This window comes from Rissa tridactyla, chromosome Z (genome assembly GCF_028500815.1).
Source record: "Rissa tridactyla isolate bRisTri1 chromosome Z, bRisTri1.patW.cur.20221130, whole genome shotgun sequence".
Taxonomy (NCBI): Eukaryota; Metazoa; Chordata; class Aves; order Charadriiformes; family Laridae; genus Rissa; species Rissa tridactyla.
This window is the reverse complement of record NC_071497.1, coordinates 1,171,401-1,243,489: the sequence shown is the minus strand read 5'-3', so window position 1 is coordinate 1,243,489 and position 72,089 is coordinate 1,171,401. Positions and strand designations below refer to the sequence as shown.

Here is a 72,089-nt window from a genome sequence, read left to right as displayed (position 1 = left end):
CATCCATGGGGTGTCCATTAGTTCCCGTAGTTGCATGTGGCATCCTCCAAGCTTTTCAACAATAACTTTTTACGCCACTCCTGCTTCAGGTAGGACTGCTGCGACAGGGGGAGTCAAAACAAAAGCTTATCTAGCAGGAGTACAACAAACAGACCTGCCAGGTGGCTGCCTGCAGCTGTAACAGCCACAGTTTCTTCTGCAGATTTCATTTTGACAAGCCAGGAAGAACTAGAAATCAGTGGTAATTCTGCATTTTGCACAGTCAGAGCACCAGACTCGCGTCCACCCCATTTTCTGCTGGCAGCAACTCAAAACTACTCGGGGGCTGGGGGGTGGGGAACATAATGGGGATAACTGGGTCAGCTCCATTCTCTTTATAAAGGGAAGCCATCTGTCTTTTTACATTAGAAGTATGGGCTCTTCCAGTCTATAATTTCCTGTATTACACCCAGCAGCATCACTACGGTGATGGTGGAAGAGAAAAGAGCGTAGTGATGGTGGAAGAGATAAGACTCAAAACCCAGCGACTTAGAAAAGAAAGGACTTAGTTACCAGTTCAGCTTTGTATGTGGTTTCCTTTCCTGAAATGTCTGTGCGAAATGTACACTGACAAGTGGTGTTGCATAAAGGATTTCTTTGTCAGGGGCACAATTCTGCTGTCTCCTGCTGAAGTGCTAATAATAACTACCCCTCGTTCTTCCCCAGTGTTGCTGCCGCTAAGGCAGGCCCAGACTTCAAGTTTTTAGTACTTATATGTTGAAAAGGGAAAAAGTAAATAATAAAACAACTCCAGCCATATGATCAGTCGTTTTCTTTAACCAAAGTATAAAAACAAACACAGAAACGAAACCAACAGAAAAAAAAAAAACAAAGAAAGGCGTAAAACCAGTATTTTAAAACATGCCCTAATCACAGGTTTCCTTTAAAAGGCATAATCATATAAGATACCCAACTCCTCAGCAAGGAATCTAACATGGAAGTGAACGTGTTTCTCCGCAGTTTTATTTCCTGTGCGTGCAATACACACGCTGAAGCTCTGTGTACGGGAAAGACTTCATTAGGGTCCTGAGCTTTTCAACTTGCATGAATGGCTTTAGTATTCCAGAAATGGTGCATTTTCAGCTCATTTCCACCTGCAATGATTAAATCTGCCAACAGTGGCAGTGCAAGACACCCATCTAGCCATAAGGCCAGGCCTGAATTAATTCCAAGATCTCACATGTCCATTTATGTCCTTCTCACCTATAGAAAACATTCATTTATGGCAAGAGTAAGTGCAGAAGACAAAACTGGTCTGTGTGAAAATGGCACATCCTGCACCAAAACACGTCCTGACGTTTTCATTTCATGGGGTAAAGGCAGGTTGTGCTCACCTACAACTTTCTTAACCCCCTCCCAACACTGTTGAGTCGACCTGGAGCAGCCCCACCATCGGCATCTCCCTGCGTTAAGGCAGGTTCCCACCAGTTCGTTCCTGAAGCAGCTGTTGCTGCCTGCTCAGCTTTGTTTTTTAAGGAACCAGATCGCTAGACTTGCAAAGAAATTTGCAAGAGATAATTCATGGCATAATGGAGGTAATTGATGACTGTTCTGGGATCACTAAACCCTTTTCATTTACTACACTATAGGCAAGATTTTAACTCCTCTTCAGATGTACAAAGCCTATTCACTGACACACTGAGTCGCTAATTACCTTTGAAGTTTCATTAAAAACAGATGCCTTGCTAAAGAGCAAATATTAGTCACACTCTGATCAAGGTGCAGCTAGACATTTTGAGCATGAACTGGCAGCACAGCTAATGATGCAGAAAACAGCTGCTAATGCCGGGACTGCATTCTCCTCTGTGCAGTTACAATTAATATTGATAAATGCAAAGTGACTCGTGGAAATGCATCCTGCATCAGAATACTGATGGGGAGGAAAGGAAGGATGGGTCCAAACACGAACCACTGCCATTAAGCTCATTTTCTTCTTTCCTGCATCTAATACGCAGTGATGAGACGGGCATCCACCGGTGACACGTTCGTATGCGCACGTTATTTGAGATTTGCAAAATATTTTAGGTTAAGTAATCTTCTACGCAAACTAATAAAGAGAAGTGGCAGGATGCAAGACCTGGCATAACCAAGGCTTCTGTTGTTACACTGTTATAAGTTTTGCTTTATCTAACTGACTTTGCGCAATTAAGCATTTCAAGCAATACATTCACAGCCGCCTAATTGCTTCCACTGGACACAGGCTTCCTAGAACAGTTCTATGCAAGAACGCCTATGGCCTTGACCCATCGGTCACAGCCTTGCTTCCATCTAGTATATTCTGGTATGTGATACCGTAAAAGCGGCAAATAAAACTCCCTAAGACTTGATGTGAAAAATCTTAGAAAGCAGGCATTCTTTACTGCCAAAGCTGCAGCGTTGGAGACACACAGGGATTGCTCCTCCAAAGTGTGTCTCTCTGGCAACACAGAGCAGACATATTTATGGTCGTAATATTTACGGTCGTAATGTTTACAAATTCACTGCGTTTCTCAAAAAATCATACATATCTTAATTAGTTCCCAGAAGTCATTTACACATCCTCCTTCCATGCTTAATGAATGGAGTCGATGGTCTCTGGTGGTCGCCGGTGGTCATTTTGGCACTTCCAACCCTATCTGCTGTTTAACCTCAGACCAGCTCTTCAGGTTGTTTTTTCCTTAAAAGGCGTTGTTTGCTGATGTGCAAATTTCAATTGAGCAGGCTTCCATTCCCCCTCTTAACGTCCTTCTTATCTTCATGTTTATCTTGCTCAACCACATTTTGCCAGATTTTTGTCTCTCCTTTGTCTCTCAGACCTCCTTTGCTCATGTCCACTGATATTTATGCAAGTAGAACATACAGTACAAAATTCACCACATCCAAACTTACATACTTTATTCTAAAGCCCTTTAAACCTACTATGTTACACAAACTGTAGCATGTTGGTATCATATGGGTAGTTAATTCAGCTGGTAATCACAGGTTACATGTGGACGAGGAGAGCACCACGTCAAATACCACAAAGGATGAGCAAGGTACAGGTCCTTGGATGTTGGGAGCAGGGCCCAGGGAACACACCCTGGGGCAGGTGAGGTCTAAATACATGTCTATACTTGAAAAAAGGCACAGCCGCTATTCCCAGATAATTTCTTCTGAATCTTCTGCCCGTTTTCCATTTTATTCAATCTGCTTTTAAACCGGTCTAAGCTAAACTGGAATAATCCAAAGTCAAAGCGAGCTATCACTGATGGGTAGTGTAAAACACAACTTCCCAGGGTATCAGCTACCCCACAGTAACTATCCCTGCATTTTTCACCTAAGGGAAAAATGAGGAGCATTCGTCATTATATTCCATTTACTGAGTAGTAAAAGCACGTGCACAGCTGGTGCTGGAGAAGGGGACATTTGTTGGAATGCGTCACTCCAGTTTATCCAAGGGCGACATGTGTGCAGGCATATCTGAAGAAAACTTCTGACAAGAATAATTCGGGAGTGATTCGTGTATAGGCACCATAGACAAGCTGCTAGAGAGACACCATGAAAATGTGAGCCTCTTCTCTGTCCCCTCAGTCGTTTAAATTTACTTTTTTCAGATAGTGTGGAGAATAAAGGGTTGTTTCTAAAGCCACTTGGTGAAACATAGAGTCAGAAGGTATGAAACATCATTGATGTCTGCTTAGAGGTGTGTCTGTCTTATTTCCTTTGATGTGCCCAAAGTGTAATGTTACATCAAGTGTGGCGTGATGTGTGGCCCTGCAGACAAGTCTTAATTTGGCTTCAAAAGAAAAACTATTTTAGCATAAATTCCAGGCCCGTGGAAACACACAGATTTCTCAAATGTTGTTCCTAACTCTTAGGTGACATTCTGGAAACAGGATTCAGGACAGCGTCTTTGGAGATGCTCTTACAGGAAAACTCTCCAATGGCAGCTCTCTAGATCCCAAAGGATTTACCGGTAGCCCACCAGCTGCTTCAGATCTCTTCTACACGGTTTTTCTTGTTGGGAACACTCTACACAAGGCTGTCAGTCAACGGCCGGTGCTGTGTTTGTCTTCACATTTCTGTCTATGCAGATGTGGATTTCAGCGGGGCAGAGGGAGCCCCGGCCTCTCCACTTGTCCTTGTCCACACCAGCCAGCACAGAGTCACCTGGCTGATGGAACTCTCATCTGTTTAATTCAATATATAGACGACAGGGAAGAAAAACAGACACCTCAATGACACTGTTTAAACAAAAATGATCTTTGTTTTTTCATATAGATAAACCTCACATTCAGGTGACCTGTGAACATTTATGAATGTACAAAATCAGGGTAAATTATTTCCAATGCAAAAATTATTATCAAAAATATGAATTTCTTTTAAGCAATGCTTTGACTAGTGAGGAGGCGAGCTACTTTTTCTTATGGTGATCATTCAGGCTAGTGGATGGATACTATCACTTGCAATCCTTAATAGCTCTCTGAGCCGTGTAATGAAGCAAGAAGACCAAAAGGAAAGATTTGCCATTGACTAGCCGTGTTTTAGGTGCTCTAGTTACAACCATGAAGCTTTTCATCGAGATCTCACAGACTCATTCTGAGATGAACTCCAGCTTTTCTGAAGGAAAATGTGGGTGTCTTTCTCAGATTATAAAACAACAACAAAAAAAGCCCCAAACCAGCAGAACCTGTCAGAATTCCTTGATGGAGGCACACTAGCTGGGCACTCATTTGGTGCCATAATTTTTTTTTCGTAATGAGATCTCAGTGAGGCTGTGCTGATAGATGAGGATGGCTGTGCTACCCCTCCCGGGTTGGAAACACAAATGCCCACGGTTGAAGGTGAGAGGAAAAAACTGCTCTATCAGTAAACCTCCATGCCCAAATCTGCAACACCAGAAAAAGCCTCTGGAAGAAGGACTGCCCATGTCATGGTCTTCACAGAGGTGGCTTCCATGGAGGTGGCACCGGGGCTGAATGCCCCTTCCTCCGTAGGTCAAGGCTCAAGAGGATATGTGACTTTGCGATAGGTGTAAGGGAAACGTAAGCTCTGTGGTCAGAACAGGGACACACACCACACACTCAGGACCCTTCCATTACTTATTCTCTGGCTCACTCAGCTTCCCTGTCTACGTGTGAAGATATTTCTTACTGCCTCAGTATTGCAGAACTGAGGTGAGTTCAGATACTTTGGTGAGACACATCATTTGGAAGATATATGGGCTGGGATGAGCAAGTTCTGCATGGCTACCATCTGTTATTTATCCCGGGTTTGATTTATATTCCAATGAGAAGAGGCAGGAGAAGCTTCCTCCACCATAGGACCCTTTAGGAGAAACAGCCCCTACAGCTGCCTGGCTCCTTTCCCTGGGATGTAGTTGGCATCCTTTTGTACTCTTCATCAGAAAAAACACGCACTTCTAAATATTTTTTAATATGAAGGAGTGCAAGATGTTTCTTTGGGCTATTTGCATAGTAAACAGTTTAATGATACTTGAAGGATTTATTACTGCGCAAAGTGAGACCCACCCAGAAGTGACGTGTCTAATTTAACATGTTTCTGCTCACTTCGTGCACCAGCGATGGGCACAGTATCAACTTAATGCAGTGCATCATCAAGGACCAACCCCAGAGCTGAGACCCTCCCTTGCCACTTTTAAAGGCACATATTGTGTGTTGAAAGGTCAACAGATGCTTCTCAGGAAGCCCTGCCAGAACGCAGGAGCAGCATCTTCCTCTGTACCGAGAGCACAAACTCTTGCCTTTCCTTTCCTCCAGTGACAGATTTGACCCATAACTCGACTTTTTAATTACATCAAAGTGTGCTGGCAGAAGCACCCCACATTTGAAGCCATGAAGCTCCACAGAGGGAGCTGCTCCCTCCTCACCAGCCGCCATCCCGCTGCCAGCAGGACTTCTCTCCAGAAATTAAAAAATCTGGGAAGATCATAGCCAGATCAAGCTGACTGACAGATGCAAGGACAGGTCCCTCAGGCACAAGTAATATTGAAAAAAGCATTTTTGTTGGGGGTAAGAGGAAGCTAGCACAAGCACCTGACCTACAACCACAACCAGCAAAGCTACATTTGCATGAGTGCAGTCTTTCAGGTTATCGCTTTGCATGTTGGGAGCAACCCCATTAAATCTTTTAGGTACTCTCGCACACGAAAAGCCAGTAGAGCTATAGGGTATGTCACTGGGCTACAAGTCTGTAAAGACTCATTTGCAGAATTAAATATTTCCGCTTTTTGTTCTTCTGTGGAGTCTTTCATTATAAGCAGTAATTATAGTAATGAACGTTTGCAAGCCAAGAGCAATGGTAATTATTTATCCACTTGGGGAATCTGAGGCATTGAGGGTCAAACAGACTATTTATGCCATGGCTCCACATCATAAATAACATCAGCTTATGGCCACAGTTAGGCCAGTGTTGTGAGGAAGTCATGAGGAGAGCAAGAAGTAGAAGTCGGAGTTCCACCTCCATGCCTCTCAGTTCAGTGCTAGCCTGGTCTCTGAAACCAGAACTGTCCCGGCTTTGCAGAGGAAACCTTCTTTCTCTTGCAGGAGGAGCCACAAAACCTTAGAGCTGGTCCTGTGTGACTCATTTCATACTCCAATTAAGTAATTCAGACCCAAGAATATACCATCTGAACAGAAAGTGGTACACAAACAACATCATGATGTTGACGAATCAATGACGTCACTTGTTAGAAATACTTTACAAAAACTCAGTGGTTCCAATGGCTGTTGTAAGATCTCAGCATGAGCAAAATGCATTAGTCTGGGGTGCGACCCTCCTTCTTAACCTTCATCTAAAGCTTAAATGAGCCCAGACTTTTGAGGTTTGGAAGTTCAGCCGAAACTTTTTTATTAACTCATATAATTTTATCTTTACTCCATCTTCCTCCATGCTGTAAAGAGCATTAAAGTTAGCAAGATAGCTTCACAGATAGCTTCAGCTGCTACAAGTCTGGTGCGGCTGAGCCAAAACGTGACCAGCTTCTCCATAAGATCAGGTTTCTACACCACGGAAAGAACTCTGGGTAAGCACGTGCGTTGATCACTGTCGACTGCTGTCTCCTCTCTTATGACAGCGGCAGTTTATGGTAATACAGAACACGTAGAGCAACTAATGGGAAAGAGTAATGGTACATACGTTATCCTATAGATCTAGGAGGATCGGTGCCAGCAAAACCCTGCCAGGGTAGGTGTGACCTCCAACAAGAAGAAACTGTCCTGTTTCGCACTAATCACTCCATCTCTGCTCACAATTTTCATCCCTTTGTACGGCCAAGTACAAACCACGTACACTGCACCAGGCAGTGGTGAAAATCGTGGGTTGTCCCGCTGCAATAGCTGTTGTTCCTTCAACGCACAGTCTGCCTCCCGCGACTTTGGGAAAGTCTGGCTCTGTAACCTTGATACAGGGAGGTGACCGAGTCTCTTACTTGACTGCCCAGGAGTTAATGCTGATGAAGTTAATTAGTAGATACAATAACCTGTACTTTTTGTGCGCATTCTTTGATTTCACCTTTTTGCATTTCTACCCAATTTGCTGGGTAAACTTATTGAAAAGCTGTCAAATACCTTTGTTATTACACACAATTAAAGGCAGAGCTTTGGGGTCATCCGTCACATAAATTTAAGGGTGAATGACTGTATGCAACCAAAAAGTGCTCTAATTGCCAGGAATTGGACAGAAGGTTCCTGCTTGTTAGTAGAAATCGAAGTTAAGGAAGGAGAAAATGAGGGTCAAAGTTAGGCTGTTAAAGAGCAGCAGTACTCATTAGCTAACACAAAAAAACAGCACTTACTTACAAGACGCCTCTTCACTGAATTTCACCTTCTCTGACAGCTTATACGTTCTGTAAGGACCTGCAACTATTGATGAACATGAGGTGAGTATTACAAGCTGCTCTCACTTTTTTAGAGATGTTAAAAACTGAGGCAGGATTCCCAATTTACTAGAGGTCATCAAGGAAATCTGTCTGAGACGGGGAGGGGATCCACTCGTATCTCCACCTGAAGACCCTGAGCTTTACCCGTGTCTGGTGGGCATGACCTGTACTAAACCATCCCAGGACAAGATGTGCTTTGAGGAATACAAAGATTTCAGGCTTTTTGGACATTCTGGGACCATAACAGTATCTGATGTTGCACCCAAGGGTCCAGCACCATTTCTTCTCCCATCATGCGTCCAGTTTTATTCCCCACCTCGTGGCATGTTATGGCTGAACCGGAGCTTTGGATTCGTTCAATCTTTGCGTTTAAGAGACTGAATTTTGAAACTGCAGCTGACTCCTCTGCAGGGGAAGAGACCTTGCCCTTGGAGGCTGATGCGCGGGTCAGCTGTAGCCCAGTGTTTCTGCACAGTGAGCATGTTCATACATAGCTTTTCAACTGTTTTAGTAACAAACTGTGGATCCCATGAGTTGCTATATATTGCTGTTTCACAGACCACCTGGGTGGGGGAAAGCAGTGTAGTTACTTCGAAGTTTGGAAATGACTGAAAATTACTTTGGAAGGAGCTATTCAAAGCTGGGTTGACTTTTCAATCCTCTGCCTGGGGACATGAGAATATTTCTGTACTTTTCTTTTTTTTTTCCACCGCCTCTGAGGAACCTCATCTCTAAACAGCCCAACAAGGAGGATTCCTGTTGCCAGCTCTGGTTTTTTTTAAAGTAGACTTAATTTCCTGCCCTGCTGCCATGGGGGAGGGCCACTGGTGCTTTATGGGAGTCACCAGTAACAAAGAGAGACACGAATGCTAATTTTGCCAGTTCTCAAAGTTGGTCAAAGAAGGTGTTTCAATAGGCTGGATGTCACTCTCATGCTGCTACTCAAAGGAGACGATGGTTGGATTAGGTTTGCAAATATAAATTACAGGATTGCTAGCTTCACTTCCCCGCCATCACTACCAAATTGCATTAGGCGCCGACTCAATGCCAGATGCTCCTCACGTGTCAGATGTCTGTGCAGAAAATTCATTTCAGGGTTACTTCTTTATTTTGTTTCCCTGAAGACCCTATTGATTCCTGCTCCCCGCGGAGAAGGATGTTACTGAGCTCGTGGGAAAGGGAATGCTGCTTAGACAAAGCTGCTGAAAGATCAAATCCCTGAAGAGCAAGCAGCAAACTCAGCTGAACCAGACATGCAACATACAAGAGTGGAAGGGGGGGAAGTTTTCCAATTTACATTCCTTTAAATCGGTTTAAAGTTAATGAAACTCAATCAACTTGATCCTAAATTGCACTGAAGTCCTTTTGCCATTGCCAGAAATGCTTAGAAGGGTCAAGAGGCTTTATCGTGGTGTTAAAATTGAAGCTGATTTACATAAACCAGGGTAAACTTCTGTGCAAATAATTACATGCGCTGGCTGAAATTGGCCATAGGACTTTGTCTTGCGCTTGTAAAAAGAAAGTAAAGATGCAAGGTGAACTGATTTAAGAGGTTTAAACTGCATAAAGATGTTCACTCAGTTGGATTTCTACCGTTAACTAAATAATTTGAAATGAACAGACTGTGTATATAGGTCAAAGCTCTGCATAAAGGCAAACCTGGATATAAAGCTCATTATGTTGACCTCTCTGACTATGGGGCCGCCCTCTAGGAACAAATGGAAAAGGTACTTTCCAAAATCATTTCATGCAGCTGAGCGACCCGCAAACATCATCTGCCAAACTCTGAAGTACTGACACCGCCATCCCAAAGGCACAGGAAGACGCACTCGGAGGCGTCACTGCTCCCTCCCGCACGGTGGTGGCTTCAGCTCTTCATCGTCACAGCAGCACCTTCCTCTGCCCGAGAGCAGTGCCCACGTGCAGGGCCCTGCCAGAACCTGCTCGTCACGGCAGGATCGTTACTTCGGGCACCCGGACCCTGGAAGTTGGCTGGAGCGGTCAAATACAGCTGCGGAAGATTAAAGGATCCTGGAGCTATTCCATGCAGTGAATCTTTTCTCTGCACATCCCGTAGCATCTTTGGTGCTGTCTGGAGAGCGCGGCAGGTCCATGCCCCAGCTCCAGCACTAGAGTGTGGGATTAGACTGGACAACAGGCTGGAAACGATCCTTTGAAATTCGCTTTCCCACCAAATTGGATTTACATCTACTAAGTCCACTGAAATCAGAAGAATCTCCTGAAGATCGTCATTGCTGCCAATTTTGAAAGTTGTGGTCAAATAAGTTCTAATTGCCTCCTGCTTTGTTTAAAAATATTTTCCTTTTTCTTTTTTTTACAGAAGGAGACGCAGACTAACTTGTGGAAACAAATTGTATTTATACTTGCCGTAGGATATGGTTATTCTTAAAGAATGTGGCACTACAGATTACTTCAGAGAAAACACATCTGTATGTATATGCCCATGTATTTATGTATCTCTGTGTATCTGTATCTATATACCTATATACCAATACCTGTACCTATATAGTTATCTATATACAGACATACAGATACATTAGATATACATATGTGAATAATAGAAAGAATATTAGCAGTTTACTATTTGTGTTACCCTAGAATTAACCGTGTCAACAGCTACCTTGTCACTGCATTAATTTTACTTTTGGTTTAAGTATTAGAAGAATAAAGGGCTGCACTGAAATATCTCCACCAATTATTTATTTATCTGCTTCTCCTTTTTTAACACCAGGACTTCTGTTTAAATAAGGAACTTTAAAAAAAAAATAATTGTTAGTAACATCATTCCTAACAGGTAAAATGATTTATCCCGAAGAGATGATGCGGTATGCACGCTGTATTAGGAGTAATAGTGCGTCAAGGGTGCATGGTCCGTGCCTACAGAAGGGGTATTAAAACCTGAAGTCCTCTGTCAGCAGCTTTAGGGGCCCTGATGCAGGCAGGATGCTGTGACACCATTTTAGGCACTGTGTAATTAGGCTTGTCCCCAGCAGGACTCAATCCATGCGATGCTTCCAGCCTGCCGGCTGCTCCTCTGCCCTCTAATATTGACACCAAATGAGCCGAGCTGGTTCGAGGCGTGGGTCCCCGCACCCCTCGCCCCTCAACGGACTGTGCTCCCACCAATGGACGCATGAAAATACCCTGCCAAAGAGTGGAAATTCATCGTAATTAGGAACTATCACACATACATGTAGAGCTTTGTCGCTATTTGTGCGACGGCTGCGTTACTCTTCGGGTGCAGCGTGTAGTGCAACGCCTCCTCCGGGACAGCCGTTTCTGCTGTGGAAGCGGACTGGCGGGAATGCAGACACTGCTACAGACCCGTAAAACTGACAGCAAAGCAAAAATCCTCCAGAAAAGTAGCCAGAGAGCACACAGTTAATGCATCAATCACAGCTGCTTGTCATACAGCCTTTTTAGTTATTGAAGTGCAGTCTTTAAAAACTACAGTTGCAAGGCTGCTAACTTTTAAATTTCTCTTTATTTTCTTCCTCTCCCTCCCTTAAATTTTTTTGTTATTTTAGCTGCAGACGGGTGTATGTGATCAAGTGCTGGGCACCAACAAAGCCACCATGTATTTGGATTTCTACCTGTAGATGGAAGGGGGTGTTCTCCCCACACCACACCTCCTAAAAGGGATACTCTCTGGATTTGACCCAAATGGGACACGGCATGTTCTCCATGCAGCATTTGGGGCTGGTTAGAGTCCAGTTCTCTGGAGTTTGAGGGGCTGGGTTTTTTCACAGCCGGTTTCAGAAAAGCTGCTGGCACAGTCTGGAACTAAAGTAATCAAATTAGGTAAAATGAAGTGGAGTGGGAAACCTGAAATATCAAACACAGCTCAGAGTGCAGAGATTACACCTCAGCAGCCTCATTTTGTCAGCACAGAGCACCCCCCATGAACCAAATAGCAAATTCTTCGCAGAAAGTGAGTGAGTTGGGCATCAGCAATGAGATGTGGTGAAACTGGAGCGGGGCCAGAGGAGGCCCCGGAGATGCTGGGAGGGCTGGAGCCCCTCTGCTGTGAGGACAGGCTGAGAGAGCTGGGGGGGTTCAGCCTGGAGAAGAGAAGGCTCCGCGGAGACCTTCCAGCCCCTTCCAGTCCCTAAAGGGGCTCCAGGAAAGCTGGGGAGGGACTCTGGAGCAGGGAGGGGAGTGCGAGGACGAGGGGTGACTATTTTACACTGACAGAGGGGAGACTGAGATGAGATGTGAGGCAGAAATTGTTTGGTGTGAGGGTGGTGAGCCCCTGGCCCAGGTTGCCCAGAGAAGCTGTGGCTGCCCCATCCCTGGAGGGGTTCAAGGCCAGGTTGGCCGGGGCTTGGAGCAACCTGGGCTGGTGGGAGGTGTCCCTGCCCAGGGCAGGGGGTGGCACTGGGTGGGCTTTATGATCCCTTCCCACCCAAACCATCCTGTGATTCTGTGATAACAGGATAAAGGATGCTCACACCGCAGCATGACAGGTGATGCCAGGCGGGACGCAGGAGAATCCTTCGGCAGACACACACCCACCGGCCGGGCTGGCCTCACCCGGAATGTTGCATGTAACCCGCCAGGGTACAACCTGGCCAATTCCTTGAGCCCTGCACAGAGACCTCTTCCTCCACCTCCTTTTCCTCCTCCTCCTCCTCCTCACTGCCTATGGCTGCTCCCACTCCCCTCGGCGAGACTTGCGCAGCCGGCCCAGGGAGCAGGAGCAGGAGAAGGAGAGGAGCAGGAGCCTGAAGGGGTAAGGGGACAATCCTGGAGGTCCCGTGGCAGGGAAGTGCAGTGGCAGGGGCAGATCCCTCCCAGCACTTTGTCTCCAAGTTTTTTCCTGTTAGAAGTTATCGCTCTGCTTTCAAAGACCCGCTGAGATCAGACTATGTTGACAGGTGATGATCTGTGTGTGTCTCATGCCGTAGTTTGTAAAGTCCCTGGAAAAAAACCTCAGAAATTTACAGAATACAAAACTATCACAATGCTCAGCTGTGTTTTTCCCTCTCCTCAAGAAACCAGTCACACACTGCCTCACCATCTATAGCGAAAAAGTACTTAAGTGAAAGACTTTTCTCATGAATCAATTCAGATAAGAGTAAGACGAGGCCATCTGAAAGCTCCTTAAGAGCAGCGAGGAGCACCAGCTGCTCTCTGGACCGGTCCCCCAGCGCTGAGCACACAGATCCCCACTGCCCACAACCACCACCCCATACAAATACCCCCAAAATATGAAGAAGGAGTGAGACTTTTCACTGCCCATGGCAAACCAGGCTTTGCCCCTGTGGAGACCAGCTAGTTCAATCCAAATAAAGGAAGGACAGGGACCCAAAATGGTTCCCTGAAGAAAATCAGGGAGAAAGGTAGTTCTGTGGCTGGCTCTAGCTCTGTCCAGTTGTGTTCCGTTACTTTTACAGGTAACCACAGTGCAGTTAATTCGATAAACACCGCCACCAAAGCTTGCAGAGCTTTGGCTGGAAGAGGCATTCTGGAAAGCTTTTGGGCAACAAGATGGCTTCTGTGAGAAAGGCACGCACAAAAGCAGGTGTAATTCCAATGTAAGAGCCCAAATCCATGAATGAAGCTTCCTATTGGTATTTATGGTCAAAATGAGGACAGTTGCAAAGAAAAGGCATAGCCTTCACACTACAGTGATGTGCCTCAAGGAGATGGCCTCAGGCGTCAGGCATGAGCATCAGAGTTAACAGCCCAGATTCATGCCACCGAACACCCACCTAACCTTGCTCAGGATGAACCAGGCCTCAGTTCTGCAGGTACAAAACGAGGAAAACACTTCCCACATTGGTCAATGACTCTGTGAGATGCAGTGGTGGTGGACATGTTACTTTGAAATAGGAGAAAGTCAGACTCGGTTGTATACAACTGAATTCAGTCAAGGCTTACTGCTGGTGCTAAGGGGGAAGTAGGAACTGAGACTGAGCATGAGAATGAACAGATGGGCTGGACTTCCAGCAGTGTGCCCTTGTCGCCAAGAAGGCCAATGGCATCCTGGGCTGCATAGGGAAGAGTGTGGCCAGTAGGTCGAGGGAGGTCATTCTCCCCCTCTACTCTGCACTGGTGAGGCCACAACTGGAGTACTGTGTCCAGTTTTGGGCTCCCCAGTTCAAGAGGGACAGGGAACTACTGGAGCGAGTCCAGCGTAGGGCAACCAAGATGATTATGGGACTGGAGCACCTCCCTTATGAGGAAAGGCTGAAAGAGCTGGGACTCTTTAGCCTGGAGAAGAGAAGGTTGAGGGGGGACCTGATTAATGTTTACAAGTATCTAAAGGGTGGGTTTAAGGAGGACGGAGCCAGGCTCTTTTCAATGGTTCCCAGCGACAGGACAAGGGGCAATGGGCACAAGCTAGAACACAGGAAGTTCTGTTCAAATCCACGGAAAAACTTCTTTACGGTGAGGGTGACAGAGCACTGGAACAGGCTGCCCAGGGAGGGTGTGGAGTCCCCTTCTCTGGAGATTTTCAAGACCCGCCTGGATGCAGCCCTGAGGGTTGTGCTTTAGGCAATCCTGCTCTAGCAGGGGAGTGGGACTAGATGATCGCTAGAGGTCCCTTCCAACTCTGAAGATTCCGTGATTCCGTGATTCCGTGAAAAAGTGCCTGATTCACTTTTGAAAATATAACCTGAAGCTCCTGGAAATGTTCACTTCAGGCCCTGGCATGTCAGAGGGTTCCTTGCCCACAAAAGCCTCAGAAACCACCTCTCAGACACCATCAGTGCCCAGGCAGCCCTCTCAGGCTGGACTCTGGGCATCACCCACCGACTTTACCAAATCCATAGGAATATACATCAGTTCTGCACCCTGATTACTAGTTTTACTCATGTGCTTCAAGATGCAGACATATTTTGAGTACTTGCCCAGCCAAGACTCGTGTTGGGCAGTTTTCTGTTAGGAAGAAACATCTGCTCAGAGACCCGCTCATGCAGCAGGATGGATCTACAGAAGCAGATCTCTCACACAAACCTACCACTTTTAAATACCTAATTAAAAGCCCAGTGGAAAGCTTCAGCTCAAATTATTTTTTCTTAGTGGATAAGGGTTTTGCTGTGAGGTGTCCCTAAACACAGGACACATTGCACAGTCCGTGAAGTTGCTTCATTTAAAGAAAAAGAGTAGTTTTATGAGCACCAGAACTGTCAAGGCCAGGTTCCCTGCCGATTTGTGTCTCTTGCGTGATTTACTTTGATGTCAAAAGGCAGCAGGAGCTCCATTTGAATTTAGAGAATTTATAATGTCTCTTTTTTGCATGAATTCTCCAGGATATTAGGAAACACGTTTGATATTATACCTTCTATAGAAACTGCAGCTCTGAAAGGCTTTTCTGCCTGGCCATCACTTTCAGGCACCCTGTAGGAACTTTGCAGTACCCACACTTCCGTAATTGAAGCTGGCTAAGGGAGCTGATCGTTGTGTTGGGATGGTGACAGATATGATCTCTCTGTGTCCAGGCACAAGCTCTGGTTCCTGTTGGATGGTTCAGCATTTCACCTGCAGCTTTCAGTATCAGGTGTCTCTGCCTTCCTGTACAGACACCAGCAAGATCACTATCTCCCAAAAAGTTCTTCATACACCTGCCTATTACCTGACCCATGGGGTGACTTTCCAGTAGAACAGGCTTAGTGCTTTGTGTTTTTTGCCAGATAATGGGAAAACAAAGCCAAACTGCAGGTTAACTTCTCGAGTTCCCTCTTGCCAGGGCTAGGTTTTCCTTTCCTGGCGCTTCTGACTTTGTTTGGGTTGATGCTGGATTAACGCATTCGTCCAACTCAAAGCCAAAGGAGGCTGAGAATACCTAACCTAACTTCCAGGCTGATCCATTTCATCCAGTTACTCCTCTGCTGAAGGAGATAATTACATTTCTACTGAGTTGCCTGTGTTCTGAAAAAGCGATCCCATCTTTACTTGAGGACTTCAGGGCAATACTCCATTTTCTGGGTGTTTTACTCCAGTGATTCTTTGCCTCAATAATTATCCATGTATGAGACACAGTTTCATGTTGTGTTCCAGCTTATGACATTAACAAATCCTTCAGGATGTCTCTTTTCTTCCCCACCAGTACTTTTTGATTGTAGTCAAGTCACCTCGTAATCTTTTGTTTGACAGTCCGTTAATGCATTGAGCAGTATTCAGGGCACGCTACTCAGCTGCCTGGGCAACCAAATTACCTCTTTCTCTAAAGCTTTGTCCCACATTTCTGCGAGCTGTGGGTGCATGCTGAGACCTGAAGGGGTCATCCCCTGCACCGCCACTCTTTGCCTGGCACCGCCAGAGTTAACCATGCCCATGTCAGGGGTCTGAGGGTGCCTCTGCACTAACCTGCCATGGGCGAGGGAAGGTGAGCCAGGGGAGCATCTCCACAGGCCCCAGGAGGACGCTGTTGCTGCCGCTGAGCTCTCATCCTGCAGCAGCTCCCACATCATCCATCACTGACTTCCACCAGTCCACAACATGTTCTCTCACTGTCCGGAAAATTTTTAGTTATCGGTCATTGCTTTAACTTCTGTTCTTCCAAGAAAACGCCAAAGTCACTGTTAAAGCTTTATCCTCCCCAGTGAATGATGTGGATTCATCCCAGCAGATTGGTTTTAAAAACAGTGGGATTGTGGGCTCTAGCTCCACTGTCTTTATAGGGACCATTTAAATTTTAGGTGATAAGCTTTGAGACAAAACCCCCACTTTGTGGATACATGGTCAAATTTGTGCTTGCCTCAGCTACTCATTTCGCATGGCTTTGCGTCTAGACCTCATCTGGTTCAGACGGTTAACAAGTGCCAGCAAATGTCCAGCTGTCACTTAATTATGAGTAATAAAACCGTCCCTAGCGCAGAGCTGACGGTGCCCCATTGACCAGACTAAGCCAGAATGCCTCTCTGCCAGCCATGGAGATGTGCAATGGCCAAAAACAGTTTTCCTGCATTATTTCCCTTGGTGTTGCTCATGCTTTCATAGGACTGAGGCCAAGCAAAGCAGTACCTACGCAGGGCGGTCAGCACATTGCAGGGAAAGGAAGCTTCATCCCGAGGCCAGAGCAGGGCCAGGGCGGCCGGGTGGCCATCCTCCCGCCAGGACGGGCTCCCTGCCAGGCCCCCGACAGCCCTACCAGCCTTTGTTGCCCGCCTTTGTAAGGAATCCTTCTTTGAAGGCATAAGTTTAGCAAGTGTTTATTTGGACTGCAGTCACTAGTGATGCTGGTTGGGCCATAGTATGTGTTATGGCAAATCATCCAAATGTCCCGCGTGTGGCGGCGCCTGGGCGAGGGCTGCCAGGGCCATCGCTGGTGGGAGAGGAAGGACGCCCGCGGCGTGGGCTCCAGTCTGCCCTGCTCGGCGATGGCATCTGCCCAGGAACAACTGCCGGTACTGTGCGGTCAGTGTCAAATCCCTGCAGGACACGTTGTTGTGCAGGCTGCGACAGCATGCGGGCAGCAAGTGTGCCCTTGTGGCCAAGAAGGCCAATGGTCTCCTGGGGGGCACTGAAAGGAGCGTGGCCAGCAGGTGGAAGGAGTTCATGCTCCCCCTCTGCTCCGCCCTGGTGGGGCCACATCTGGAGAGCTGTGTCCAGTTCTGGGCTCCCCAGTTCAAGAAGGACACGGAACTGCTGCAGAGGGTCCAGCGGAGGCTACGAGGATCGTCAGGGGACTGGAACACCTCTCTGATGAGGAAAGGCTGAGAGCCCTGGGGCTGTTTAGCCTGGAGAAGACTGAGAGGGGGTCTCATCAATGCTCAGCAAGAGCTAAAGGGCGGGTGGCAAGAGGACGGGGCCAGGCTCTTCTCAGTGGTGCCTGGGGACAGGACAAGGGGCAACGGGCACAAACTGGAACACGGGAAATCCCATCTCGACGTGAGGGAAAACTCCTTTCCTGTGAGGGTGTCAGAGCCCTGGCACAGGCTGCCCAGAGAGGTGTGGAGTCTCTGCTCTGGAGATACTCCAAACCTGCCTGGAGACGCCATCCTGTGCCACCTGCTGTGGGTGACCCTGCTCTGGCAGGGGTTGGACTGGGTGATCTCCAGAGCTCCCTGCCAGCCCCGGCCAGTCTGGGATGCTGGGATTCTGTGACAGGAATAGGGTTGGTGGAGGGTCGTTTACTTCCTATGGCATCCCTTCAGGAACTGCTTTATGAAAAGGGATGTATTGTATCACAAATAAATTATTATCACAAATACAAGTCTTGCTATGGCACATCACAGAGATGCATTGACTCTTCTGGGATCTCTTTTTTCATTTCTCCTCACTGCTGCTTCCCTTTTAAACACTGCCATTCTCCCTAAGCAGCTTTTCAACTCCCGACAGTCGAGGAGAAATAGAGATTTTCAACTTGCATTTTCTGTCCACAAAGCCTGGAAGTTTACCAGGATTTTCCAAGACTTAAAACCTCTATCCAGAGCTCCATTCCAGTTACTGTCCTAAGAAGGTCTCATATGGGGAAGCCTACCACTTCCTAAGACCCAGAGAGATTCACCTGCCATTCAATTTACCTGGCACTATGTCTAACCAGTCAACCTCTTAAAATAAGCTTCCTGCTAATTATTGGGTTTTTTTCAGATACTGCCACAGAAAGAAATAGGCTCTTCAGAGAATAAATGACAGAAAGCTAAGGGAAAATTCAGCCCAAGATAACAACTCTAGACTGTGTAGAAGCCAAGCAAGACAGCTTTAATTGTGTGAGAACACAGCTACCACGAACAAAGCACCTGCCGCTAGTGAATCAATTGGAAATGACTGTTCTTACAAGTCAATAGTTCAACTATGGGCCAAACGACAGAAAACTGTGTGGACTCAAATAATTTAAGAGCCATTTTCATAATGTGTTCCATTTCTAGCCCATAATTCCATCCCAAACAAACTGTCAAAGCAACAAGTTGACTTCAGACACTTGTCTAAATAAACCTCGTGGAAGCTGGAAACTTGCTTTACTGTCTGGACTTCCATCTCCTCTGAGACTGAGACACCAAATCCCGGCGCTCCACCTGCCTATTGCCTTCTGCCAACCACAGAGTGCAAAACTCATGTCTGCACCATGGAGAAACAATGCAGACTACTTTTAACAAAATTATTTGTGCTTTTTTCTGTGCCACGGTCAGGGACGGGGCAGGAAACAGTGATACAGCATGAAGATACCGTTTGAAGCCCCGATGACAGCACTTCTCCCCAGACAGAAGTAGGAGACAGCGTGGCGGGGGTCTGAACAGAGGAAGTTCTGTCAAAGAGAAGAAGCCAACATTTCATTTTCCATTGAACTTAGGTAAACCCTGGTCATGCAGAAGTCTCTTCTTTAAGGATATTCGAAAAGTAACTGCTAGTAGTTTGAATTGAGGGCCTGGCTACTTATATATGAAGAAAACAAAAAAATGAGGAACGGTTCCCAAAATGCCTCCAGCAGATTCCAGTTGCAGGTTTCTTTGGAGCTGGTTCTGCCTACACTCATCTCAAGAGGCATCTCCTCTTCTGCCGGCCAAGGCGTGGACCTCTAGTGTGTGCTCCGTGAGAGGGCAAGGGCGTGGGAGAGCACAGTGCACCCGCATGGAGGTGGGAAGGTGTCCACCCCAAAAAGCACTCCCTCAGCTGATGGCTCTTCCTTCGTTAGCACACATTTGTATTGATGTAAAATCAGTTTTAGTGTTAAAAGTCATAACTGCACATACAGCTTTTGCTGTACTACTCGCCTGTTAAGGGCCCACAGGGAGCTGAAGTCTTTCAGGAGGAAGGACTAACGCCACCTCAGCAGTGGGGAATCTCCCCAGACATCCCGAAGGAAGAAGCGCAGTTTCAAACGACAAGTTTCGCAGCCCAAGAGTCCTCTGCGCAAATGGGGACAAACGCCGAGGTACTCTAGGAGGACGGTGCCCTCTAGAGCATTTGGGCTGAAATAGGTGTTGAGTTCAGATCAAGAGTTAACGTCTGGCGCTAACCCCACACCGAGAGTGTGACCGACGTTAAAAAGTAATCTGCCTAGGGGAAACGTATCTGGGACTTCTGCGCATCAATCACATCGTGCTGCCACACCAGTTCCTTCGGAGTTTGTGTATCGGCCCTGGGTTTTGCATCAGCAGAGTCGATGGTCTCTGCCAAAACAGCTGCCAGGTGCAGGTATTTTCACTCCCAGGTTGGCTCAATGGAGGTGAAGCAGGGATTGCATCCAGCCCATGGAAACCTGGGCTTTCAGATGGCGGCGAGGTGGCCTGACTTGTCAGCTCTCTGCAAGTCAGCCAACTCGCTCACCACCTTTTGTGGCTGAGAAAATGGCTGTTGAGAATTTCCCCCCCCCACAGAGGATTTTGCACATCAGTTCTGCTGTATCAGACCTGTTAGGAGCATCTTGGAAACAGTCCAGCTGACTGTTCGGCAAGGGCTTTATTTAGCCCTTGGTCTGTAGCCATGCTCATCCATATGACATGGCAAAATGAGAGCTTTGCGTTCAGAGAGCACGTGGGCTTTTGTGTGTGAACTTCTCTCCAGCACCTTCTCCAAATGCTGTGGTCTAAAGGGCCTTGTACCCAGGGAGCAGCAGCCAGACACTGCCAGGTAGATCTCTCCTACGCATCTGCCGTTAATCCATTTTTTCAATTAAAACCTTTAGCTTTCACATCCCTGTCCGTGCTGTAGAGGGATGGCTTGGTACTCACTGCAAGGTGTTCTCTGTCCGGAGGATTAAACGTATTTTCTCCAGCACAAGGTTTCTTCACTGTGCCCATAAAGCTCACAAGTCCTCATTTCTCTCTTTTTAATCAAAAGATTTCTTATTTCTACAGACTTCTGTTGTCAAGTTTACCACATTTCCTGGTGCAAACACAGCACGCAGCTGTGCCCTCTGTGCAAGTGTTGTTCCCTCACCTCGAGGAGCCCCAACAACACAAACACCCTCCTCTGGTTCCCCAGACATTTACAGAGGTGGATCTCGCCCGGACTCAGTGCGGCCGGCGTTGCCGGCTGGTGAGGGTGAGGATGGTCTGCGCCAGGGCTGGCACCACTTCCCAAGATGCACAGCAGAAGATGCACTTTAAACAGTTCCTTATATGCTGCCTTCGCCTGACAGCCTTCTACTGACTTCTTCCCCTGTAGTGACTGGTGCACAGAGCTGGTAGAGACGTTTTTACACTCTCCAATGACTTTGCTCTAGTTCTCTCTGAAGCAAATGCTATAGATTATGCTAGCATATGTCACAACACTGTGATGTATACATTGGAGTGTATTTCATAGCTGACATGTGGACACAGCACATCTTGAAAAGATCGCAGGCAGCCAAACGTGTCTCTTGAAGGATGAGGGCAGCACCTCAGTTGTACGTTAACTATTTTAATTAGGCACAGCAACCCCTTTTGGTCCAGCTGTTTATGACATAGCAGAAAGAGTTAACAGACGAACCTCCAGGACATGCAGGTAGGTCAATCAGTAACTCCAACGTGGACATTTAAGATCGATTTAATAGCACCTGCACTGCATTTATCGGCATTAAAAACTAATAGTAAAAGACGACTAAAAAGCGTGACCATGGCTCTGATAGCCTCGTCCAGCCCCAGCTGCAGAGTGGTTTCGGTGGACCTCAGCATCTCGGTGCCACCATCCACGAGGTGGAGCTCCAGCCGCTGCCGAGAGCCCTGCAGGGACACCGCTCCTTGCAGGGTACCCCGGGGTTTTTTCCTCCTCCCTCCCGCAGACCTGCAGAGCTGTGGCTGAGTAATCCATTTTCTTATTAAATGAGAGCTTATTTCAAAAGCAGGCTTGAGGGGTTTCTTTTCCATCTGTTTTTCTGGCTCCACCAGACCTTCAATCGCAGGACCTCTCAGATACAAGATACAAAACCCAGTGCCTTTGTAGAAAATGGGGCGTAGTTGTGAACAAACGGCGTTAGGTCAGCTTGGCTTTCCCCTCGCGCTGAAATATGGCATAAGGCAGAGATTATCGGTAAATTCAGATTGTAGATAATGACTGTGAATGGTAATTGACACAGGGAAGACACATGTTCAAGAATTTCAAGTGTTTTGCTGAGCATTTTTAAGCATTTTCAGCCAGCCAATTTCTGTAATTGTGGCAGGAATGTAAATGTCTTTCCTGCAGCCCTGGCACAAACAGGTCATGGTAACTTTAGAGGATTGGAAACAAAATGAGTAATTAGAGTAATCTCACCCACCTTTACAAGGGACAGTTTGTTCAGATTTTTGCTTGTTTTTCTCATAAGGCTGAGATTAGCAGAGCTGATGTCACCTGAGGCAAGCCAGGATCCTCAGGTCTTCACATGTTGCTTTTCCCGACAACTATAATTGCTATCAAACAAAATTAGAGACGGTTTGGAATCTAGTGGGTAACCACCACCCTGCGCAGCTCCAGCACCCCTGGGCGGCCAGGATGAAGCCGGGCGGTTTGAGGGAAGCCCCTTGTGGGCTGCTGGGCTGTGGGGATGCTCAGTGCCAGCGGCGCCCTGGGTGCCACCAGGGACCCCCTCATCCCATGGACACAGCAGAGGCAAGACCCTGCGGCGGTGTACGCCCCACCAGGCGTGCCTAAATTCCTCTGCTGCTGTTTGGATGGAGGTGATGAGAGACAGAGGCTGTGGAGCCTCCTGCTCTGGAGATACTCCAAACCCACCTGGAGACGCCATCCTGTGCCACCTGCTGTGGGTGACCCTGCTCTGGCAGGGGTTGGACTGGGTGATCCCGGCCAGTCTGGGATTCTGGGATTCTTGAAACACTGTGTTTCTGTCACCGGGCTTTGACCTCCCGTTATGGGAGCAGTGACTCACTGAGGGAAAGCGATGCCGTAACACATGAGGCTGCAGTATTACCAGCAGGGTGACGTCCCCATCAGGGCTCATCAATTAGCCTGCTAATTCACTTCCATTTTCAACTGCTGGAAAACATGACAATTTATTTCAGCCTGTGCAGGAGGGCACATTCTGCCCTCCGGACAAGACCTGCTGCCTCCTGCGCCCTGGCTCCTTGTCCCACCTAATGACCTCTGCTCCTCAGCTGGTGTTTCAGCTCTCACCCCGCATCCTGCTGCGTGGTCCAGACTGCACCACTGGCCGCTATTTCACCCTGACCCCTGTCATGGCTCATGGTAGACCTTTGGCATCTGTTGTGCCTGATCCCAGACGTTCTCAGGATTGGTTTCTGGCCAGGGAATGGTAACTCACACCTCGGCAGCTCCTGCTGAAGCCTCTGGCTGAGACAGTCCTCAAGGACCCAACTCACTCACTGCTGGAGCCCAGCTTTTGGTGCACCAAGTCTTGCCGGACCCTGGCTGAACGCGCCGGCAGGAGGTGTTCAGGCACCTCTGCAGTGCGAGCTCCCCCGTACAGCTGTGGGACCAGGTGGAGCATTTTGGGAAGCAATGCACCAGTGACTTGTGCCTCTGACCTCCCAGAGCTGCTCAGCGCAGGACTGCAAAACTAAGCAAAGGGATGAAAAAGCCTCCGCTGAAACCCAAAATAACATCAGCTAGATGGGACGCTGGAGAAGGAAGGCAAACACCTAAAAGCATGAGTATAACAGATACTCATGTCTCCCACACCTGTACTTATATCTTACATCTTATAAGATGCATATCTCAGGATCGAGACAGGTGAAACGTGTTCTAAATAAGGAGTTACACTATATGTTCACACATGAAAAAGTGTTGCTTGAATTTCAGTATTGGTCAGTGACATTTAAGCAATGGTACTGAAAAGCTGCCTCTGGCTGCCTGACCAAATCCGATGACATCTTCCTCTCCACACCTGTACCCGTACCCCTGCCCATGCCCTACTATGGCGTCGGCGAGGGCAGGCTGGCAGGCAGGGCACGTTTTAGGAAGCAGAAGAGCTCGTCTCCCCACGCGCACCAGGGAGACTGAAGCTGGGCTGAATGCCCCTGAGACCCAGAGCCACAACAGAGGTTTAATCCCCATGAGCACCATTGACATAGAATCATAGAACCATAGAATCTTCATGGTTGGAAAGGACCTTTGAGATCATCGAGTCCAACCACACACACACAAAAAACCACAAACCCCTACAATCTCTGCCACTAGAGCATGCCCTGAAGTGCCAAATCTAGACGTTTCTTAAATACCTCTAGGGATGGTATTTAATGAGCTTGGACGAGCCAGGGCACAGTCTCTAAGGGGTGGTGGGACAGAATAAGGGTTTTTCCTCCTGTCCCAGGCACGAACCTCCACTTTGTTCCTCGGTCTGGACTAAGCAGATCCCTCCATGAGCCAATTCAGCAGCAAAACAACGATATTTGTGGCTGCTCCTCCCCAGCAAGGCTTTCAGACGGGAAGGAGGGACAAGAGGTTGGTGGCTTGAATCACGGTATGGTTTGGGTTGGAGGGGACCTTAAAGGCCACCCAGTGCCACCCCCTGCCCTGGGCAAGGACACCTCCCACCAGACCAGGTTGCTCCAAGCCCCGTCCAACCTGGCCTTGAACACCTGCATGGGGACATCTTCCTTTCCAAAAGCTGAAGCCTTGCCACCTTGGAGGCGTCGCTTTCTTTGTTGCTATTTTTTAGTTCAAGTTTTGGTGTCTCAGCCCCAGAGAGCAGAGGAGGAGCACAGCACTGATGCGACCCCATGCTGCCAGAGAGCTGAGCCACCCTAAGGGCTGTTTACGTCTTTTACTCAAGGACCTTGCACCTTACATCCATTTATTTATTTCTGTGTGTTCTGATACAGTTTTTAAAATGGGATTCTTGCAGGTCAGTGTCCCCATTTTCAAGGCAGAAGGAGCAGCTGAGTCCCCATCGTTGGCACCAGGTTGGGCATGGTCGAAGGACCTCATCCCACCTGCAGAGAAGTTCTCGGTGCCAAGTCCCAGAGTTTCTGGCCAGCATCGGGCACTTCCCTCTAAACCAGGATTCAGTGGCTTTGTTCCCCAGCAGCAGGATTTAAGGCTAAATCCTCTCCATGATTTTCTGCTCGGTGTAACGACCCCAAGACACCCAACCTCTCTGCCCTGATTCTCCTCCTGCCTCTAATTTGATGCTGTGGTTGTTGCCTTGGGAGCCGGCTGATGGAGAGCGAGCCGCTGAGCATCTCAATGTGCAAATTCCTAGGATCCAGCCCTAATTTATCCAGTTTATAACTACCTTGTTTTCATGAGGATTTCTCCTCCTACCACCTAACTAACTAAGAACAAAAGAAATCATTATTTTTCCTACAGACTTCAGAGCGGCACAACCCTCTGGAAGAAGATGTTTTTTTCCGGCAGGTTTTTTTGAGGGATGCACTCAGTGTGATATCAGGGCATCTCACTGCTGAGCTCCAGTGTAAAGGTGAGCCACTGCAAACGGAACAATTAACTTTCAAATTCTCAATAACTGGGTCTTGCTCTGGAAACAAAATCTCCTGCATGTTGTATGCACGAGTGGCTATAAATTTTCTGTTTGTTTTCTTCCTTGTTGTTTGTGGTTGTGTTAAATAGCAGCACTTTTTACCTAACTCCATGTATAGAAAACTTCCATAAACCTCTAATTCTCCTTACTTATTAACCTATTTTTGATATCCCAAGATGAAATTTTGAGAAGATTGATATTAGTTGAAGAGACCACCTGTTTAGCAAGAACAGGTTGCAGGGCAGAGATAAAAAGGTTATTAGTCCCATCTTCATGCCTGCCATATTAGTCAGCAAAACAGAAGTTTTGATCCAACAAAAGTATGTTAATACATGCAGGGACAAAATGTTTTGCATGCAGAAAAACCTGCTCAGAGGATGAGCCCACTTTGTACGTGACATACACACACAGTTCCTTCGTACCCCATTAACTGACGAGCATCGCCTCCTCTCTCGTGCAAGTCGGGTTTTGTTTTAACTGCTGCCCTAATTAGTCAAAGCCTTTGAAAGTCTGGCACAACCAAGAAGTTGCAAATAAATGTGGGATTATGGCATTGATTCAAAGGTAATTCACTTTCACACTTTCTTACACAGTAAGGCTAAAAAAAAAAAAAAAGAAAAAAAAGGCAAGCCTGCAAGTTTTCTATCAATTTTACCATTATGTGGAGGGAGCTCCCTTGGGAACGGGGCACCAGAGCCCAAGGTACAGGGAAAAATGTTTCAGCTGGCGGGAGACTTGTTCGCCTTAGAGAAATATGGAAGGGTTAACTAAATCATGGTACTTATGCACGTAAGGAAGTCGGGAGGAACGCTTCGTGCAGCTAATGAGAAGGCAGCAGTCATCCTCATTGCAAGGTCACGCTTTAACTAGAAACAAAACATATGGTCTCGAAGAGCTGAAGGAAAACGTGCGATGCTACAGAGCAATTCTTTCCAAGGGTCACAAGGCGATATGAAAATTAAAAAATGATTTTGCAATTCTTCCCAGCAATATTGTTTTTTCCTCCATTCGACTGACGGCAAAATCGAGACTACTATTGAATTTGTATGCTGTAATTATTACACCAATACATAAGATGATTTAGTAAATAAAAAGAGCAAGAGGTTTTCATGCTATTAGTACTTTATCATTGACTATTTCAAGCTTTTATCAAGTAGTGGTAATCAACCTTTATTTGCTTAATAATTTCTTATCCCAAAGTGTTGATTTTATCAAAATTACCTTCTCAGTAAAGGGTGTAATTTTCTGGTGGTAAAATGAAGGATGTTCTCAATACTGGTAATTGTCCAATTATTTTGTACGACTTTTATGTTTTAACAAGCTCAGTATGTTTCAAAGCAGCCTGAGCACTCTGCACGGTTTGTAAGCATGCTAAATAGGAAGGCACCTGGCAGCGTTTTAATTACACACGGTCCTCTTGCTAACTAGAAAAATAAGACCTGAGAATGGGTTTGTTGGTTGTTTTTTTTTCTGAGTGTGAAAAAGACAGCACATTTTCACACCCCAGATCACAAAACAAACATTATTCAATCCACTTTCCACTCCAAAAAACATGTCATTTATTAGTGCCTACCAGAGCACAAAGGAAGTCTGGTGAAAAGAGCTCCATGGGGACGGCTACCACCAAAACCACGATGATTCTGGGTTCAATGTTAAAACCGGAGATGTGGTGCCACCGATACACTGTGTACATGTATATCCACGGATAGATGCTCTGCTGATGGAGACGCCTACCCTGGGAAGGCTGGTCTTCCCCTGGGGCAGGAGGAACCATAGAATCACAGAACGTGTTGGGTTGGAAGGGACCTCTAAAGGCCATCTAGTCCAACTGCCCTGCAGTGAGCAGGGACATCTTCAAGTAGACCAGGTTGCTCAGAGCCCCATCAGAGGAAGAGGACTTGTGTGTTGCTTACAGCCTGGTCACTCCCACCATGTCGTGGACATCCCTGAGCTGTGAGCATCGGGATGTCCATGTGCGTGGACAAAACCTTCCTGCACTTACACATCCTGAGCCACTTTTTTACCCTTTCTCCACTCCCTCCATGGGATTTTTTGCACTGTTACGTAGAATGGCAAGGAAGACGTGTAAGGGTTTGCAGCTGAACGTGCTGAAAAACGAACAGCCATCCAAAATCCTTGTTGTCCTCTGCTCCCGTGCTTCTGTGAAAATACTGCATCTGCAGCAGGCTGGGCTTAGGAAACAGTACTGCGTGCCAGAAAATCGTCACAGAGGATCTTTGTGGCTGGAAAGACGGGATGAGTCTTAGCACAGAAGTAAAACACAGACTACGCACAGTGATTCCTGCCACCAGCGATTTAGATGGCCAGAACCTCCTGAGCAGCAAGAAATAAGTGCTGCCTGACAATATTATTGATTTTCTTATTTTGAAAGTATCACCGAATAAGCACTAGAGGGCAAGGTTGAAAGAGAGCAAAAAACAACCAGATTTGGACTGCAGTGGAATACTTGACAGACTAATGAAATTTCCTATTGATAAATAAATGTAAATTGGGCTTGGAAGGAACACTCTCATTTTAAAGTTGGCTGAAAGACCGTAAAACAAAATGATAAGTGACAATATAGCAAACTGAGGAGGGTTTGTTTAATATGACGGCAAAGGGATAGGTGTCAGGGCTCGTTCTATTTAACATTCTCATTAATGATCCAGAAGAAGAAACAAGGAGTGTGTAACGAGATTTGATACTTGGGAGGATTAGTTAGCACTGGTGAGAGCTGCAAATTAATGCAAAGCAAGAGAGAGCGGAATCATGGGCAGAAAACAACAAAAGGCACAAAGCACGCGGGCGGAAAACAAATTTAATAAAGAGAAACCTGAGGAAACTGCAGCCAGAGGAAACAGCACTGCGGTGAGAGGGAACTGAGGAAGCGGTAACATGGGGAGCAATTGCATGGAGAGGAGAGGAGAGGAGAGGAGAGGAGAGGAGAGGAGAGGAGAGGAGAGGAGAGGAGAGGAGAGGAGAGGAGAGGAGAGGAGAGGAGAGGAGAGGAGAGGAGAGGAGAGGAGAGGAGAGGAGAGGAGAGGAGAGGAGAGGAGGAGACCAGGCTGTGCCAGGAAGGGGCTGCAGCCGGGGACGCGCAGGGAGCTCGGCCACGTCCACGCCTTGGGGAGCATCGTGGTGCTCAGCTGCCCTGTCCCCCTCTCCTCGGCCACTGCTGGGCTTCAGGAAAGGGCAATAAAGGTGGTGGCAAAGGACCTGCGCGGCTCGATTCCCGCGGAAATCCTGGGAGAGCTGCAGCATGGCTGCTGTAGCGCAGCTCGGCAAAGCCACAGCTTGTGAAGGACGGGGGGCACGGCCATCACCCACGTCGGGGCGGCCGTGGGAAGGCAGGACGCAGCTCCAGGACGGCAACCGCGGCTTTGCCTGTCGGGTGAGGGAGTCGCAGCTCCTCCCAAATCACGGGGGCCATAGCATGTGTGGGAATTCCCACACCTGGCAATAGGAGAGCAACCTGACTGAATTCTAATGAAGGTGAAAACCTACAAAATCTTGTAGAGTTAGCAAGATGGCAATGATGTGACATTAATACCTGCTTGAAAAAAAGTCTTCCTTACACAAATAAGGTTTCTAATTAATCTGGGCTCAGAAAGGCAGAGTGACGGCGTGGGAAGAACGTTTCTGAGCAGGTTTAGGTGGCTACAGATGCTGGTCATACAGGGCAGGTCATGCAGGAGGCAGAGTTAATGCCTGCGGACGCCTTGGAGGCAGACTGCAGCCCCTCGCCACGCCAGATGAGCAGCTTTCCATTAGCCAGCACTTTCTGAATCCCCTGGAAAACCTGAATCCTCTGGAAAACCTTCAAAGCGAGCATCCCTCTGTAACATGGGTGCCGTTCTTCAGCTTGTCTGCCACCACCTCTTGCAGGGTCAGACCTTGCGGATTTGCAGACGATGGCATCTCTCAATGCAGTCTCGTGCATTGCACGCTGGTTTTCACAGGCACATGGCCAGCACTGGCGGCTGCGGGGCTTTAATGAGCTGTAAAAGGAAGGGCATTTGGGATACAAAAACTCATGGGCGGTTTGCTCGTTCAGGGTTTGAGCCAAAGCAAGAGTTAGGTGTTGTTTTCCCATTTTATTATCCCTACCCCATCATTAAAAACTTTTAAAAAATTCGGGAAAAATTCAGTAACTTTTTCCTGACGGCGCTGTTGGATAATTCCAGTGAATCACAAATTCGTCTCCAGCACACCCTGCTCTGAATTTCAGCAGGGCCATAGCAGCTCAGCAGCATGAAGGGAGCATCTCTCCAGGTACCCCACGTGTCCGGGCAGCTGCAACAAGACTTTAAAAATTCCTAAAAACTCAGAAAAGAAGGCAGAAAGCCCACAGGGTATTTTTTGTCTCAACAGAGCCACACAGAATAGAAATTGAAGCCCATAAGAAGTAATCCATTCCAGTTCACAGGAAAAATTAGGCACCACAGAGTTAATTCCTACACATAATACAGGCAAAGAGGAATCCTCTGGTGCCTTTGACTATTTGTAATGTCAGAAACACGTGGCTGACAGTCTCCTGTCCCGAGGCTCGGATCCCGCCAGGACCAGCTGGGAAGCTTTGGGGTGGTACCGGAGCGGAGCCTGATGCTCTCCCAGGCTGGATGGGCTGAGACCGTCAGCCCCAGCAGAGCTGCCCGGGCAGAAGCCCAAGAAGCTCAGCAGACCCAGCTTCTGCTCTCCCACCCATCCCTCCACTCCTGGGCCTAAACTCCCCTCTTCCTCTCCAGCGGGAGCGGGACCCTGCTGCAGGGGGCAAGGCATATCGCCCCGCAGCTGCTGCGCTGCATGGAGGTGAGCTGGTTTCTGTAGGGAGGCTCCTGGGGCTTCTCCGGCTTTGGCATGAGGTCTAGGACTCTGTGCAAAGGAGGTCCTCGCAGACACCCAGCCGCAGGCAAAACCACTGCTCTGGTGGGCTCTGGGGAAGCGAACATCACGCTACCACCTTCTTCTTCCCCAGTTTACTCTTGCTGCGGGACATGCTGGAATCCCTTTGTCCACGGTAGGTGCTGCACAGCACTGGCATGAAGCGCTTCCCACAGGTCATCAGAAGCCTGTAGCTGTCCCCATGTGTCCATTTTCAGATGATCTCTGGACAGAAGAAGGGACTCAGGCAGTGGAAGGAGCTGCCCATCCAAAACCTCCGACTCTGCAAGGTGGACCCTGCCCTAGCAGAGGCGCAGCAAAGGCAGTGATCATCTTCCCGTGACTGGATGTTGGTGGGATATGGGTTCCTCTGCCTGTCCTGAGCAGAAAGCAGAGCTGTGTTGAGGAAGGTGCTGAGCAGCATCCAGGGAGCAGGAGCTCTGGAGGCTGGCAGCTCCCTGCAAAGCTTGCAGCCTTTCGGCTCACAGCAAAAGAAAGCAGGTCATTCTTGCCAAGAACATTCCCGAGGCTGATTGTGATTCTTCAGAAAACAAAATCATTTTCTTTGCACATGAAGGATCATGACAAGAACACCAAATGTGAATGCCATAATCTTTGCCACTCCAAATTGTAAAGAACAGCTGTTGGGTAACAGGACACAGACGAGGAGTTGTGATTATTGAGATCACTGCCAGACTGGCTAGGAGCTATGTGCACTGAGAAGACTCTCCCAAAGCATCCCACTGTTGTCTGACACCTGTGTCCTGCTTCACCCTGCACGTCTCTGCATTCTGCTCCCCTCTCCAAGTGGGGACAGTCATGCTCCCCCTCTGCTCTGCCCTGGTGGGGCCACATCTGGAGAGCTGTGTCCAGTTCTGGGCTCCCCAGTTCAAGAAGGACGGGGAACTGCTGGAGAGGGTCCAGCGGAGGCTACGAGGATCGTCAGGGGACTGGAACACCTCTCTGATGAGGAAAGGCTGAGAGCCCTGGGGCTGTTTAGCCTGGAGAAGACTGAGAGGGGGTCTCATCGACGCTCAGCAAGAGCTAAAGGGCGGGTGGCAAGAGGACGGGGCCAGGCTCTTCTCAGTGGTGCCTGGGGACAGGACAAGGGGCAACGGGCACAAACTGGAACACGGGAAATCCCATCTCGACGTGAGGGAAAACTCCTTTCCTGTGAGGGTGTCAGAGCCCTGGCACAGGCTGCCCAGAGAGGTGTGGAGTCTCTGCTCTGGAGATACTCCAAACCCGCCTGGAGACGCCATCCTGTGCCACCTGCTCTGGGTGACCCTGCTCTGGCAGGGGTTGGACTGGGTGATCTCCAGAGACCCCTGCCGACCCCGGCCAGTCTGGGATTCTGGGATTCTGTGGGGACTGTCCTGCCCAGCCTATCTGTCTCATCCAGCACAGCTTCATACTGGGCAGGCTGTGTTTATGTTCATGAAGCCAGAGTGTTATTAAGCAGAGAAAAGCATTGCTGTGGAGTCACACATTACCTAAACCTAAAAATGTCACAAATAACATTTTAATCCTGCTGAGGGGCTTCCAAGCAACCTTTTTTGTCAGCAGTAGCAGCCAGGGCACGCCAAGAATAACCCCGAATCGGAAGGTTTTTGAACAGCAGTCACACAGATGGCACAGCAAGCTACTAAACATGCCATGTGTCTGAAGATGACTCAGCCTTCCCTTTTTTCGGGGTAAACAAAAGGTGATCTTGCCTCTCCTGTGTTACTTTTCCGGTTAGCTGAAGTGATAGTGCTCATCCTTCTCCTGGCCATCTGCAGGCTGGAAAAAATGAAAACCTGGGACAGCTGATGGAACAAGGGAGTGGTGTCACTCTGCTCTCCTTTGCTGTCTACGAATATGTATGAAACATTGTCACTGAAGGAAAAATAATGCTACCCAAGAGAGGAGTTAGTGATGCTCATCTTTATAAGGTTTATATTGTTTCATACAGAGATCCATGACTGCCGGTATGTACATGTTATCAATAATTCTAGAGGAGAATGACCATTACTTTCAGCCTGGGTAGTTCTCTTTCACATCACACAGCTCTTGGCTCATTTACAGCTTTCTGGCCCTGAGGACGCCCTTGTTTCAGGTTGGGGACACTCTGGAGTCTGCTTTGGTACCTGCAGGGGAACCAATACATTCCTGCATGTTAGGGGACCTGCCAAGCTGGCACACAAAGTGTAGAACCTATTGACAGTAATGGGAATTAAATGCATGAGAGACTGGATTTTGTCGTTAATTTCACTGCAACAAAAAATGGACTGAAATGCAAAGCACAATGTTTCTATTTTGTATGTAAAACTGATGAGAAATGTTTGGACTGCTAGAATGTCTTGGTGAAAACATATACCAGTAAAAAAGACTGTACATTTAGATTGGATCTGAGGCAGAAATTGTTTGCTGTGAGGGTGGTGAGCCCCTGGCCCAGGTTGCCCAGAGAAGCTGTGGCTGCCCCATCCCTGGAGGGGTTCAAGGCCAGGTTGGCCGGGGCTTGGAGCAACCTGGGCTGGTGGGAGGTGTCCCTGCCCAGGGCAGGGGGTTGGAACTAGGTGGTCTCTAAGGTCCCTTTCAACTCTATCCGTCCTATGATTCTGTGCAATATGGGCTGGGGTTTAAAAAATCCTCAAGGATTTAGGTACTTGGATGCCATTGAAAGGTGAAGGGAGTTGGGCCCCTACTTCCTCCTGTTTCCTTTCAAAGTTTCAGAAATGACACGCTCCTCCATCAGCACACCTTCGCTAGAATAATCTGCTGTGGTCACGCTACAGGTAGGTGTGTGTAGGGTTTGTGAACAGTGCAACACGCCGAGCTGGCACAGCGGCCACCAGCTTTGCTGAGAAAAGCAAGCCCTAAGCATCTCTAAACGTAAGCACATGCTGACAAACGTTCCTAAAAATGCATAATGGCTTAGGTTCCCAGTATAAAATTACGGGGGCAAAGTCAAGGAACTGAGCAGATTAACACAAACTGCAGAGCTGATGAACCCTGGATATCTGCAAATGCTGGGCTTTGGATTCTATAATTAGAATTCTGTTCGGAAAGGGAGACATGAGAGACCAAGAAAGCAAGGAATTCTGTTACAAAACAAACCATATCTGACTCATCAGCATGAGCAGCAGAAAGATCTTTAAAATTTGTCCTTTGAAGCCAGGGTAATGCCACTGAGAACTGCTTGAATAAAGAGAATGGAAAAGCACAAAGTTCACTCTTTCCTGCCTGGATTTGTTTCCGATCTGTCATCTCTCTCTCTTCCTTTCCACTGCTATGGAATAACACCCAATTCCAGTTATTTTCAGCTAGTTTCATTTCTCAGGTACGTGAGAACATTTGGAGTGAGCCTACAAGGACAGCAGCGTTATTAAAAATGTATGCCCAAGTAAGTAACAGCATGTGTCTTCAGGCTGTTCTTCAATCCCAATGCATTTGTACCGCACCCTAACATGAAACTGAATTAATTATTACAATATGCTGTGGTCTAGCTTCTTCTCAAATGGATAGCATTCTCTGACCTTCCTAAGAAGACTAACGTCACACAGATTCGAAATGTCCCAACATCTGAAGCGTTTAGTGAGAACATGAAGTTACCCTGTGCGGAAGCAAGGCTCCAGACGTGCAGGGCTTGCTCGGGGCTCTGCGGGCCTTTGTTTCCCTGATAAAGAAGGGCTGGTGTGCACTTCCCCAGGGAAAAGTGATTCACCATGCCAGGCAGAGACCTGGTAATACCTTGCCATGTAAGCAACTCATGAAACCCAGCCGCACACGGTGCAGAAATCCAGGCATGACTCACGACACTTAATATAGAACGGCAAGAGGACCTTTGCAATCATGAAGCAGAACTTTCACATCACGTACCCCTACTCCCTGCAGAGGTACGGGGGAGGAGGAATCATTTCGACTCGCTCAGTCGGGTACTTGATCCCATGCATAGGCTTGCATGGGACAGCAGAGTGATTCAAGAGCGGGTAAGATTAAGCACATGCTTAATGGTCTTACACCACTTGCAGCACGTGCTTAAATGACTCGCTAAACTCAAGAATCCCCATGGTTTCCTGAGTTGATTTTCCTCGAGCCTGGGGGGTGACACACAGTCTTCATGGAGAGCAACCTTGGACTGGAAGGGGAAATCCTTGTAGGTTTTCCGTAGCGACCACTGGCCCGGCGAGCCCCCTGTCCGTGGGGATGCTCACCACGGTCAGCCCAGCGTCCCAAACGCTGCTCCCGCCGGGCTCGGCAGGGCTCAGCGCCGACGGGAGCAAGGGACGAGGACGGCACTGGCACTCCTGACTTCAGAGATGTAACTCCAGCGCCCGAACCAGGCGTGTGACTGGGACGTGAGCTGCCGCCCGCCCCTGAGAGTCTCCTCCCCAGCGTGACTCGGAATCACCTCTGAATCCTACCAGTGCTCTGAAGGAGACTACTTCTATTACTTTTATTGGAGATCCACAGAAATATTCAGAGTACTAGGAATACTCTTCCGTAAAGAATTTCGAATTTGACCCTCACAGCCGTGAAGGAACTTTGACTGCAGTGTTTTTGCAAGACACCACGAAGATCCAGCATTTACAGTGCGTGATACACCACTTACCCGTTGTCTTACCAGGCCAGCTTTATTTAACTGTCTAAAGCTCCCTACAGAGTCACGGCTATTTTTTGCATAATAACAGCAGGACTGTTTTTACACTAGTGCAACTGCAGAAACACAGAATTCTTTGGCAGCGTGCACCCCAGCTGTTAAAGGATTATCAAATGAACAAATCTCCCTTCCTCCTCTGCCCCTCCCCAAAACAACCCGCACTATCAACACTGCTGGGATCCAAAATCTGAGCTGAAATTCTGCTTTAAACTCTGTTCTAGCAAATTAGCGCTGCAGCTTCTTGCTGTTCCTGCCAAGAGTTGCTATATTCTGCCGCCAAAGAGAGCTTACACGGAGCCATGTAAACACGTGCACACTTTTTTTTCACGTAAAAGTATAAGCAATGAGTTGCATTGACTTCAGAGAGCCTGACGTAACTCACCGGTTAAGCGGTGTTTTTAATATTTACAGGCATTTTCAGAAAAGCTTCATTCAAGTATGGTGCATCGCTCTAAAGCAGGGTAACGGAAATCCACTGTAAAAGAGGTGAAATTAGCAGTTACGATTTTTTCTAAATCCTCAGTTTTTAGCATGTCCCTCACAAACTGTGAATTAGCGTGAAGGTAACTGAGTTCCCCGTGGAGCGGTGGTACCGAATGTTGCCCTGACTTCGCGGGTGCCTGCGATACTCTGCCATCACACCGTCGCTATCGTTGCGCGCAGGACTAATTGGCTGCGCCTAATGGAGCTGGCATACGGCTCTGCTCCCTGCCTGAGCTTTACAGCGCGCTGCCGCGGGAGCGCTTTGTGGACAAGCACACGCAAAGCTGCACGTCCTTCGTCCTAAGTGCATTTCCTTATCTGAATATACGGCACCGCATTATGCCGCGTGTTTATGATTGGAGACACCGCCTGGTAACATGGGCACAGTCAAACAAAATGGTACATGTAACTGCAACCAATTCATTTGTTTTAGGGAAAGAATATGACAACAGAAAGAAAGAGAGATATGCTCGGCTACATTTGATCGGAGGTAGTCAAATAGCTGAAATGATACAACCATTAAGATATATTTTCCTGATAACTACCCATATTCATATATTATCTGTTTATTCTTCTGTGGTATCTTAGCAGAACTTGGAACATATTTGACCTATTTTTTTCACTGGGCATTTACTGCTTTGCTGGAAGCAAAATTTCTCATTCTTTCTGGTTACGTTATCCTCATAAACTGCAATAAGAGAAGCAATATTTCTAATGAGTCTTTGTGTCATTAAATAGAAAAATGTTTACTGAAATGATTTCTCTTAGTTCCTAGTAGGGTTGCAATTTGACCCTTTTCGGTCTGCAGTCAGAAATACTAGCTACCAGAGTAACGGATTCAGAGCAAAACACGCATTTCTGGAGTTGTCCCTTTCTGAAACGCTGCTGTGAACGGCACGGCTCTGAGGAGCTCTGGAAATGGACCTCCCGAAAGGAAAGATTCGGGCAAACAGAAAGGCTGTGCAGATACTCTGTACCTGCATACACAAAGGTGCTGTTGCATAACAATGGCCATATTTTTTCCCTGTGATTTTTAAACTATAATTACTTTCAGAGCACAACTAAGCGGGGGCCCAGCTTCCCCTAGGTTTGTAACGCACAGAACGCTGCAGAGGTCGGTTTGCTGTTGCAGGAGGGATGGCGCTGCTCCTGCCGCGGCTCTGAGCGCACGGAGCTGAGCGTGGCCATCACCGACACGCGAGCTGCAGGAAGAGACCATCAACAGCACTCAGACCTTCCCCTTTCCCATGAACACGCTTCTTCCATAAGCGGACTACATCCACTCCTAAGAGTGGGTAAGATACTACTAGGATAATTCTAGTATTGTGTGTGCAAAGTCCTCTTTCCTCTCTTAAAATAATTTTCCTTTTACTGAAAATGTTTATGATTGTGTCCAGATTGAAGTGACTTTGGGAGAGGTAAGAAATAGGACACTTTTCAAAACTAACTTCCCAAGTTTGGAGCGACAAGATATGGCCAATCAGAAACTCCGCTTGGGCAACCCAAAACAGCTAAAGCTAGAAAGCTCAAATGCAGCCTGGCATTTAAAAAGCAAGCCAACTTGAGGGAAAATCCATTGTTTAGTGTGGAACCTTGTTAGTATTGCTTGAATGTGGACTTAGATTTCTTTTCTTATGCTCCTTCAGAATTCTATTTTCTGGCACATTTACTAAAAGCATTTCTTCTATGGAAATGTGGCTTATTGAAAGCACAGAAAGTGTTTTAATTATCCTTACAGCACTTGACAAAGCAGGTTTTGTTAATTGAGCAGTACTTAGTTGAGACTTGAGAAGCAAACTAAATCGGAGTAGAAGTGTGATCCGCAAGCCCTCAAGAAGTTACAAGCTTTGGCGAGCAGACTCATTCACCTCCGCACAGTTTCTGACCAAACACAAGGGGTTTCAGAGAGAACAGACGCATCTTCCCAGTCACGTTGGGGCATCAGCGCAGGTCAGAGCGGCCCAGGGAACACCCCGAATTGGGCTCACGGTCCCCACAGAACCCGCTCCTCCGGGCGGACCAGCAAACGGCAGCCCCTCAAACACAGTCCTCCACAACTATTCCAGTGCATAAGGGTATACAGGGGCTTGTTTCCTCACTGGCTTGGAATGCGAGTAGTAGTGGAGAGAAAAAAAACCCAAATACTTTAGCTGCTGTCGCTTTGATGCAAGGAAGTGAAGACCTGTGTATTCAATATGACCCCCTGGCCCCTTCTGCTGTATTATTTCATTACAGGGCTTTGGACACACACATCTGTATGTGAAATAGGCAGAATTTTGTAATTCAGAGCCACTTAGTCTGAATTACAGACAGTGCTGCCGTCACTGACGGCCACGGCAAATCTTACTTTGGCTGCAGTTGGGAGCGGTAAGGACTCCCGTGCTCCTGGTGAAGAAATCCTCTGCAAGTCTTCATTTTCAATAAATCACGCATTTTGTCTACCCAACCCCTGGTTATTTCCTCAAGACATTTTTAATTCTAAACTGTATTTCCCGGTCCTTTTAAGTCAACAGCTTGACTTTATCTTACTGTTTTCTTTACAAATGTTAAGACCACACACTGAGCTCTGCTAACACACTGTATTATGCTACTAGTAGACAAATTTTAACATCACATCACATACATGTTGCAGTTGCTGTTGGAACATGCCTTTTAAAAAATACCTTTATTGGATGAAATTGTCTCTTTCGCAAGAAAAATCTGGTTCTTCAATATAATTTATTATGCCTTTTAAAATTCTGTCTGTTCAATAAAATCTTTGCTATATTATAAATACCTGTAACGAAAATATAATTTAAAATTCTGAGAGAAAACATTTTTTTTTCCTTTTACATTTTTCACAAAACCCACACAGGCACCAAGGAAAGACTAACAATAAAAATAATTTACTCCTGTACAATCTACTCTGGGTTGGAAACATTCAAGAGAGAGATTTTAAACTCGTCCTCTGATGAAACTTTGGCTACAACATGGGAACTGATCTCAAAACAAAGGTGGGTCCTGTGTTTTCCACCCATTTAACCTGAAAACTGCTGTCAAGGGCTGACTGGGTGTTGCTAGTACTTTCCTCGCTGTAACATACCTGAATGAGCACTGGCTAAAAATCGCTGTTATCTGAGGGAACCAGACTCTCAGCTTCACTGCACAGGACTGCAAGTGGTCCCACCTCACCAGATGGGAATAGTTATCACGGAGATTAACTCCCAGTTCTGAAAATTAAACATCGGTGGAAAAAAGTTAGTGCTCTCAACAGCGGCAATTACAAATTTTTATGTTTTGCTTGTTCAGTAGTTCTGTACTGCCAGAAAGCTTGCGTGTTGACGGGACGGCAGAAGAAAGCTTTCCGATTGGGACCACTTGCAGGGTTTTTTTAATGACTTCTCATTCTAAGCAAATTTCTTAGTAGAGAGGGAGCGATTCAGTATAAGAGACATTCAATGGTGGCGTTGTTATCTTTGAAGTATAGACTAGAAATATGGAACAATTCTTCAAATCAGCTAAGCTAACCCTATCTAAAGCTAGCAAAAAAGCAGACTAAGCCCAAGGTAGGCACGAAACCATCGCAAAGAATGAAGAAGCAGGGATTTTTAAACCTTAAGTTTGGCAAGACAATTTTCAAAGCTGTCTTTAGAGCTGTCCCTTTTTCCATAGAAGGAGACTTAAGTACTGTTACAGTAAATAGACATACCTTTAAAATTACAGAATTTAGTGTGAAGTTTTAAAAATCTCTTTCCAAACTGATGAATTACGAGCAGAACGCTAAATTCCTGTCTTAGAGACACTTGCATCATTTTTAAGTAATAGACAGTGAAGGAGAATCAAATGTTTCTAGAATGCCTGGAACACACATTTCAACAGCAGATGAGACAGAAAGAAAAGTAAAATCCAGTCAGCACTTGTTTGAATTATCTTTAGCACTGCAGTGTGGCATATATCCCCTGGGAATCTTTATTTTCTTGTTCTAGATCCCCTTCAGTTTTTGAGTATCCAACACTGCATTGTTTGGTTTTTTAATTATGAAAAGCAAAATAATATGTCCATCTTGACTGACTTTTACAGAGGTATGGGTGGAAAACTGTTTAGTACACTGCTAATGTCAGGGAGCTGCCCGCCCTTGCTGCTTTCTGACAGCCAGCTGTTTCCTCCTCTTCCACCGTCTCCTTCCTTCTGTTCCTCTCCTCCATATTCCACAAACTCTTTCCCTTCATTCCAAGTCCTTCCTCAGGGTGGGTTTGGTTTTTTTATCTCACACCTCTCCCCATCCATTTTGCCTTAACTTCCTAGATACTTGGGAAATGTTGACAATCTACCACAGTCCCTCCAAGATCCAGTCTTTAGGTGGACTTTGCTGGTACAGTTATCCTTTCTGTTCCACTTTGGTCACAGCTCAAGGAAAGGACAAAGGGGTCTCAGTTTTGTTGTCCTGACCGCTGCAGACATAGGCATCTCAAAAAGCATTTTTATTATTTAAATTCAGACATTTATCTGAGGTTCCATAGGTAGGAGGCTCAAAGCTCATATAGTTGACACAAATAGATTAGTACTCCGTCAGGTGATTCAGAAGCTAGAAGACTAGCCAGGCGCTCTGAAGTGCTGTCTATGGGAGCTCTGTCTTCATTAACTCCATACAGCCTAGAAAGAACAGGCTCATAATTCAGGCACCGCGCCTAGGTAGTTACAGTTAGGTGGGGAGAACACCACCCTGTGGTCTGGGATGCCTCATTTGGGGCTCTTCTATGTTAGTGTATGTCTGTCTGTACTCTAAATTTGTTAATCACTTCTGATGCTCCAATCCAGCTGCAGCCTCCCAGCTGCTCCTTTGTGGGAGAACAGAAGGGTAAGGGAGCATTGTTGTTTGGAGAAGGAACAAAAAACCTATGACGGAAGCAGTACTGGCTGTCTGGAATAAATGCCAAATGTAAGACAGACTGCAATATTCGTTACAAATCCAGGGATGAGAGTATCTCCCCATAGCTTCAGCAGTTCGGTTCAAAACTGCTTGGTAATTCAGGTTTTGAATCCTACTGCATGCTAAGTGAATAGGGTGGAAGAATAAGTAACATGAAAATTGTTTAAAATAGAGCATTAGGGTTTCCAGGGGAATACTATTGCCTTTCATGCCTGAGGGGGCAAATCTAGTCTGATGATAATGAAGAAAGGCTTTGAACAAAGCTATTACTAAAAAGCGTCAGTTTACTGCCTTATCCTCGCACACCCATTTTTTCCCTTCCTTGATATTTGTATTAAATATGAAGCAATCAAAGCAGCAATCACACAACTAGAGCATACAACAGACTTCTGAAAAAAAACTACAGGTGGGGTGGGAAGAATGAATATTTCCAACTCAGTGCCATACCCTACAGTTTAGTTTCCTTCACTTATAATATCAACCAAGGCTTGCAGCAGTCTATCATCTCTATGCTTGTACGGTTTGGCATTGTAAAAAAGATCAACGTAGTCACTGTACAGACTTTCTTCTGAGTCTCTTAACTGGGACGGCTTGTTTAACTTTTCGAGGGCTTGATAGAAGTGTTCATATGGAATATTTGACTTCTCACTTGCTGTCTTCTTTGGCAGTCGCTTCTGAGCCATCTGTCTGTTAAAAGCACTTCGCAGTAAATGTAGCATAGCCTCTGACGGGATTTTATCTTCTGCTTTGTCACTGCTACTACCGGTATCTTCTGTGACTTTGGGTTTTTCACTCAGGTCCTCTTGTGTGGTATGGTCCTAGAATACAGATTAGCATAAAAAAGGTTATGTGTCAACGAAAAACTGACTGGATTAAGATACAGCCTGACTAGTGATTTCCATCTACGTGTGGGTAGATGCTATTTTTTCATTTAGGAGCCACTAGCATCTAGAAAAGAACTAGACCATTATACACCAAAACAGACCATCAAAAGGACTGTATCATATAAAATATCAAATCCCGCCACAATGTAGGAAGTTACAAATTCAGATTCTACACTGTCAGGATACATCATGTCATTATACAGCAGGATTTGTCACAGTCCTAGGAGGTATTTCTGGTTGTACTATGGGAGACAGCTCCTCAGCAGTCTCACCGAAGGAAGTACATGCAGTGGTGATGGCAGCTCTGATTGCGCCGCACACCCTTGTGAAAAGGGCTGAACCAGTGCTTCTGTACAACCTTCTGTGTAGATGCTCTCACCTGAGAAAAGACTGTGAAGCATGGCTATTGGGTGGCCATGACATCTGCCTTGGAAGCTTTGGAATACGAATACCAGATAAAGATGTACAGAGAAGCTGTTGAGAGGCATGATCTCGTTTCAGCAGTGCCCATTATGCCTCCCATGCTGACACGGTAGCTTCCTCATTTACACTAGGATTGTCTTTCTAACTCAACACTCATTTCATCTTCATTTGGTTTTCACTATGCCCACCAATCTTCTCTTACAGTACCTCCAAGTTATTTTCTTGCACATGGCTGCCACACCTGCAGACGCTTATTTAATGTATTTAAAGACCATAATCATGTCTCCCTCAGTCGTCTCCTTCATAACCTGGGAGGAAGGTTAATCTCTCTATACTTTACGGCCTACCTGTAATTGTGCAAAGAATGTGACACCGTCCCACACAACATCCTTGTCTCTAAATTAGAGAGATACAGCTTTGACAGAAGGACCACTCAGTGGATGAGGAACTGGCTGGATGGCTGCACCCAAAGAGTTGTGGTCAACGGTTCTATGTCCAAGTGGAAACCAGTGACGAGTGGCGTTCCTTATGGGTTGGTACTGGGACCAGTGCTGTTTAACACCTTTGAGTGCACCCTCAGCAAGTTTGCTGATGACACCAAGCTGTGTGGCACAGTTGAAACGCTGGAGGGAAGGGATGCCATCCAGAGGGACCTGGACAGGCTTCAGAGGTGGGACCATGCCAACCTCATGAAATTCAACCAGATCAAATAGAAGGTCCTGCGTGTGAGTTGGGGCAATCCCAAGGACAAATCCAGGCTGGCTGGAGAATGGATTGAGAGCAGCCCCGAGGAGAAGGACTTGGGGGTGTTGGTGGGGAGAAGCTCATCATGAACCAGCAATGTAGGTTCATAGCCTAGGAAGCCAACTGCAGCCTGGGCTGCATCCCCAGCAGCGTGGGCAGGGGGGTGAGGGGGGGATTCTGCCCCTCTGCTCCGCTCTGTGAGACCCCCCTGCAGCGCTACCTCCAGCTCTGGGGCACCAACAGCAGAAGGACACGGAGCTGTTGGAGCGGGGCCAGAGGAGGCCCCGGAGATGCTGGGAGGGCTGGAGCCCCTCTGCTGGGAGGACAGGCTGAGAGAGCTGGGGGGGTTCAGCCTGGAGAAGAGAAGGCTCCGGGGAGACCTTCCAGCCCCTTCCAGTCCCTCAAGGGGCTCCAGGAAAGCTGGGGAGGGACTCTGGAGCAGGGAGGGGAGCCATGGGATGAGGGGGAATGGTTTTTACTCTGGAAGAGGGGAGATTGAGATGAGATCTGAGGCAGAAATTCTTTGGTGTGAGGGCGGTGCGCCCCTGGCCCAGGGTGCCCAGAGAAGCTGTGGCTGCCCCATCCCTGGAGGGGTTCAAGGCCAGGCTGGACGGGGCTTGGAGCAACCTGGGCTGGTGGGAGGTGTCCCTGCCCAGGGCAGGGGGGTTGGGAATAGATGATCTTTAAGGTCCCTTCCAACTCCAAACATTCTGTGATTCTATGACATCCTAATTACTTAATGGGGAAACAAGTTGATGTGATGTGATTAATAAAGTATTCCGAAGATGTGGACATAATCAAGCATTGTGAAAATCTACAATACTACCATTCTGTGCATCCAGAAACCCCTGTCACTCTCAGAAGCCTGGAGTATGCTTAGACCACCCTACCTGAAAGGTAAAGAAGGGGTGACAAAGGAGCTAGCAGCAACAGATCCACTTAACAAAACCTTCTGAATCAGTGAGTCCCTGACTCTTGCCACGTCTTTTGTTACAAAATTCCTTCCAAACTCCCTGGAAGCACTCCAGCAGGGAAAGCTTCTTTTGGATGCGACACTTATTCTCACTAGCATTACATAAATTTAGTGTGTCTGCCAGAGATGTCTTTCTCACTCCTTGTACCACTCAACTGCATTAGCTATTGAGTTCACTGCTCTAGTAGCAATATCCTCTTACCATCCTAAAACCCTTAGATGTTAGCATATGAAAACAGAGACTAACATAGAAGTCCATTGTTGACATGGACAAAATTACAATACACAATTCAAAATCAGGCAGGGGCTAGATGAAATGAATACTGAATGAATATGTGTCTTCTTTCTAGGAAAAAATACCATTTTCTTCCTAAATGAAAAATATCTAAGGAAAAAAATTAATGGAACACCACCTCTACAAAGTCTGTCATCTTCTCCACTCCTCTTCTGTCATTTTGCACAGCATTGTAGGATGTGTATACACGTGGCTGCTCCATGTGTTCAGGCCGGCTGGCAGTGCCATGCAAAATCAGTTTCCAATTTACAATCCTTCCTTCATTTTGCATTCTTCGGGACTAGAAGACAAGCGTGACATTAGCATACGTTCTCAGGCCGTAAGAGGAAACAGGACACCTGACCATAAAGTAGACAGAAGTGACTAACACAAATCATAAGGCTTTCAACATCTGAATTTAGAAAATTATTTATAAGCACCAAAAGGCTAATATATTAGACACAAGATATACAAGAAAGTGGGATTTAGTAGAGTGGCTTAACTACTCCAAATATTCACATTTTGAGGCAACATAATTATTAATTAATCATGTAAGCATCAATGGAATTTTGTCATAACACAGAATATTAAAAATTACTGAAGCAGTACTTTGTGTTATTGGTATTTGTTCACTAAGCTATTCCTTGGCAATTTCCTCACAAAAGTTAACATTGGAATAGTAATTTGGAATAATATTCTGTAGCGGTGTACAACAGCAATCTGAAAAACAGCTTGTGGAAGTGAGCAACAAATGCGTTGTCCATTAGTTTTGGCAGCAGTATTTAAATAGTAGAAACGGAAGAGACTAGTACAGAGAACAGTAAAACTTTGTTTTACTAAACCTTCTTTCAGAATTTTTCCTCAGTCATTTAGTGACTGAAGATAGCTGCTGAAACTCTTCTAATAGAAGTCTATACCAAAGTTTACATACAGAACTTAGACGACAACTAAGTTATGAGTAACTCTGATGGGAATCTGTGATTTCAGCTAGGGTCATTAATGGGAAAATTTATTTCAGGAATCACAAGACCCTACAAGCTGAGGAAAGAGTGCATTACCTCTTGAAGGACAAAAACCTTGGTTTATTTAAGTTTCAGCAACCTCTCACTTGAAAATGGAAAATGAGAGATAATTACAAACAAAATGCTCTTCTTAGCTTCATTCCAAAAAATGCATTATATTAATTACAAAGAGCAGGATATCTGTAACCACGGGGTTATCTGTAAGCCTGCAGTATTAACACTATACTCTTGATAATAATATTTACTTCTACTGCCTTGTTCATCTGCTTAGTACTTGGCATTATCCTCCTGTTTACAATTTCAGGCCAATGGGGGTTGGAGGCTCAGTGTCTGATAGGAAGCATTCAGTTTCTGGCAGGATCTGACCCCTAATGACAAGCTTATTAACAGACAACTTCGGTGAAACTCTCCAGAGATGAGTGTGCCTGATCACTCTGTTTGAAGAGAATGATTTTTCAGTTGCCTATCTGGTGTCTTGCTGTTGTAATCCATATTCCTGGGTGGTTTTAGTAAACTTATTTATTTCTCATCTGTAGATTTCTTGGCTTTAATCCTTAAACATTGTTCAAAAGTAATTACTCTAAGAAAGAAGTTAGGGAAAGGTATAGATCAGAACAGTTCTCTCAGGTCACTAGGAATTCATTAATTCAAAAGGTTTGGAGTTAATGAAAATTATGCACATGCACCAAGAGAAAACTAGATCTGTACTGTGTTCTTTTCTGCAGAAAAACCTAATTTGCAGTTAATCATATGTTAATTCGATTACATATTTCACTCCATGAATCACAGAAAATTACATTAAGTGATTTCCTTCAGTGACATATAATGTGTGAGAAACACAGGCGTGAAATTTTTTTGACAGGTACATGTCAGTGAAATGAGGATGGTCCTTCGCATTCATGTAAAGAACAAAAAAATCTGACCCTATCTTTAATCTTTGATCCAGACGGATATTTAGTGTAAATAAACTCTTGTTGTAACTTCCTTAATGAGAAGACTCACAATTCAAAATCCTTTGTAGTGGTTAGTGATCATTTTATCCGCGTTAGCTTCCAAACATAGCTAGTTAACATACAGATGTACTTACCACATCAGTAATTCTTAAAACCCAGGTGCCCGTTGGATTCTCTCCCCATGTGTGCACAGACATGAAGTCCCAGTTCTTAAAGCCATTGGGAGATTTGTCTCTCTCTCTCTCAGCCAGCAAGACAGTGCTGGTCCCTGTGTTAGTGCAAGATCAGTATTAGTGACTCTTCACACATGCCTGATTTTATGCTTGCGCACTACCTGCCGCACAGGCAACCTGGAAAATACACTATTTAACAGTAGCTCATGGAACGGGAAACGTGCGATTTCTGATCAGTGGTTACTTTAATTATTTTCACAGCAGCACTTAAGACTATAAAAACTATCACATTAGGTGCCACTAAAAAGGTACATCTTGCCTAGTGTTCAATCTTTAGCACAACAAAGTAGTGGATGCACTAAACAAGCACAAGAAACAGAGGTCAGACACAACCAGTATTTCCCACTGATGAACAGCTCAGGAAACTTCTGAGGTGGAAGTTCTGAAGACAAACCAGCTCAACACAGTGTTGTGAAACCAAAGCCTTATCCTGAATTCATCACTGTATATTTTTTTTTTTTGGTGAGGGGATGTAAATTGTTATAGCCTGGAACTCCAACGCGGTGAAAAGCATTTGCATTGTTATTATTATTACAGAAGTGCTGCAGTTCACAAAGTATTTCTGCAGCAGAAAAGATTCTGCTGCATAGTAGGAAATCTGTTGTGTTTGCTTCCACATAAGCAGAGAGCAAGGGAGCTATATTTACATAATAAGAAGCAGAGAAGCCCCAGGGAGCCTGATCACAAGCTATAAATATATTTAAAGGTAACACCACAAATACAGAAAAGGAATGACATACATCTGGTAGTACTGTTTTGCAGGAAAGCGTAAAAACAGCAAGAATTAAGGGAAAGAATAGTTTAACCATGATAGCAACATGATACCACTGTGGAGGCGGCAGCACTTGACTAATGCTACCTCAGCTAAAGCCACAGAAATACATTCAAAGATGAAGAACATATTACTTTGTCGTCTTTCAAAATGAGGGTGTTTTCCTAAGATGAAGCCATGCTTCCTATGTATTAAGAGTAGAAGAGTGTCTTGGGAGGGAAATACCTCTATAAAAGTAGAACAAGAGCTACTATTGCTGTAATCTCCGGGTGTACCTAGAGACAGTCCGCATATGTAATCCTCAACTAAAACTTACCTGAGACGGAATTAAATTTGAAAATACCACTAAGAGTCAAGGGTAAAACACCTCACAGCAACATTGCTCCCGTAAGACAAAAGGTAAACTCAGAAAAGGAAGAATTATAGCTAGGCTTAAAAGGAACCCCAGACAATGGAGGGTTTGGAAATAGACTGTATGTACAGTATCTTAACGCTGCTCTCTAGTGAGGGACTGTAATAATTATATGAACAAGGCTCTACTGGCTTATTATCTGTGAAATACTGCATTAGCCTTTAATATCAGTAAATTAGATTAGCCTGATGTTTAAATTCGTATCTGAAATCTTGTCTGTTTTTTCTAACAGTATCAGTTGACCTAACAGATCTTACTGTCTAACAGATCTTACTCTCTACTCAACTCTGCAAGTTGTTTACTCTCTACAAAGTTGTTTATACTCATTCTCCTTTCTTTTTTTGTCTCCTTATGGTGTTATTTCAGGGCATTGTCAAGATAGCTTGCCATATCCTAGCATGTTCTAGTATAGTTGTACTAAGGTGCCTATCAGAGACACTGTGTTTTTAAATACAGCAACGGGGAGACAGTTACATGAAATCTTGGGAGTCAATTATCCTGTTTTCCATTAGTTTGTTAAGTCACAGGGAGGCCAATAAGCACTACTGAACTGTAATTTGTTGTCTGCCATGAACTCTCAGTTTTTACAGTTCCTGTTGCCAGAACGAAAATGCATCAGAAACGGTGCCTTCATTTCCTGAAGTATGATTTTCAAACCTCTTCTGACAAAAATAACCCAGCACACATGAAGGCTGGAAAGGGGTTTCAGGGAACCAGTTCTTTAGTCCCCAGAACGCTTTGTCCTCATACTCACCTGCTGGAGGCGACTACATTTGTCTAACAATCTATTTAGCTCTTTTAATGAAATAGATGTTACACACCACAGCAACACAAAGAAAGCGCGTCTTTGTCTCCTGTACCTGATGGAGATACCAGAGTGACATGAAGATCACCTCTACGGGAATACTCAATCGTTGCCTCGAGCTGCACGTGCTCCAGAGACGCAATGGAGTTTTCTTGACCCTCGCAGGCTTTTGTGGGAATTTCAATGATGACTTCCTCATTTGCTCTTAATAATCTGGCAAAGTTACAGGAGTTCATTCATTAGTCACAGAAACTTTTGATTCTGGATCGTTATGTGAAGTGTAAATGGCACACTTAACGCCCATTTCAGAATGATGAGAAAGGAAGAAGTAAAGACAAATGCTACGTTCATTTTTTTTTTTGAACGCTCCTGTAGAAACCATGGGAAGTTCCGGAAGCACAGATCATACTGAAGCGGACCAAGTGGCAGGCGCCGCATAAGACAGACTTGTGCAACACACCCTGGAAGCAAGCAAGCAAGAGTTCTGATAATCACAGGTTTCTGTCAACACTTCATTGACCCACAAAGACTACAAAAAAAACACATTTTGCTGTCAGCTACATCACGGGACTTTATCAGGCGTATACTTAGTTCCCTCATTCAAATATCCAGAAGAGCTGTTATCGTGGAGTTAAAATACTGCAGCAGGCACAGTGGTTTTAACCTTTTGTATTCAATACCATCTCAAGAAAAAAAAGCGTACATCTTCTGTATATTCTCCGCACAGACAGCTACTCCACACAGCTTTCTCTGCACAATTTTCATTACTTCTAATGAGAATGGGGCATCTAAATCTCCACATAAATAATTCTAAACTCAGAATCCCGGGATCTTTGTTTCTATAATGTAACATAGAGGACTGCAATAAAAATACATAAACAGCAAAACTGCATACATCAGTACTGGATCGGCACTCTGTGGAAAAGAGAGCACTCATAAAAGCAAATTGACAGTAAAATAGCATAAATAATAATGTTACCCAGCACTGACACTCCAAAACACTGTAACCGGTTTCTACAGATTTTTTTGTGCACTTACACAGTGTAATTTTGATCTTTAAAATAGCTGTATTTTTTCTAGACAACAAATCCATAAGTGAATAAGTAGAGACAAAATGGACTAGATTCCTTATTGATTAACCAGCTTAGTAACTAATTATAACTTAGCTGTGTGTTGAGCTCACTTTAGGCTCATATACTGGGAGCGGCTGTGAATATGACTGCTAAGCCTCTTCAGTGGGCCTTTGAGACACTTGAGTTTTGTAAGAGATGTCCTGTGGATGTGACTAAAGCTCGATATATCACCTTGATTTCAACATATACTGTGCCTGTCATAGGAGAAGAATTGCTAAGACCAATTACAGATGTTTTTTTTAAAAAATCCCCAGGAGACTTTGGTATCTTTTTATTCATCTTCTGATAGTGCTCTAAACATTCATATCTTATCTGATTGGGTTCAGTCTCACAGTGTCATCCATCCATATGCTGGCTGCACAAGCAGACATAATAATCTTATTCTTTGTAAGGCTTCATGCTAGTAATTTCCATCAGTCTTACAGCAAAAAAGAAAGAAAACCAACGGTTCTTGCCTGCCCCTGAGGAATACAGTAAGGCAAAATCAAATGAATTAAAAAGAAATCTCTGAGTCTGGTTCAGAGCAACCTGTGCAGAATACTATCCTTCCAGCTCTACTAAAATAGACATAAGCTTAGTTACCGCTAATACAAATTCTTACCTTGGTTCAAAGCTTTTGTCTTTAACAATACACTCTCTCTTTTCTGGTACACCTTTCCACCTTTTGGGATCAGCTAAATCTACCAACGCATTGGCATTGAGTAGTCCAAACCCAAATCGGCTGTTGACCATCAATCCCGCTCCATTCTTTTTCCATCCTGGATTTCCAGCCAGTGGATCGTATTCTGAGGTCCACACTACCAAGTGTTGCATATCCCTCCATGTTAGATTTGGGCTGTTGAGAAAATATTCCTGGTTAATTGTTTCAGGGCTATCTATCATTTTTCTCTCCGTTACTAGTCTGCGCCAGAACATGTTTGAATGTATATTGCATCTCATTATTCTAAAATATAGAGCAGATCACATGCTTATCCTCACAGTACTTCTCTGGGTAGACAAGATTTCTGTGTAAATGAAGAACAGGTATGTAGGAAGATTAGTGTCCAATTCTTCAAAATTATTCAGGCATATAAAGTTAGCTAGCAAAGACAGTTATTTGCCACCAGTCTTCATGGGACCTAGACTTTGAAAATTCACTGGGTATTTGATTCTACCTGTGATTAACTCTACCCTTTAAAATACGGCCCCAAGTATCTTGGCTTATGTCATCAAAGGAGTATGCAACAGAACATGGAGCTGTACCTACACCATTCAAGTACTAAGCCTACGCCCTAATGCCTGCAGTGTTTTCTGTGAAAAAGCCATTGTCCTGTACTGTCCTTTTTTACCCTCTCTAAGCCATACATTCTGACTACCAGCTCTACAGGATCTGAACCTGCCTGCTCCCTGCCTGCTCTGACAGTCAAGCTTGGGTACCTTCCATTTTACATCTCATCTTTGGCAGAAAAGGTTCTGTAAATTTACTCAAGACTTCATTTAAGCTCCTGCAACCTATTGTCTTCAAATTATGTTCTCTGATACATGTGCCGCTTCAACGTTTTTAAGTGCAATTGACCAGAACTCAGTAAACAAGTGCTGCCAATGCACAAAATGGACTAAAATTCCCCAGTCATCACGTTTTACTTATGTTGGTTCTGCTTTGCTAGGAGGATGCTGAGGCAAGAAGCTGCTTATTTTTGTCATCAGGCCGAGCAAGTCTGACAGACAAAAATGGAGCTGCAGCATGAGATGGTGCCACTTTCAAATAGACAACATTTTGGGGAAGATGGGGAGGGTCTGAGAGAGAGGATTCAAAGGTAGTTGTGCAACATCTTACTTTGCTTCCAGCGCTAGAGCAAAAATTCCTGCTGCCAGTGGTGCAGATGCAGAGGTGCCAGTGTGAGTCTCTGTACACTCATTGTGAAGATCAGCACTTGTCTGACAGAAAAAGACAAAAAGAACAGATTGCGTGAATAAACAGTTGTAAATAGTCATATCCACGCTCACAAATATAACCACGTATCCTTTATTTGGTGTGTATTAATACATTCCTCACCAGCAGAAAAAGTGATGGATGTTTAAATCCGTTCATATTTCAATCCTCTCTTTTTACTTCAACTATAATTTTTGTATCAAAACGCTTTGTGTCGGAACAAAATACTCCCACACTGAATATCTTATTTTATTCTAAGGTTTCACAATAAGTGTTTCAAGCTTACTGGTGAATCATAAAAACAGATCATTGTGTTGGGCCTAGAACATCTAAAATTACTGCTTGCTAGAAAATTACTCATAGGATTAGTATTGGTGTTCTGCTCCCTCTTCGGCAGAAGAACTATAATTTGCAATGAAACACGTGCTTTATTTGGAAATTAAATACCAAACTCATCTGCCCATGTATCTTCATCTTGTCTTTGAGGAGAAGCCACTTGGAAGGACTGATCTCCTGGCTAACTTGGAATGACACTGTTTTAATCAATGCAGTTTATTGTAAAATTAGCATCCACCAGAGCTGAACAGAAATTACAGGTACTTCAACATTATTTTACCACAGCAATTTGCTTCAGTACAAGTTATTTCTTGCACAGTTAATGAAGGCACACAGGCTGCTCCGCCTGCTTGCTGAGTACCTTCTACAGGTTTGGAAGCACTATTGTTGCTGTCCTAAGTGGGAACTTGGGGGCTGACAATCTTACAAAAGCTAATGGCAAGGTCTGTCAGAAGTACTGACTCATATGGTACACTAACTCCACAGGCGCCTTTTCCTTTGACTCTAAATTTCTCTTCTTCTGCCCCTTCTGAAGAGTGGGACCACACCAAAACTTCAGGCAGAGACCTCTGACATACACAAACAACAGACAAATTCAGCATGCTGATTTTACCGCATTGACACAATGACTTTGTTTAGCCATTGCCTTACAGGAGAAGATGTTCCAGGAATACAACCACCTTTTGGACTACAAATGCCGCAGTGTTTCAAGGCAAAAGCACTAAGCACGTAACACACCATGCAAAGCAGGCACTTGAAACCAAGCGTTTAAGAGCTCTCACTTGTTATCTGCATATATAGTACATTTCTATGTTTGTTCTGAATCTGGTAAAAACAACGTACAATTCTTTGGTCTGTATAATCCCCACTGCTGTATGCTGTGGCCAGAGTTGAAGAGCACTTCTCTGCATACCAGGGAGAAAGGCCTTGCTGGGAAGCACTGCTAATGGAGATAGTGTAGATACTATCGGTGTAACCATCACAGTCACAGTTGTCACCCTGACGGCCTCCGTTCCCAGAAGCCCATACGAAAATGGAGCCTTTCCCATTTCGGCCCTGGAGAAAATGGAAATGAGCAGTTAACAGAGATTCCAGTCTTTGGAATGTATCCTTAACAACTCCTCCCCCCCACAAAAGCCTAATATATCAAACACTTTCACATAGAAAAGCACAATTTTCCATAAGCACTGTAGAAGACAGAGACAGAAGAAACCAGCTACTTGAAGTATCCTGCTTCTCATCCTACAGTACATCTCTTAATTTGACCGGTCTGGGTTTAGTGTTCCTCTGAATAGGTTTTTAAGAGAAAAACAGGGTCTGTGTTCAACAGGTAAGTCTTCCCACATGCTGATGTTTTGGTCCCAAACATCCCTAGGAAAAATGCCATTGCTTTGGGTTTTTTTTTAAGAAATTGCAAGTTTATCAGCATTTATTTCACTTGCCTTTCCTGTAATCACAAAGGTGTGGGTAACCAGTATGAATGATGTACACGATATGACTTTTCCACCAATTTCTTTTTTGTAAGGAAGCCTTTCACAGTTTGCATTCACTTGCTGAAGCACGGTGAACAGGCAATAACGTCTGACTGAGAACCCTCCCTTCTCTCACGAGTCTGTGGGCCAGCACCACCAGTCTCCAGACACGACCATGTCCATTCCCTGCTCTGGCTCCAGTGTGTAATGAGGGAGCAGCAGCTCACAGCTGGCAGCCGACAGCACGTAAACCATCGCAGCTACCATAGAGGAAACACCTACCACCCTATCCAGCCTCAAGCTGTGCCAGTCCTTCAGAGGAAAGAAATCTGTTTTGTGTGAAGAGCAAAAGTTCGTATGTTGTTCATTATTAACAGATGTACATCCAAGGGAAACAGCAGCTGAAACACAGATTTTTATCATCCCACTCAGATGAGATTTGAAGTTATGCATGCAAGTGCTAAGACATTTGCAGCACTTAAAACATTAAAAATAAAGAGAAGTAAGCTGTGCTCTTTGTGATACATCTGCTAAAATGGGAAGGACAAGCCAGGTCAATTACAGAAAATGAGATAGTATCTTCCTTTGAGAATAAAGTCCAGAAAAGCACTGGTATATGTAAACACCGGCTTTGATTTCACTTAGAGTGCTACTAATGCCTCTCAGATGCTTAAGGCTAAGCATATGCTTAAGTGATTTACCAGCCCAGCAATGAAGGCATCAGGGATGAAAAGTCGGTGGCAACCCCAACTCCGTCTGACTTACGGAGACCATACAGATCCTCGCAAAAAGAAGCCTGACAAATTAATGGGTAAATTTGCTCCCCTTAAGAAATAAAATAATTTGTCAAAAACGATATATCCTTTACCAAATAACCTGCTTTTTCAGAGTAAGAACACTGAACGTTGGTTCCCTCGTTATTGCCTCTAATTCTCCCTCTTCTCTTGCTGCCTACCTATGGACTTAGGTCTCTGTGTATCACCAGTCCACTCCTCTTGGTCTCCATTCTTTCCTCAGAGTATATTTATTAGCTGTCAGTCTATTCTTTCTTGTTCTCTCCTTCCGTCTGCTAATGTTAACTGCCCTTTTTTGAAAAATTCTCTTTCTCTTTGCTTCTGTCCTTCAGGCTTTCCTCCATTTCTCTCCTCTCCTGTCTCTGATTCAGCCTTTCTCACTGTATTAGTACATGTCCATCTTTAGGTATCTTTTCACCTCACTGGCAAAAGCAAGAGTAGTTTATCAGTACATCCCCAGTAGCTCTCAGTTTGCACTCTACTTACCTAATCAGATCTGAGGAGGATAACCTAAAAAAGAACTGTAAAAACATTGTTTCCAATACTCTTCATCATGCATTTTTACTATCCTAATCTTAATTGGATGAAGATATGCACCAATTTATAAACTAATGCAATTAACATAATACAAGCCCATCCACAGGGTGCTAAAATGCATCACTATTTCACACAGCAAAATATTCGCAAAGCAGAAATTTTGTATTAAATTTTATAGGCTTTCAGTGCAGAAATCCAATTACTGTTCAGTGCAAAACAAGCAGCAGAGAAGGGTGGGGGCAGGGCAAGACAAAGGCAGCAAAAGTAAGGATGGAAAAAGAAAGCTTATCTGTGGAGAATGGCAGCTTAAAATCAGCTGAGAAAGCTCTAAGGGTGCTTTTTTAGAAGTCCTGTTCTGGTAATTTCTCTGACCTGTACTATTAAAACCTACCTCCTCCTTTTCAAATATGTTTGAGGAAAGGGAGCACAAACCATTTTCATTTCTTCCCCGGTATCAACTATTTTAGAGTCCTGTTCTTTGCCACATTTTATTGTATCTTTAAGTATCGTACCTGTTTTATCCCATACTCAAAAGCCTTCTGTGCCAGTCTCCCTGGTCCCTCCACAGTTTTGCCATCATCGTTAGGGCCCCAGCTTGCACTGTAAATGTCCACATGTTCTGGATTGAAACCGATTGAACTGGCTTCAATAGCATCGGTGACTATGCCATCCAGCATACGTATACCTTCACCAAAAAAAAAAAAAAGCAGGTTGGATTTACTTTCTGTTCCCTCTTCTTTGTCTTTATTAACTGTTTGTAAAGTTTCCGGCAAAATTAATCCATAACTATTGCAACCACAGCCTACCACTGTTCACGTAAGCAATTCTCCGGAGAGTTCATGTCAGTGCGAAACAGTACGCTTACCCTTTATTTGCAGAGCTCAGTGCTCTCTACAAACAGTAAAAAACAAAATTCTTTCTCTCTTTCTGCAGAGTGCAGAGAAGATGATGTTTTGCCGACTGCTCGTGCTTTTTCTTACTTCATTGAGCCCCTTCTTGACTCTGTCTTCCTCTCTGTTAAATCTGTAACAAAGACTTCTCAAGCTGCTAGGACGTCACTAAAATTAAATACGTTTATCAACGTTACTTCTATGTTTAGGAGTTGCAAGAGTTTTAGTTCGAAGATGTAGTTCTGAATGTTCTGACTAAAAACACTTTGTCCTCGTGTTCATTAAGGCTTTGCTGTCTTTGTGATGCTGATATTTCACTAGCTCTTCAGTCTTCACCACAAAAAATTCTCACTGTTGTTTTACTGCCACATTTTTTCTACTGCGAGCGATCCAGGGATGCTAGAGATATCTAGCCATTAACATTTTATTAGGAACTACACGATCTAATCTCCTCCAGAGCGAGCCTGATCTCAGTGATACTTAAAATTCAGTGGCAGACAGCAGTTCACCTGCACTGGATCTCTCGTTCTGCAAATCCCTAGCTCTGCAGCAGGATTGCTACCAATGTCCATTGCTGGAGGAGGATAGAAATAGCAGAAGTCTGGCAAAATTCCCACTGTGGCACGGCTCTCCCAGCAACAGCAGCAATATATGAGCCACAGCAGTCAGGATTCAGCCCGTGTTTTCAAGCAATAAAAATGTCTGGATTGTCTTGAGCTTGCAAGTTAGTAGTACAGCAGCTGCACCATTACTGGCAGTTGGTGAATTATGAGTACTCATTTTCTAGTATTTTCCACAAAATGGGGACTTTTCCAAAGCATGGCAGGCAAAATGTGGTTGTTCTATTTAAAAAAACAGTAACAAAACAACAGAAACTGCTCCCCTCCCCCCCCCCCTTACAGCTCAGTGTCTTGTTCTTTTTTTATACTATTGAGCAGGTAAAAAGCTTGTAAGCATAATTCTTTTCCCAAAAGGCTGGCCTCTAAGACTCATAATACCACTGAGATATGGCTGCACTTTATTATTTGATACTAATTAGTGGCAAAGACAGACAAAGGAGTTAATCCGCTCAACCACTGCTACTCTGCTATCGCTCACAAAGCTGGGAAAAGAGTCAAGGAATATCCTGTGCCTCAGGTACTAAGAACACCACTTGCCCTGGATAGGCTTAAACTCGTAATGTTTTGAATACTCATTTTTCATTTGGCTCAGAACTGTGATATTCTCTCATACCAGCGCGCTGTAAGCAAAGATCTGCCTGTGTGGAAATGACTGCGAGCTCCGGGTGCTAGCTTGCAATGTATAACGAGATGCTGGGAATGCAGACAGTCGTGTACAGATATTTCCCACAGAAGAAGACAAAGCCAACTCTGCAGATGTATAATGTAATACGGTAGAAAACAAGAACACTGGCAATACACCGATGAAAACGATTCAAGAAAAAAAAAAAAAACCACAGCAACCTGCTGTCTTGTCTTTGTGATCTCCAAAAATCCTGCTTGTTTAAGTCAACTCAGGGATTTGATGACTGCAGTGGCATTTCCCTAAGCAGACGCCAATTATGCCCTTTTGCACAAACTCTTTCCTATTCTCGCACATGCTCAGTCTCATCATCAGTCCCACAAAATCAAAGGGCAAAGCCCAAGGTAATTTCAGACACATACATGGATCTGCCTGGCAGAAGGCTATTTTTAGCAACACGTCACCGTGCGGGAACTCTCAGCCCTGTCCTTTGTAAAATGGAGCTTCTTAATCATTTGATTTCCATGGCAGCACCAGAGACATATCGTAGCACAGTGCTATGGTTAGGTATGCATGAATATATATATTCACCCTGCTTCGCTCCAAAGGCGATCAACGCTTTGTGCAGAACAAGAGGTGACTGTTAAAGGACACTGAAAGGTGTCCCTTTGAAAACTGGCAGTAAGAAGTACTCATTTTTCACACAGTGCACAGAAAAGCCGACAGGATTCGCAACCTCAAAGTGCTGCAAAGACTAATCAAGGTTCCAGAATAGGGGCAGGCATTGATGTGACCAGTGAGAACACTCAGAATTACTTAAAGTCAGTATTTTCACGGAAAACAAAAAATTTCAAATGGAATGTTTTGTTTTACCTCTCAAAGCAAAGTCAAACCAACCTCTGATGCTGAAGGTTAGAGAACAAGGTATCCCAAATGCCAGGTTTTCTCTCCCTAAAGCAGCTATTGCTGGCTATCAGAGAGAAAGCACTGGCTGCGGACCACTGGATTTATCCAGTGTGGCAATTGCTACAAGCAAACAGCCACTTAAAGAAGTCATCCTGAACTAATGTCAAATAGAAGTGTGTAATGCATCATTTCACGGATTTAAAAAAAAAAAAGGGGGGAGGAAAAAAAAAGCCTGTGAAGAAATGAATCCCTTTATAGCTTGGAACATCAAAAAAGCCTTCCAATGTTTAGCCTCTCCAAATTTATCCGCATCTTTTGAAGGCTTCTCCTATCTTCCATTGCTGTTTGAATATAGTCTTGTTACTTCTCTATCTTAAGTCAGGCTGGTCATATATAACGGCTTACGATTTCTTTCAGCTTTTCTGTTCTTTCTCCTTCCCCCGCACAGGGATAAGCAGCTTTCTGGGTAATTTGGATTGCTGGACTGCTTTTCCTTCTATTATTTTCCTTTTCTAGACAAATCACCTCACACAGATCTGTCGTTTGCATTTGCAAATGAACACAGAATATGCAAATAACTGTGGAAGAATCTTCTTCTGTAGACGCAAGTGCCTTAAAATATGGGCACAGCGGGAGTTCAGACATCTCTGCAGCTTCATCCATTTTGCCCTGCTTTGAAAATTTGGCGTCTTCGCCTTATGAGTGAGATATTTTATTTAAACAGAGCATGACAGCATAATGCATTATGGCAAAAGCAGACTGCAAAGCTGACATCTGTGACAGCTCAGTAGAGTAAATGGGAACCTACAAACGTAAGACTGAAATGGCGGGAACAGCAGTTACAGGTGTCAATTGCCACTCATTGTCCCTTTGTTTAAAAGGGAAAAAAAGGGGTAATGGAAAAACTAGGACTGTACAAGTATCTTCCTCTGAGCTAAATAACCATTTGCAACTGATACTTTGATCATGACCATTTCATAAACCTCTAATGGATTAAACTTTTAGTCACCGCTTCAAAAAAAAATGGCAGTAGTGATTGACAGGCAAGCAAGACTCTACTTATTTTCAGAATTAACTTATGATGATAGTGAAGAAGTAAGCTGTTGAAACAAAAACCACAGCAGCTTGAATATCCTGACGTGACCTTTCAAATGTAATTGTGTAGATGTAAACAACACGCTGCAAGCAAGGGTGGGTATAAACTTGTACACTGTTACCTTCACTCTACTCGAGCCCTCTCCTCCCCCGTGCCACCTCTTCCACGATAACCAATCATAAGAAGTGAGTCCATCATTCCTTAAAAGATACAGTCTTATCTCTGGGTACAATATAGGTTATTGCTATTCTTATTATCATCACCACCTATATTGTTGTTGCTGTTGCTATATATTCTACCTATTTTCAACTGGCAACCAAGTTCCAGAGAGTGTGCTGACATTCAAGAAATGCTGTCATACAGATGCAACACAGTGCACTATTGCCAGATGGGATTTTGTAGCCTAATACCACGAGAAGAACCAGTCATTCCTGTTTCATATTAATGGTAGCTGAAAACAGCGCTTCACAGAATCTGTCAGGTTCCCACTCATATTAGACATCTGATTATCTTCATTTCTTACCGCCAACTTTGGAATTGTAGGCCACTCCAACTCCACATTTTCTGTTGTTGGCTTGCATGGCAATTTCTCCTGCACACCGTGTCCCATGCCTGAATAAATACAGTAAGAATAAACAGCATCTCATAACATTTTTGCGTTATGTACACAAAGACTCATCAATGACCTTCTTAATTTGGGGGAAGTCCTCATTTAAATCAATGCAATGCAGCTGTTGAATAGCTTTTGAGTTATGTCTACATGATACGAAAGTTATTTGTTTCTCTTAGGCTTCAATCAACACAATTTTAGCTACTTAATGATCAAAGGACCATTGTGATGAGATGATAAATACCTAATGTAAGTCACACTGAAGTCTGTAGACCTATTTGATACCAGTATTTTAGCCGAGTGCAGAAGTAGCATGAAATTATGGGGCTAAGATGCTGGCAAACTTGAGACAAAAATATGATACAAGCCTTTTTTAATCACACATTTAGGTACTCTCTTTTTAATGACGGCATTTATTTAGGATTTCAGAAAGTTAGCCTTTAAAGTATGCTCACCGTTGCTAAATTTTTCTTGTAACCAACTATTTTCTAGGCAATTATTTTTTGCCATAGGTGATTCTTATTCCACAATACAGAAAACCTTCATATAAGTGTAATTGTAGAAGAGTTGTATTATTTAATAGTACAGATTGTTATTCAATGAAGCATTTGAATGCTTCTGGGCTGAATTCCATTTACTTTATTAATAAAGATTAGAGGTAATACAGGTAAGATTTAAAAGATATTGTCATCAGAACAAGCGGATAATGGCTTCCTGCTCTTAAATAACACTGTACCAAAGTAGAAATGTAATTTTTCAAATATCTTATTCATGGGACATTTATCCCTTGATTGATTGGGTTTTTGTCCATACACTGATTTATGTTGTGGATGCTATTGTATTTTCTGATAGACAAGAGGGAACCAGCGCATCAGTTTCTTAGTCTATCTTTATTGAGTAGCAGCATTCTAATTGGTTTAAGAAATTGACTTCTTCTGTGTACCGGCTTTTAAAGAGTTCCATTCTCTTCTTTCCGATATCCACTGAACTACCCTGGATATGCCTAGGTGTGACAGACCCATCAAGATGTTCCATGGGCTATCAAAGATGTAGCTCTGGAGAGGGCATCAGAGAAAACTCCACAAGTCCACTAAGTGAACTGGCTGGTTTTCTTGTGTTCAAGCCTTTTGAAACTTCCTAGGTTATTACCTTGAGGACATTTGGGCCAAATCTGATGTAAATAAAGCTTTCATATGTCTCAGAAGAGACAGAAAGGTTGTCCCAGGAGTAACTGTAACCTCCTCCTATATCTGACCGTGTGACTTACCCATATGAGAGAAGGTCAGAAGCATGACTTCACCTGTGATTGCCTACACGCAGTCAGAAGCTATTCTACTGGTCTAAACGGTACTGTCAAAACTGGTAAACAGCATCCTTAGCTACAAAAGCTCGCCTGAAGGGATGCATTTCTTGGTAGGTTCCTCTAAGACACAGTCTCTTCCAGAGCCTTTCATAGGAGACATTCTTTTAAAAGACTTAAGCTGCATCAGGGTAGGTTTAGACTGTACATCAGGAAAAAATTCTTCCCAAAAAGAGTGGTCAGACACTGGAATAGGCTGCTCAGGGAGGTGGTGGAGTCACCATCCCTGAATGTGTTTAAGACTCGTTTAGATGTGGTGTTGGGGGATGTGGTGTAGGGGAGACTTTATAGAGTGGGGTTGATGGTTGGACTCAATGATCCCAAGGGTCTTTTCCAACCTAAATGATTCTATGAGTCTATGATTCTAAGACTTTCCAGTGCAAAGCAGAGAACTTAAGTCAAAATCTGCTTTAAGAGGCATCATTCTAGAAACACACGTGGTGATGTGAACAGCTTGCTCCCTTCCGCTTACAGAAACAAATCGGTACCTTCCATGTACAATGATATGAAGAAATTCAGGACATTATAGAGAGATTAACGATTATGAAGCTCTTCATCTGGGAATTTAGTTTTCTTAGTTTACAGTGTTTGTGCCAAGGTTATGTGCACATCTTTGTGCAAACTGAAACGCAGGAGGTTCCTCCCAAACATCAAGAAACTCTTTTTCACTGTGAACATGACCAAGCACTGGCTCAGGTTGCTAAGGAGGTTGTGGAGTCTTCCTCCTTGGAAATACTCAAAAGCATCTGGATGTGGTCCTGGGCAACTGGCTCTAGGTCTCTGTGCTTGAGCAGGAGCTCAGACCAGATGACCCTCCGGGGTCCCTTCCAACCTCAACCATCCTGTGATTCTGTTATACAAATGTTTCCTTCTATTATATAATTGTCATAGGGGACATACATAGGTATTTCTACATTTGCATGTTCTAACACACAAACTAATCATGTACTGCCTTGTTCTCTTCACACGATTGGGAAGCTACTCACTTGTTTTCATTTGTTGGGTCATATCTAGGAAAGGGGTCATGATCATTGTCATTGAAATCATAACTTGCCTGTGGATCCTACATTTAAAAAAAAAAAACAGAATTAATTCAGACAAGTAGAAAATGCATTTTAAAATGTGTAACAAAATGAGTTCTAGAGTCTGCATTTATTTATTTGGTGTGGGTCCTATTGTCAGCAATCTAGCTGGTAGCATTTGATGGGCATTAACAATTCCATAAATTTTTCACAGAGCTTCAATAATTCAGCATTAAACCACTGTCTACAAACATGCCTGGGAACTAAATCCACTGAGGGGTAAAAAAAAAAAAAAAAAAACCAACAAAAAAACCCCACTAAGTAACATTCAGCTTCCTGTGACACAGACCAGGTTCCAAAATATGCCTAAGGCAAATATTTCAGTCTCTGTATTGTAGGAGCTGACTTAGAGAACAGGCAGCAAGCTGGAGAAGAGTGTCTGTATATCAAATTTACAATTGATTAATTTATTCCATAACATTCTAATATCCGAACTTACATAGTTAGTGTGGATGTCAGTGTGATTCCACTCCAAACCATCATCTAGTACTGTGATGACAACACCCTTGCCTGTAATCCCTTTTTGCCATACAGGAATTACATGGAGATCCAGTTTGGGCAGGGACGGAGTTATTCTTGTATCTTGCTGGGGAACAGAAAGAAATACAATATGTCAACATTTTTTATCCATTTATACTACACAGGTCCAAAGTTGTATTTTAAAGGTGCTCTAAATCATTCTAGCATGAACTTGTATATTCCATTCAAATTTTGCAAAGATATAACAAAAATTAGTTTCTTCAAATACTTGTAGCACTGGAAGATTTACCCCATTACTTGAAGATCCCTGAATACCACCTCTGAACAAAGAGCATCTTGTATTTATTGGAGGTAGGCACAGGAATACAGGAATGGTAGGGATGTATGGATGAACCTTGGAATGTTTAATTAATAATCAGACCTGCTAACGTTTGTTCTTTTCACTTGATGAGAAGCCAAGACAGCCCCACAGTACAGTAAGCTGGTTTTTTCCTTTGACATTCAAGTTAGCCAGAGCAAAATAATTAATGGATAAAACAATTAAGGTAGTCGTTTGGTTAGGAACAACTGTGCTGAATCACAACTTTCTGTTTACTACCCTCATTCCTGTTCCTGTGGTAAATCAACTGGAAGCATGAATCATCTATAGCCTTCTCTTCCACAGCAAGTTCTTTGAAGAGTAGCTCCTAAATGGGTCATTTTTCCTCTCTAACATTAAGTGTGCAGTACATACATGAAATTTAGAAAACTTGCTTACAACCCCCATTAAAAACACAGATGTTAAAAAAGCATTTTCTTCTGTTTCTCTGTGCATAATTACATTAGTTGATCGCAGGTTTTTCATTTCTTTGTTTCCAAGGGAATGTTGCATACAATATGAAGCTTAGAAAAAGAAATTTGTTATGGGAATGACCTTTCTTTCATTTTATGCTTTATTTTCTGACTGCTGTTGTTCAGAGAATTATTTGATGTTTCAAGTTTTGTTCTCTAGAATCCATCAAATAATCACTTTTTTCTGGTGCTGTGTGAATGTATACCAAATAGAGATAAAAACTGTTGCCATCAAGTCATAATAGTAAGGTAATAATAAGTTATTTACTACAAGGCAAGGAACATATTTTGGAAGAAAATATTTAGCACATTTATGCATTTAATCAGAAAAAAAAAATCAATGTGCACTGCAAACAAGGCTAAGTATCATGTTTCTGTTTCTCACGTGGGAAAACTAGAAGGAAAAGAAGTGAAAACCACAGAACAGTGGAAAAAGGAACCATGTCACCTGGACAGTAAGACATGGCTTTTTTCACAAGACTGCTTTTTGAACTCTGTCTGTGTTTGTGCATTTGTCCAATACAGATATCTCCGAAATTTCCTGCTTCCTATTGGAAACAGGCAAAGAAGCAAACATACTCAGCTTCAAAGAAAAGTTAAATCATGAAAGTTAACCATCTTTTATGTTGAAAATAAGTTTATAGGAATCTTCGCGGAAGTGTTTTATGCTGTGTGGTTTATAGCTTTTTTTCCTAGCTTAAACAAAGGAAAAAGTGGGCAAAGCATTACACAAACAACCCACAGTTTGGTCTGTTTTCTCCAAGGTGAACTGGAGAAGAGAAAGGTATTTCCAGCCACTTGGGCCACATTTGTGCTTGACCTTTCTTCTCAATTTGTTATATCCATCTTTACTCCCATCCCTATACGGAGTGAAAGCATCGAAGCCTAGACTGAAGGTACAGCTAGATATATAGTGGAAATACAGACTCTTGAAAGAAACGATATAAAAAAAAATAAATGATCAACTGCATTTCCGAGTTGTTGCATGCAGACAGAACCTATAAAGCTTAGGAAATTTCTTTGTAGAGACTCTCTTCTACTTAAATCCTAGTCCAAGAGGCTGAAGGTCCTTGTCACATGCACGCACATGCTTTTGTTTTCACCTAGAGTATGCACTCTGCACTGCCAATTTTAATAAAGAAATACATGCCCAGCTTCCGACAAGGTAAGGGACTTCTCACATGCCAACAGCAAGTATTTTAAAAGTATCATAAAGGCAGCTTTAAACTGTTACACTGCTTTCTAATACCAACCCCCATCCCAGGCAGCAGCCTGAACCGGCTTTTAGAATCTTTGCACAAATGACACGTCAAAGAAAATAGAAGGTTGCCTGGAAATATTATCACCAAGATATCTCATTTTTATAGCATATGCTAATGAGAGGGACTCTTCATTTAATCCCTTCAGCACAATCGCTCTGATTGGAGTGAAATAATACAACTGAAAGCACAACTGAAATTCACCATCCCCGGTTCCACAATGAAACAAATTCTTACCAGATACCACTGCTGATTCCACATAGGATCATTGAAAAGATTTTCTGCTGTATCTCTCACGATGGCACGCTTAGTTCGTTTTTTTTCATATTGCTGCTCTGCCCATGACACCTACAATTATTTGCATAAATATGACAAGTAAGCCTCTATAGGTTAGGACTTTTTTAGCCTAGAGGGTAAGGTGTTTCCTAATACAGCAAAATGTTGATGCCTAAAGCAAAATAAACCATGTTTGATGTAAAGAGGAGGATTATTTATACTGTAACACAGTGTACTTTGAGGAAGAGGACTTGGTGAAATCACGATACTATACAATCAATTCACAGAAAATCATTAAGTACAGGTTAACAGGAGAACTCCCGGGAGCGCCACATAATGTAGGCTTTTATATCAAATGCGCAGTATAGTTAGAAGGGTATCTAAGTAGTGGTGATTACTGAAACAAGCAAAACCACAGCCTGCTCCTTTCTCCTACCTTCATTTTAATGGCTATCTATTTCTATCGGGAGTTAAAAGAAAAGAAGAAAGATTATTGGCTTAAGTCTAGCAATTGTAATGACGTTGTCCAATATTCATAGCCCAGCTAGACCTTCAAGTCTCCTTCCCAGTGGTGTTTTGAAGTGTGATCAATTAGTAAGCTATGAATATTGGACTAACTTCATCACTGGCACAATTCCACTTAAGGCAACTGAAAGCCAAAATGCTTTGGTGTGTTTTGCTAGAGCATCGACACAATGAGTTGCATGGCATTTGCGCACAGGCACAGCAATCTCTTAAGTCACCAGGCTGGATTTTAAAAGCCCATCCCACTTTGTTGCCTTGAATGCAGTACTAAACCCAATTCAAATCAAATCCTAATTCTGACACCTCTCTCTGTGCCATGTGCTCCTTTTGCAAATGGGAACAAAATGTTATTCATTGCTAGCACCCAGACGGGCTCTCTGACACAGACCAAGTTGGTGGTTTTTATCACAATTTCCAGGCGACCAAGGCAAACTCAGACTGCCAAGATACTGCTATAAGCCTCAAGTGGAGGATGCCTTGGATCTAACCTTTTGCCTTAAACATCTGAATGGATTTCATGATTTTTCTCTACTGTGATACAATGGTTTTATGGTCCTTACATCTATCACCATATATGAAACAATAATAAAAGTGACTCAGAAATTATAATGATAAAAAAAGTACTGATTTGATTAAAATGCGATTTTCTATCAAGAGTCTAATGAAAGTTCACTACCAGAACATAAACTCTTAAAAATGGTAGCTACAGCAGGTACATTTACTGAAAGCTCTCTAACACTATCCCCTTTGCTATATATATAGTATTAAAACCCCTAGAAACCATAGTTAGTCACAGAAGGTGAGTACACTCATGCAAATATAAGTATTTTAAACTGCCCTACTGATATCCAGAGCCATACATACTTGTGCACAGGTTAGAGCAATTACCTTTATTTCTCTTCCCTGCCCACAGCAAAGTTTGGCCTCTTCATCACCCAACAGTAATTAACAATTGACAACTTCCATGCTTGTTATTTTTTTCAAAGTGGACAACTGCACTGAGGGAAATGAGCTGAAACTACCAAGCACATATGTCAGACAAACAAGCCAAATATTTGTCACTCAGCAGCTGGGTGAGGTTCCAACCATCCATCTACGGCAAAAGCTGAAGGCTCTGTGCCAAATCTCCAGTCACTGATACATAAAGCAGTGAAAATAATCCTGACTCGGGTCTCTTGCAAAAAAGTAGGTTTGGAAACTAGTGCAAATACTGGAAGAAGGTCGGGAACTGGATAATTCTATCCTTTCAATATATTCTCAGCCTTTATCTGTTTTACCACAAACACTGGGACATCTATAGGAAGCAGATAAATACTCAGATTACAGCCAAGTTTTACCCCAGCTTTCACACTTAACATACCGTAAAATTCGTGAAGGCGTTATACAAACAAAAGCAGGATTCCCTTCTCTCTCCCTTTTTAAAGACTGAATTTAAATCTTTTTAAATAGGCGGTTGCTGAACAAGAGCAGCTCTTTGGAGCAAAGGTCCATGTATAACTACACAGCATTACATGATTGCTCTGTGTTTATATACTTACATAATGACATAATTACATCTCATTCATTCACATAGTTAATTTGCATACTAGATGGTAAATAAAAGGGAAATTGGAGTAAATTTAGCAAATCACCTGCAGCACTTTGAAGCTCTGTTTTGGGATTTAAGTATGTAAGTCTGCAATAAAGTTTGGCAGTAATGTGTGTAATGCAATTGCTTCCATTCTGCTTAAAACATTAGAATTTGGTATATTAAACATGGTCACGCTTCCCTGTGTAAGAGATCCATTCGATGTAATAAGGCCAAAAAAAGGGAGGAACTGCAACCAAAACTCTGTTCCCGAACATTGTACTATGATGGCATTGAACATTTGATTATTGTTATAATTGGGTATTATTATTACAAATATTGGGTATAAATTAGAACACTAATTCACACTAAAGCTGTGGTTTTGAACATCCCCAGTTTCAAATGGTTTCACCTAGAAGACTTTAACTGTTAAACCAACATTTGCAAGGAGATAGATGGGGGATAAACAGAACAGGCAAAACAAATACCCTGTCTCACCCCCTCCTTTAATTCTTCTGGCTAGGCAGAGAGTATTTCCTCCTAGATGACATTTGCATCTAAAATCTCCAGATAACCAATTCCCGGTTCTCAAGTGATTTGTCCTTGTATGATAAATAGCTGGTTTTCACAACTAGCCTACTTCATGTTTTGGACTGCTTGTATTTTCACAACGATTGCTGCAATAATGCTGATTTGAAATGCAAGTTTTGTTGTTCTGAAATTTGCCAGAAATCATTTTTAAGAGGGGCCAACAGCATGCTGGTCTGTTCCTTAAATTCGCCACCCACCTCATTTTCTCTGTTTACGAACAGGTATGCTTCTATCTTAAATAAAGTCAAATAAACGGGGAGTCTGCTTCACCAGTGGATCATGCCTTAGAGCCCTGGCTCTCCGGTGTGCCTCTTCTCTGATTGCAGTGGGATCCCCGCACACCAAAAGACTGCAAGTCTGGAATGTGTGACGGATCCTTTGAGAAGGGGTTTTAGCTCATCATAGAAGAAGCGAATCCAGCAAAACCTCAGCTCTTTTCCCCTGCCCTTTTTTTTTTTTTTAAATATTGAGTCACTTTCAATCAAACCTAATTCCCATGGTAATTGCACAGACGTGGCCTGATTAAACTTACTGCATCTATGGATTTTTACTTTGAATCGAGCCCTGTGGTTCCTTGTCCATATTTTCATCAGCAGCGCATCAACATCTGAAATTCCAAGCCTCTGCAATGCTGCATATCTTAAATCTTAATTTGGAAAGCACTTGCAAAAAGAAAAAAAAAGTATGGCAAGAGAGGGTCAGATTCTGCCGGTTAATGACAGAATAATAAAGCATTATTCAGCATGAGTATGGATGGCTGAATATATTAGACTTGCAAAACAAGGAAAGCCTGCCTGTGACCTCATTACAAAGCTAGCAATAAGGAGACAGAATAAACAGAGGGCATGAAAAGGAATAAATGTAATACTCACCCGCTCATCATCAGAAAGTCTTTTAGTGATATGAATGGCACTTCTTCGAGACCGTCTTGGATGGCTTTTATGTCTGAATAGGTAATGATTTTTGAGTGATCCAATCTGTAAGACAGAGGCGTACTTTAACTATCGAGAGATATTTCCCCACTGCAAACAAATATCAACACAATCACAACCCGACCAAATTCATTCTATTTAAAAGAGGAACGAAAAGAGCAAGGAACTAGCCTCTAGAGATTTTAATCTAAACCAAAACCCACTCTTCAAGTAAGAAGTGCTTATCACAGCCTGTGTGCTGCTAGAAGAAATCGGGGGAATAATTTAATTTAAGCTAGTGAAGTAGCAGTCATTGCTACTACAGTACTCTGTGATGCAGTACTTGTAGTAGTGACCAGCATACTCAGGGACATACCTTGACACGGCCTTATTTCAAAGAAGAGGCTTTACGTATGGTCACGCGCCAGTTTTATCTGCTCTTCCAGGGGTTCGGCTGAACAGGTGTAAAAAGCCTCAGAAACCTCACTGCGGGGCTTGTTTGTGCGGGCACCTACTGAACCGGCACTTTCTGTTGGGTCACCCAAGGAGCTGGGTGCACCCCACTGCCTTTTTTTGTGGTTGGACTCGATGATCTCAGAGGTCCCTTCCAACCACTAAGATTCTGTGATTCTTTAAACACCCCTCTTCCCTGAGGAGGGGCTGTTCAAAACCAGTGGGGGTGAATCCACTGGCTCCAAAGGCAGAAAAGACCAAACCTGCCCACCGAGGTGGGATCACACCTGGGTTTTAGAGTCTGAAGAACTCAACCGGGGCCAGGACACGGGGCTGGGAAGGGGCTGCCCAGAGCACCAGGGCCAGGTGAGGAGAGGTGACCTCCACGGCGGCAGAGGGCTGCGGGCCATGGCACGGGGGAGAGCTGGGTGCCCAGGACTGCCAGACACAGCGCCTGGCACAGGACCCTCGTCTGGAGGTGGGACAGGCTGTTACCTCAAGGCGGTTACTCATCCCTGACAACACTGACGTCACGGCATCCCAAAAAAGCCCCAGGAGGGCCTGCTGGAGAGAAGCCCCGCGATGGCGACGGAGCCTCCGTGGGGGGAGCGGGCTGGCGGCGGGGGGGGAGGGGGGCGGGCAGGTCGGGGGCGGCGCGGGGTCGGAGCCAGGGCTGCCCGCGCCCTTCCTGCCCGGTCCCCGCAGGGAGAGCGGGGGCGCCGTGTCCCATCTCCTCAGGGACAGCGGGGTGCCCCGCCTGGTCCCTGCCTTGTCTCCTCGGGGAGAGCCGGGGCGCTCTGCCCGCTCCCCTCAGGGACAGCGGGGGTGCACAGTCCGACCATGCCCGGTCCCCCCAGGAAGAGCGGGGTGCTCTGCCCGACCTTCCCTCGTCCCCTCAGGGACAGCGGGGTGCCCTGCCAGCTCCTTGCCCGATCTCCTCAGGAAGAGTGGGGTGCCCTGTCCGACAGCGTTCGGTTCTCTCAGGGAGAGCGGGGTGCCCTGACCGATCTCCTCGGGGAGAGCCGGGGCGCCCTGCCCGGTCCCTTCGGGGACAGCGGGGGTGCCCCGTCCGACCATGTTTGGTGCCCTCAGGAAGAGCGGGGTGCTCTGCCCTACCCTCCCCGGTTCTCTCAGGAGGAGCCTGACTCTGCCCGGTCTTTTCAGGGAAAGCCCTGCCTGGACCCCCTCAGGGAGAGCCGGGCCCCCTGCCCGACTCCCTCAGTGAGAACGGGGCGCCCTGCCTGCTGCCTGCCCGGCCCCCTCACAGGGAGGGCCCCGCCGCCCCGCCCGGTCCGCTCAGGGAGACCCGTCCCCGGCCGGCCGCCGCCGTGGTGGCGGGGCTCCCCGCCAGGTGCGAACCCGGAGCCGGGGGGCGGCGGGAGGAGAAGGCGCCGCCAACTCCCCGGGGCCCCGCGAGCGGCAGCCGGGCACAAGTTTCGGCGCGGCCCCGAGGACCGAGGCAAGGACTGAAGGGAGCTCCCCGGGGCTGCGCGGCGCGGCGGCCCGCCCCCCCGCCCGGCCATACCTGCCCCACGAGGTCGTAGTCCAGCTCCTCGGCGATGGCCCTGGCGGCGTCGGGGCCGGCCGGGATCTCCGCCGCCCACTCGTTGAGGAATTGCCGCTCGGCGCCGCCGCCGGCGGGGCACAGGCAGCAGGCGGCCAGCAGCGCCAGGGCCGCGCACCGGCCGGCCCAGCGGCGGCCGTCCATGGCCGCGGGGAGCGGAGCGGCGCGGAGCGGAGCGGCGGCGAGGCGGGCGAGCTGCGGCGGGCGCCGGCGTTGCCAAGGCGAGCGCTGGGGGAGCGGGCGGCGGCGGCGGCCCGGCGCGGCTGCCCGGGGCTGCGCGGCGCCCAGACCCTCCGGAGCCGAAATGGAAATGAGTGTTTACACGTCAAAACGACGACAGCCATCCTTGACGTCAAAGTATACCTGGCCCCCGAGCCGAGGGGAGGGGGGTAATTCCCGGGGGGGGGCGGGAAGGGGCGGGGGGTCCCGGGGGCGGGGGCTGGGCCGGGCGCAGCGCTGGGGTCGTTACTCTCATTAGCGATAATTATCACGCTTCACCCCGAGCTGCGGGGCAGGCGGGAGCGCGGACCCCGCCGCCGGTGGGGGTTCGTGTCCGTCCGTCCGTCCCCCCCCCCCCCATCCCCGGGGGAACTGGGCGAATAACACGGGTTTGGGGTGGTTTGGGGTTTTTTTTTAATCGTTTTTCAATTAAGCTAATAACCCGGGACCTACTGCGCGGTAGTACTTGATTAATGCGCGTCATCCCCCGGTACTCCCGACACCACACCGTAGGTATGCTGCGTTAATTGGCACCGCCACCCCGGCTGATTGTACAACAAACGTCTCTATCCTGAAGTACAATTAATCATTTTGAAATATTTTTTTTTTTTTTTAATCACATCCAGTGGTCTGCATGTTGCACTTTCTCAGCAAATACCGCAATTTGTTAAGTACTCGTTTATTTCCATATTTTCATTTTGCATCCGTGTTTCCCCAGCTCGTCCTGTTTTATTTAGCTTTCCTACTACCATTTCATTGTCTTTCCTCAAGTGCCAGAAAACGCCCCTAAAAATTTCCTAATGTTGCCTAAGTGCTCTTGCATCTGCCTCTGAAACCGAGCATCGTGGTTTCTGAGCTTTTTAGCAGCTTCAATTTATAGTTAACTGTATTTCATTGCTTGATTCCTCCAACTTTTAAACTGGAAATTTTAATAAGCTGCTTTTAGGTATCAGCTATGATTTAATACTGCTTCTCTTTGTTAGAGAGTGACAGGCATGCCTGCCCTATTCTTTGTTGGCTTCTAGAATAGGAAGATAATGGAAAACATAAATGCAAAACAATGAGGAGTGGAAAATATTGTAAAAGCCAGCGTTTTGGTGTCTGAAATCTCAGCCTGAAGTACCGCCGTGCCAGGATGGGGAGCGTTGTGAGAGCCTCCTGGGGGCCCGCGTGTTCCCATGGGGATGGGGAAGCTGCAGCTGAAGTGCCGGCTGTGACGTCTACAGAGCCCAAATTAATAGGAATATGACTTGATCAGGGGAGGGGAATAAGGATGAGTATGTCATAAGTGTACCAGAAATGCCAATAGAATAGCAATAAATATCAATGTAGAATAGAATGCCAACAAAGTGACTCTGTAGCGCCGTCCCGGTACTCACTTTCTGCAGCATGCTCCAACGACAGGACGGGGTTTCTCAAAGCCAAGCCAGTGGCTAGGACATGTGTTTTCTGTTCGTTTTAATTTATTGTATTTGCTGCATGATTTTCTCAGTGCTCACTGCCAAAAATGTGTTTTCTTCACTTTCTTGGACAGATGCCTTTAAGATCCCTCTGTTACATTTTTAGTAATGTGTTTCTGAGGCTTTCTTTAAATCTGCTTGTCTTGCCAAGCAGTTGTGGGGTCCACGCGGGTTTTTCACATGTCAGTTTTACCGCTGCTGTTCTAGTCAAAACAAAAAGGGCTTTTTACCTCTCGTTTCTCATCACCAAGACTGCAACTTGGCTTGAATTTTACGTTTTTGTGTAAACAACTTGCAGAGACATTACCTGCATACAGAAATGAAACAAGAGCTATATATGTATATGTATACATATGTATATATGTATAATGACAATTTATATTCGCAAGTTTTAAGTAGTGGTTGGAACATCTACATCCCTAAGACTGTTTTGAAAATCTCAATACTCTTTTCTAAGTGATTCATTAATTCACGTGTGTTTATTTATGAGGATTTCCTTCTGTGCAGGACTTCAGCTAGATGGGCTGTGTACAGAGTCCTGGGCTGTGCTGGGAAATGAGCGATGTGCTACACAAACTTGGGTGTCCCATCCATTAATGAAGGATGCTGCCCAGCGCACTACAGCCCCATCTAATAATAGCACGATGAAAAGGAACAACTTGCTCAGCAGCATCAGGTGGAGTTAAAGGTAATTGTTTCACGCTCCATAAGCAATTTCGGTTTGTTGTTTATCAGTGGAAGATTTATTTAGCCCCTAGTGCACCCAGTGGTACTCTGCCTGAATGTAAAATCAGAAGCAAATGCAAGACTAATTATAAAATATTATTTCTAGTGTATAAGTTCATTTTAACATGGTATTTAAGGTTGATGTGCTTCTGCAGGATCTACGTTCTGCTAAGGACCTCTTTGCACCTGGTGGAGAATTGTTAGTAAAGCAGCTCTTGAGG

General features: G+C 45.0%; 1 protein-coding gene across 1 annotated transcript; it reads right to left on the bottom strand.

The window, feature by feature from the left end:
• Window positions 1–37,810: 37,810 nt before the first annotated feature.
• PCSK1 (proprotein convertase subtilisin/kexin type 1) lies at window positions 37,811–69,607 on the bottom strand. The gene is made up of 14 exons (XM_054186910.1): window positions 69,425–69,607; window positions 67,408–67,512; window positions 63,814–63,924; window positions 61,446–61,592; window positions 60,911–60,987; window positions 58,478–58,566; window positions 54,333–54,505; window positions 51,861–52,073; window positions 50,586–50,686; window positions 49,371–49,604; window positions 47,692–47,849; window positions 45,549–45,682; window positions 43,579–43,740; window positions 37,811–40,959 (listed from the first exon to the last, which is right to left on the bottom strand). Exons 1-14 carry the CDS (start codon window positions 69,605–69,607, stop codon window positions 40,597–40,599), a joined length of 2,250 nt encoding a protein of 749 aa, XP_054042885.1. The 3' UTR covers window positions 37,811–40,596.
• Window positions 69,608–72,089: the final 2,482 nt, after the last annotated feature.

Bases quoted from the DNA above. Each gene is read 5' to 3' on its own strand.
- PCSK1 (XM_054186910.1), bottom strand. From the start codon at position 69,607: ATGGACGGCCGCCGCTGGGCCGGCCGGTGCGCGGCCCTGGCGCTGCTG. The intron at 58,567-60,910 runs GTGAGTAGCTTC...GTATTTATTCAG, and splicing joins GACCCAACAAATGAAAACAA to GCATGGGACACGGTGTGCAG. The intron at 45,683-47,691 runs GTACAGGAGACA...GCACTAACACAG, and splicing joins CACTCTGGTATCTCCATCAG to GGACCAGCACTGTCTTGCTG.